The following is a 72089-nucleotide window of genomic DNA, read 5'->3' as shown; positions in this document are numbered from 1 at the left end:
GGATTTCAATGACATCTATGAGTGGCTAGGGCATGTATCATTATGGAATCCTGTAATATAGCATTGCTATCAACTCATAATCGCATCATGATCATGATTTCAATATCAACACACTTCATGCTTCGTAAAATGTGATCAAACCCCAACATAGCCATTAATATGACTGCAACATACACGTATATGATGTGAACAACAATATGTGACATAGATGTGCTCTCTCTACATCAACAAAATGAATTCATACAAGAATATGCAAACCCTAATTGTACAACCTTTAATTCACATGTACAAAACATCATAGATATTATCATACACCTGCAATAGGACAATTCCAGATAATGCATGGTAAGATATGACATAATATTTCCCTTTTCCGACAACGAAAGAGCATAATGCCAACAATGAATAACTGAGATACTAGAGGCATATGATATGCTTCTCCTAGACACTTTCCAACCCTTCACCACACCTTGACATCATTCATAACCTCAATGATCTAACATTAGTATCCTACATCTCACAACATGTATACATCAAAATGATAGGCATCATATACGTAGGCAATGCAATATGTTGCCACAAACATATAACAAACCCTAAGTGCATACAACATTTAGCCATTGAAAAATCATAACGATCTAACAACATCTTATAATAGTGAACATGCATAAGGATCATATGCATAGATTCTATATCATCATTGGGGTTTCAACAAAACAAATTATTCAGAAAGCTACAAAACTGAAAATAATCATACAAATTTTAACAAATTAAAATAGCACACATGACTAACATGTAAACCTTATTTTCAATCCACTGCTTCCCCTAAGCTCATGCACCTCTTTCCAATGAGAAAGCTAATCCTGTAGACATGATTATCATCAAGTTCCTATGGTGTTTCCAAGTTCTTCCCTTGATGCTATGTACCTATCATTCACTTTTTCAGACCTTTTATAAATTCGCATCAAGTATAATAGACTGTAGTGGGGACTGTCTTCCCCTACTCTAAATATAAATAAAAGGAGATTGAATTCGTTCTCTTATTTCTTCCCGGATTATTCTTCAACACATATACCTTGTCTTCATTAATGATCCCTTTTTCTACAACCTTTCCAGTGTCTTCTTCTATAATTTTGTATCCTCTTGAGGTAAATATAACTACCTGTCCTCTATCATCCATTTGACCCACACTCAATATGTTTTTCTTTATCTATTCAACCAATAATACATTAGTTTCTTCTGTATTTTTAACATCAAGATCAACTCTACCTTTTCCTATCGCCTTCATTGATGCACTTTTTTCAAGAATAACATCATCACCCTTGGCTTTCTTGAGATATATAAATCTTCTCATATCTCCAAACATGTTATGAGAGAATCTTCCATATATGTACCAATGATTTTCTTCTTCTAATGCACACAAAGCAAGGCCACACTTCACTTGTTGTTGTTTCCTTTCGTTCCAAATTTTTGTATGAGGATTGTTGATGGAGGTGTCTTATTTTGGGATTTTGTTAAATGTTTTTTTGTTTATTTTACTATTCTGGATAGGTACTACCTATTGTTTGAAATGTTTAAAAGAATTCATTGGCTTTCTCCTACATTATTTTGCCACATGTATGAATTTATTGCATGTATAACACCTTATGTGAATAGAGAAGGGGAAAAATGAATAATCATACTTCTTATTCATGTTTCTTTCATTTCTATATCATATGCAATCAATAGCCTTGTGACCAAATAAATTGTATGTAAAATAATAACCTTGAAAGAAACATGAATACCTGGGCTTAGATGATCTGCTTGTGGGGAGAATATTTTCTTGATGTCTAAATAATATGATTCTATAATAAGTTGAAATGTGTCCAAAGTTGTGACAGATAAAATACTCAATATCATCAATCAATGGAGAGAATGAATTTTTTTTCCTTCTTTGGATGTATTCATTTCTTCCATACTCATTCCCGAGAGAAAATAATTTCCTTGAAGAATCACTTTCCTAGGTTGTTGGTTTTGCTGCCTAATTGATTTTTTTCCAGTGTTTTCTCAATTTTCTTTGTTGACTTTGAGACTGCATGCACATGAGTTGGATTCCCTTCATTGTTTCATCAAAACCAAGATATGATTTAATGGATGGAGACCTTTAACTACTATGAATATTTTCTAACATCTTGGTACTGTCTTGAGATCTTAAATAGTTGTCCATTTCTGCTAATTTACTTCTTAATGAGATTGTATCTATTTCTAATTTCTCACAATTATCCCCTTTTACTTTTAGTTGATTTCTTATTGCTTCTTCAACTTTACTTGCTTCTTCTAGCTAAGTTATTAACTCAATAATTTCTTGTTTAAGCCCATTTTCTTGTTCTTCAAATACCTAAAGTAGCTCCTTATTCTATTCATTTGACTTTTCTAAGTCGTCTTCAGAGAGATGATATCAACTTCAAGTCCTTCACAATGTATTTTTGTTTCGTTAATTTTTCAGTCACTGTTGTAGTGTCTTCTGATTCATTCACATTATGATCCTTGTTTTCATATACCTGCAACTTTTATTTGAGACTTTCAATCTTTTTCAAAGCAGAGACAAATTTTCTTCTAATATTAAATTCATTATCTAACTTTTCTTCTTATAAATCTATAACACCATATGATATTATGGAAGTTTTTTCATGGTCACATTCATCTTCTAATAGGCTACAAGTTTCTTTTTCAGATACATTGAATGTTTCGAAAGAAAGAATACCTATCATCTTGCATAATGAATTAACTTCTTTCTTAACTATGTTGCTTTATGTATTTTCTTCTTCATGTATGGAATAACTTTCTCAAGTTCTAAACCATGTATGTGACAATAGAATGTATTTATTGTCAGATGAGTTTTCTACAGTTCTTGACTTGATGGGGGAGTTTTAGCATAACCATTACATACTAAATTCCAAACATCAGATCTAAGAGATATTAACCTATACTTCATCCTTTCTTTCCATTCCTAATAATTTGCATCATTGAGAAGAATCATACCATGACTTGTTTCACTACTGATTTCCCATGATCGAAAATTGTAAATACTTCGACTACATGTGATACATCTCTTGCATTGTCACTATTTTTTTGAATTGACTTCTTCCTTTGGCATGTCTTATTATTATGCTTCCTTGCCATGATTCCTTAGATCTCCTTCCAGTTGTTAAAATGATTACTAAAGGACCTGATTTAATACAAATTGTAAGAAGTACTAAGACGGGTGGGGTGAATCAATATTTTGTGCTTAATCAAGTTTTACCTAGTTTATACTTTTATTTGCAATGTTTAACTGAAATAATTTAACTACTATAACATTATGATAACATATCTATTCATAATAAAATAATACATGTATACCATGAGCATCATAAATGAAAGTGAAACATAAGATCACAACACATCAACAAGTAAACATCATCATCATCATAGAGACATTGGATATTAGGTGGAAAGTCAAACAAGGAAAAACCACAATTGTTATTGTCTGTCTTCTTTAATTAATATTTAAAAAATCATCTTTTACATCTTGCACTAGCGCAAACTTTTACCAGTGCGTAGGATCCTACTTGTTGGAAGCTACCACCTCTTATTGTTTCTCTATCTATCAATGGAAGGAAGCTACTAGCCCCTGAGCAAGTTCTCTAGCCAACACCGTAAGGAAGACACCATTCTTTCACTGAAGGCTTCAACCCTCAAACCCTTTATGGACCTCGTTTTAGAATCTTTAACATTGGATCCACCTAAAACACAAATTAAATCCCTTAGGCCATGTTTCATCCAATTTTCAAACTGGACCTAGATATAACATTCTACTCATCAATCTTATTCATACAACCAATACAATTCTAGCCTCAATATATAATTGCATACATCATCAATTAATCAGATAAAACCATCAAAGTAACTATATCAATATTTTCTTATGTTCAACATGTGAATTTTGTTAGGGTCCTATAATTTATAGGATCAATGATCATTGAGTATTTTCTTTTATTATTTTCGATTGTAAATAATATAGCTTTTTGCAAATGATTTACAAAAAAAAGAGATAGAAAAATGAAAATAAAAAATGAAAGGAGGGCATAAATACAAAATTAGAAGAAAATGAAAAGAAAGAAATGATAAATGAACCCCACAAAAAAATGAATAAACCTAAAAGTGATGCTAGCTTAAGTGCCACTACTAGCCTTCTAGCTTTGAAAAATAATAAATAGATGATATTGTGTGCATCTTGTTTAAAATTTCACAATCTATTTCTGCTTGAGACATACAGTTTAATCATGCTCAAGTTGTTTCAATTTAGGTCAATCATGTTAGAGTGAATAACTTAACCAAATAGTTTAATCTTGGTTAAGATTAGATAGGTAGAAATAGGTGAACGAAGTTAATCCAACTGTTTAATTTGGATTAATTTAGTTGATTAGATTAGTCTAGAGTTCGAAATAAATAGTATTTATCTCTTAGAATAAAATTGAAGGGGTTTTCATACTTAAATGTACCCACATTCACTTTTAGATAGCATTAGAATAGGTAAATAAATATTTTTATGTAATAAAGTTCGAAGTATTCCCTTATCCAAAGTTTTGGACCTTGGGTTATGTTACATACGCCCGAAAAGATATGGTGGGGCCCTTCGGTGTTAAAATTCCCCTTACTCACCCATCACCGATCATTCACCACATAGATCCGATGGCCCACAGTAGGTTTCGAACCCCCCCCCGGAGAAGCGAAAACTTTAAACGAGAGGGGGGGGGTCTGAAAAGTGGTTTACCGCCCACCTACGTGTCAACACCAGGTGTTTTTGCACCCCCCCCCCCATAAACTGGATACCACCGCACCCCCCTGTGAAAGTGGTATTGACTTCCCGCCTAACTCGCCTTACGCGAACGGTTGCCTCCATGTACCATCGCAGCTTCCACTCTTGTCGCACCGCCTCACCCTACATCTCGTCACTCTCGCCAACAATCCTTCTTCACTCATCCCCCAACCCCCAGCTATCACATTTAAGACTGTTCCAACCTCCATTAATCTCCTACCATTTTTCCCGCGCCATTACAGGAGTTAATGCCCCAAACAGACTGTTAATCCAACGGCTAATGCTAGTCCACTGTAGATAAATATGAAATTACCACTTTGATTACACTTTTCTTTCCTTGCTCGTTCAATAGTGCTCCCGTCCCTCTGTGTTGTAATCTTGCCACATCATTTCCCTTGCCTATTAATCATCAATTGAAAGAGGTCTCCCACTTTGAATTCCCGCCAATTATAGGACGCACAACAATTTCCTACTGTTATAGTCTTCAATGCTTCATCCCAAAACCACCATGGCACCTAAAACTGCCCCTATAATCAATCCAATGCTCAATCCCCCTATCAATTTAGACCATACCCCACTTGCAGACCGAGATTACAAAATTGCCGAAACACAGTGAAAATTTGACTTGTTCGAATTGCATTGTTGGTTTCGTGATAATTTCCTTGACCAATCTAATGAGATACACCTTTAACAATCAAAAGTCCCTCTATTTTTTGTTCCCAAATCTTATCATTTTCCAGAGTTCTTCCTAAGATGCCAAGCCTTTTACCTTGCAAGAAAGAGGGCAATTATCTCCCCAAATGGTGAAATTATCTTCACCATCACAGTTGACAGCATTAATCAAATGTTGTAGGTTCCCCATTGTGGTTCCCTCTCCCATTTCTCCATTGAAGCTCTCAGAGAAATTTACCAAAAGTTAACTTTCCCCCAGAGAGTTGTCATCTTTGAAATCTTCCTCCCTGAAGACTCTCAACTCCCTAAGAAAAATCCCCCATATCCCTCTTCTATGTTCCCTCAAAGGACAAGACAAATTATTTCTATTTTTTCTTCCATAATTTCTTGGTTACTACTCAGCTGAGTGGGTAGATGAGCCTATTCTAGGATTTATGTCCACCCTTTCTTCAGAAGAAGACCCATCAATCACCTTTGACTATGGTCACTTCTTATCAAATGTAATTAATAAACAATTCCTTCAATTTTTAACTAAAGGAATGTTCAGATATTCATCCATTATTATGTATATGTTTATATTTTTCCAAATAGATAAGTTTCCATTCTCAGTGCAGAAACTAGATCAGCAAGGAGATCCACAGTCAGTTGTTTCCTAGACTTCCTTAGTCAGAAAACAATCACAGAAATACAGTTTTTCATATTTCATAGACCAATTTGTATATCTAGCCACTTGTGTGTTGAGTGGCCAGCAGGTTCCAAGGATCAGTGAAGAAATTCATAAGGTTCTGTAGCTCAGTGAACAGGTCAAAACAGGGGATTGGTACCTTTACCAATCATTCACAGATATTAGAGTGTATGGTTTAGAGCTGCCACCATACAAACTGCCCAAATATTTTCTAATGAGTATATTTGCCTCGGAATATATTAGGTAGATAATTCATTTTGACAATATTCATTTTGTGGTAGCCAAGAAGAAATCCCAGTTCAGGATCAAGATACAAGTTGAACCCTTCATCTGCAATAGTAGAGCAGCAGGAGTGGAAGCAGACCTCATGCTGAAACAAATGAACTCTCCTCTCAGTTTCACTTGGTCTTATGACCCATTTGGGGTAATTACCAAGTTGGGAGTAGAACAAAAAACTACACGATATGTGCACACTCTGAGGCCTGAAATAGAAAAGTATATGAACCAGAACACTTGGGTGGAAAATACTTTGCAGGAGGCTGAGGAGCAGGTACTTTCTAGGACATATTCAAAGACCCTAATACACAAAGAGAAAATAGATAAGAGATCAAGATAGGATGATTCTCTAGTCACCAAAGTCTCAGCTAAGGAATTTAAAATATATACTAAGAAGCTTAAATCAGGCTCCGGTTCTAAAATAGAATTTCCATCATTGGAGGACACACAAGGCACTATTGTGCTCTCATGTTTGAAGACTTTCAAGCTAGACAATGGTAATATAGAATCTACATCATCTTCTTGAGTTACAAAAGATATTCCAGCTACCATCCCTCAGACACCTGAAACATCTACTGAACATAGACAGTTAGACCTTTTTCAAAGATATAAGGAAATCAAGCAGAGGAATGAGGCCATTCATGATAACATATCAACTCAATTTAGAAAAAAAAATCCTTCTCCATTTAGCATAGACTCATCTCAGCATATGATATAGAAAAAGGAAGGATGCATATGGCATTCGTGTAGGCCCAGGTCTCTCAACCAAATTCAGCAACATATTTCAAACATGCCACTTTTGAATTTGAGGCAAAGGATGTCCATCCTTTGGATCAAATAGATATGCATAGGAAGGTAGGGGAGATAGTGTATTCGAATTTCACTTAGACTGTTATCATTGCCTAAAAATTGCAGCTTACTTTAAATAATGTGCAGTCTCAACTCAAATTGGAAAAAATCTCCTCGCTTTCCAAAGATCCCATAATCAAATACTTGGAGGAAATGGTGGTCAAAATTGGCCTTGATCCAGAAAATTCCAAATCTATAGAAGAAATAATCAGAAAGAAGAATGTTGATATTACAGCATTAAAGAAGCAATTGAAGCTGCCAGCAACAGAAGACCCACAGGCCAAGGAATTTGGAGAGACAGAGCTACAAAATGAAGAGATGCTCAAGATTATAGTAGAACAAGGTGCCTAGATTAAAGCTATGGAAGTAGAAATGGATAAGATAATAAAGGAAAAGGATTAACGAAGACATGGGAGAAATTTGGCCTTCAATCCAAATCATTTTTGAACCGAAGGAGCTTTTTTAAAGGTCGAATGAAGCCATTGAGCAGGTTAGAAAGCAGGTAGGAGATAAACCAAATGAAACCACTAAGCTTATTAAATTTTTAAATGCCAAGAACAATCAAGAACTTGAAGAATTAGAAATTGAAGATAGGAATGAAATAATTCTAGAAGTCGGGAAAGTGCTGACTAAAAGGACCCTGATGAGAAAATTTGAAGAGAAGGGTAAAAACATGAACAAAGATATACATAGATTCTTTGCCAAGATAGAGCCTCTCTACAAGAAAGAACTTCCAAACCTGTTAGTGATTAATGACAAGCTTAGCACATAGCTAGATTACATTGCACAGATTATGAACAATGTGAGAGATAGGTCGAAATTTACAGCCAGAAGACTCAACATTACATGAAAGGCGTTCATGGAAGCATTATCATATGATTTTGACATCTAGTATGCAATTCCAAACTTTTTCATCACCCGGCCGACATTTTCTAGGTATACTGAAGTTGATGAAGTGTATAAGAAATTAATGAAGATGAATATACCAAGCGAACAACGCTAGGATAAACTTTGTGAATTATTAGAGTAAAAGGTAATTCATTGGCATAGCTCAACTTTACAACAAATATAGTTTTTTAGTTCCAGACAACCAGTTGTTCCTTCATTTCGGTGCCACCACTTCAAACAGATCGATTTTCCTCATTTCATTGTAATAAGTTAACTTAATTTAGTCCTATTATTTTGTAGATACATCCTCTTCATCCTGATAGGATATTTTTTGATATTAGTTATAAATACTTCAATTGTTGAAGTAGTAGAGGTTGGTTTTTGTACAAAGAAACACTATTGTATATTTTATGAAGCACCAAGAGATTTTCCAAGTAATACAGAAGCAATTTCATAGGATTCATGTGTCAAGTTTTTGGTGAAGTACATCTATTTGTTTTATGTGTTTATATCTCTTTGTTTATAGCACATGATTGTTTTCTAAATCTGAATTACTCAATAGATAAGTAAAGGGAAGAATTTATTTAAATCTACACTCCGCACCCAGCTACAAATAATTTCAATGTTTTCTTCTGATCTTTAAATATAGAATTTAGGTAACAATGCTCTATATTTAAAGTGAGCCTTAAATCTGTTCTTATTCTCCATTTCACAAACTTTAAAGAATCCAATTGGTTTGGTTACCTTTCCTTGTGAGATCTATCTATAGATACTATAGTCAATCTGTATTTTATGTAATAGACTCCATAGCCTAATGGAAATGTAAGTTGTCAACCAACCACTCAAATACAAATCAAACCCCAAACTTAATAACTATCCTAATATTCAGTCAAACAAAGTTAAATCTTACAGAGAGAGCCCTCTTTGAAGCTGGCAGTGCTTGATCCCAACTTCCAAAGTTGGTTTGTGATTACCTTGGTGATTTTCTTTTGCAACCTCAGAAAGTTACTGAGTGGTAACATTTCGGCAACCATACTGGGGACTTAAAAATAATCCTTTATTCCATCATCATAAGATTATTTCCCTAGTTTATATATCCTTATTTCAACAAATTTAATGATTAAGACATCTGGAAATAAAGGATTAGAGGTTTTTTTGCTTCTTTTTTGAAATCTGGCTCCAAAAAGAGTTTATACTTGAGCCAATCCTAATCCAGACCCACCTAAAATTCTAGACAATCCTAAAAGAATACTCAGAAGGAGAAGTTTAGCTGAAATCCAGAGAAGCAATCCCCCTTTCAATGGTGAATTGTCTTTCTGAGAACCTTGATACTATTCATGATATTCAATTTGACCTACCTTTTTTGCACAATCTTTTCAGGACTAAGTATGAATCTTTTGTTGATCAGATAATGGTTGATGAAGTCATTCTTCAACCATATAAACCAATAAGACCATCTGTTGAACTTGATTCAAGTCAGCAAACCCTCCAGGAGTTTGACAAGCTGCAAGATCTTGTTTCATCCCTTGATTAAGTAGTACATCAAGCTTACATACAATAGTCTATTGAGCTCTCTGCTCTTACTATTGTTGCATATGCTTCATCCTCCTAATTAGTTCATCCAACATCAGTTGGCCCTTCCTCTTATGTAATTTCAATTACTCATCCAATAGTATCTCAAGTAGTCACTCAATTAATTCCCACAAATTCTATATTTGCTCCTCCCTTAAGACCAAATATCATGGCTACTTACTATGCACCTCTGGTTCTACCTGCACAGTTTCATAATATGCCCCAAGACGATCAGACTAGGATACCCCAGTTTGATGGTACTATTCCTGTTACTGCACAAAAACACATTGATAGGATGAATGACTTCTTAGATCTTCACGAATTAGATGATAATGATGTAAAATTGAGGCTTTTTTCCCAGAGCTTAGGTGGAGAAGTCAGAAAGTGGTTCAAAGACCTAGCAGCAGGTAGTATAACTAACCTTGTTGTACTTCACCAATCTTTCCTAACTAGGTGGGAAATTAAAAAGAGTCTCTGCAGATCCTTAATGATTATAAAAACCTTAAGAGAGGTCCAAATGAAATTGTAGAAGAGTATTGTGACAGATTCAATATGGTTTACAATGCAATTCCCATTGCCATTAAACCACCCCCGGTCTTGGCCTTGATACATTTACCATAAGGATTCGATGTTGTTATGGCCTATCAACTGAGAGAAAGAGATCCCTCAACCTTAGAGGAGATGCAAGCAAACACACTTAAAATAGAGGCTAATTTATTAGCCAAGAAAGCTAAGTTAAAGGCTGAAAAAAGAGTAAAGATAAAAGAGGAACCTTCATCTTCTATTTTTGTTGATTATAAATTAGACAGTCTACTGAGAACAATAGAGAAAATGATGGACATAATCAATATAGCTGATAGGACTCCTTAGAGAGAAAATCAAGCTGGGCAAATAAGAAATCCAAACTATTGAAGAAATCAACCCTTGAATTAACAAAGAGACCAAAAGGGTCCAAACCAGCAGGTAATACCTCCTTTCCAGGAAAATTATACATATGAGTAGGCTGAAGTATCTGATGATACAGAGAATACTCAAATAAATCTATTAGGAGTAAATGATAATGACTATATTTTTCTTACTGAGGAAGATCAAGACCTTTTTTTGTTATCCCAAAATGAGATAGAACCTGAAGAAACAAAGGATTACGAGAAACGCTTTGAGAATGCCATTATGGAAGTTCATAAACAATACAACCCCAAGAGCAGAAAAATACCTGATACTCCTCAAAAGAAACCAGCTGAAACACCTGCCAAAATTAATGTTGAGATTCTTACTAGAAAGAATCTTGAAGATATAATCCAGAAAAAAATGGACTGCGTCCAAAACAATTCAAACAAATGATCCCTCTACTAGCCAACCAAGAGATATACCCCAAAGAGATGTTGCTGATAAAATAGAAGCTGTCAATTCAAACAAAACACAGACATCATTTAATATAGAAAACAAATTGGTAAAACTCAAAATCCATATTCCTTTGACAGAATTGATGAATAAAACTCCTTAAAGATCCCAATTAATGAAAGAATTAAGCATAAGAGAAGGCATTGATACAGTTAATGTATCATATGATCAACCTGAATTACTAGTTGGCCTAGAAGTTGATGGAAAACTTCAAGAGGGAGATGTTCCTCCCTTTTATGTTAGTCTAACTATTCATGATAAAATCTTGCACAATGATATGCTTGACTCAGGGGCCTCCCACAATATTATGCCTAAAGTAATTATGGAGAAGTTGGGATTAGATATTACCAGAAGGTATAAACACCTGCATTCATTTGATTCAAGTCAAGTTAAGTGCCTTGGACTTATAAAAGATTTATGTGTAAATTTAGTCCAAATCCCTGCTAAAAGAGTACTTATGGATATAGTTGTTGCCGATATCCCACCAAATATGGAATGTTGTTTCCCCATTCATGGGGAGCCAAACTCCAAGGAAACTTACATATGGATATGTCCTATGCAACAATCCCAATCTTTGGTCTGAGTAGAAGACTCTATAGAGAGAAACTCATGAAATTCATGGTCACCACTCAGGATAGGCCTAACAGTTATCCTATATATTCTATTCATTATAATTTGGACTCATTTATTATTTACAATGACGTAAGCACACAAGAACAAATTCAAAACCATAGTATTTATTTTTGTCTCAATTCTGATGGTTAAACATTAATTATTGAGCAAGATAATTTAGATGAAGTTTTGTGGCATTTGGGTTTTCATGGATCAGTGAGTAAAGAAGGAGTTGGTGCTGGTGTATGGGTTTCTAATTCATATACTCATCACTCAAAAGGTCACACCTAAAAATTAAATTTTCAGTGGTCCAATAATGTTTAAGAGTACGAAGCCTTAATCTTAGGTTTACAACTCTTGAAGAAAGTTGGTGCTAAACGAATTTCCATTCATGGAGATTATGAGTCAATGATAAAACAAATCAAAGGATAATACTCTGCAAAATATCATAGGATGAGAACCTATAGAAATATTTTTTTAGACTTTATTTATTCTTTCACTGAATATAGTTTATCTGCAGTTTCAAGAGATCAAAATATATTGCCTGATGGTCTTGCTACTTTGACAAGTACTTGTAAATTACCATTTCATCCATATACTGTCGAAGTGAAAAATAGACCTACTGTACTGGCAGGCTTTTGGAAATGATGCTTAGATTGAAAACTTTTTGCATTCTAAAGATCAATTTGAAGATACTAATATAGATGTACAATTTGATATAGAAGATATTTTACATACTAGTGTAAATAAATTATGAAATAAATGAAGAAAAACCAAAAATAGATATTTTACAACTGAAAGACAACATCCTGTCTAGAAGGCTTGTTCCTTTAGAAGATTTATTTGATTTCAATGATGTAGCGAAGAAGCCCAAAATTGAACCCACTGGAGCTGGTATTGACGAACATAACATTGGGACTAATCTTCAACCCAAAATCGTCAAACAGCCTAAATCCTTACCTCTAGCTGAAAAGTTGAAGCACATTAAATTGTTCAAAGAATACATTGATGTTTTTTCCTGGAGTTATGAGGACCTAAAATCCTATGACACCAGTGTCATACAACATAAATTTCCATTGAAAGAAGACCATAAACCATTTAAACAAAAATTAAGGAGGATTAATCCAATGCTTATGCCTCTGGTTGAAAAAGAGGTAAAGAGAATGTATGATGCAAAAATCATAGTACCTCTGAGATATTCCAAATGGGTGTCCAATTTGGTTCCCACTCGGAAAAATACTGGTGAAATCAAACTTTGCATTGATTTACAGAATTTAAATAAAGCCTCTCTAAAAGACAATTATCCTCTGCCTAAGATGGACCACATCCTACAGAAGGTAGTTGGATCTAGTAGGATTTCCTTGTTGGATGGATTTTCTGGTTATAACCAGGTCTTAGTACACCCAGATGATCAAGAGAAAACAACGTTTACTACACCTTGGGGCACTTTCATGTATGTGAAAATGTCTTTTGGTCTAATGAATGTTGGAGAAACATTTCAGAGAGCCATGGATTTCACTTTTGTTGATGAAATGGGTCATTTCATAGTTATATATCTGGATGACATCATTGTTTTTTCGAAAACAGATGAGGAACACTTAAATCACTTGAGAAGAGTTTTTGAAAAATGTCAAAAATTTGGCATTTCCCTCAACCCTAAGAAAACATTATTCAGTTTGCAAGAAGGAAAATTGTTGGGACACATAATTTTGAAAGAAGGAATCAAGATAGATCCCAGTAGAATAGAAGCTATACTCAAAATTAACCCCCCCAGGAATATAAAGGAAGTTCAATCTTTTATTGGACAGATAAATTTTCTAAGGAGATTCATTCTGAATTTAGCTGAACTTTTAAAGAATATTACCAATATGCTAAAGAAGGATACTGAGGTGAAATGGAACATGGAAGCTAGACAATCATTTAACAGTGTAAAGCTAGCTTTAGCTCAGGCACATGTGTTAATTAGTCCAGATTTTACTAAAGATTTTTCTAATTTTTTCATTTGCTTTAGAACACACCATTCCTGCAGTTCTCCTACAAAAGAATTATGACATCCATGAACATCCCATTTTTTTTTCATCAAATCTTTGAGAGATATAGCCTTGAAGTATGACATTATGGAAAAACAAGTCGTTTCCCTGGTAAAGGCCATAAAAGACTTTAGAGTGTATATTGCCCATTCATACATCATTTCTTTTGTTCCAAGTGCAGTAGTTAAAGATATACTGACTCAAAACAATCTAGATGGTAAAAGGGGTAAGTGGATTGTTGTTATACTAGAATATGGTATTGAAATCCAACACACTAAACTCATCAAAGGTCAAAGGTTAGAAAAACTAATGGCAAAATCTAACTTGCAAGCTTTAAATATAAATTTTTTGGCAATATTTAATGAATTAGATGAGTTGGCAACTCTAATGGTAGTAGAAAATTTTGTTACCTCTCCCTAGTATGGAGATGTTATTTATGTGCTACATAATTTACAAGCTCCTACCAATTTAACTAAAATAAAGGCTAGATTTATTAAACTTAAAGTTGTTAAGTTTTGTATTTTGAATGAAAATTTGTACTAGAAAGATGTTGATGGTATTTTACTAAACTGTTTATTGGAAAATGAAGCAGATGAAGTCATGGAAGAGTTCCATGAATAAGACTGCGGTGGACACATGTATTGGAAAACTACTGCAAATAAGATTCTAAGGGCAGGTTTTTACTGGCCCACCCTATTTTCTGATATCCAAAAGAAAGTTACTTCATGCCACAAATGTCAAATATTCAAAGGTAAGAAGAAGCTTTTGCCTTTACCCTTGAGGCCTATATCTGTTGAAACCCCTTTCCAACAATGGGGCCTTGACTTCATAGGAGAAATCCACCCTACCTCATCTGCCCAACATAAGTGGATTCTGACAGCCACTGATTACTTTACAAAATGGATAGAAGCCATACCTACCAGACAAGCTTCTGATGCAGTCATCATTAAGTTCCTAGAAAATAATATCCTTGCTAGATTTGGTTTCCCTAGGAAGATTATTACTGACAATGCTACAACTTTCAAGTCAAAAAGGATGATAGATTTCTGCAACAAATATCAAATAAAATTGGGACATTCTACAACCTATTACCCTCAGGGAAATGGACTGGCAGAATCCTCCAATAAAATATTGGTTAACATTATCAAAAAGTTGTTGTGGGACAATAAAAAATCATGGCACATCAAGCTGGTTAATGCATTATGGGCAGATAGGCTTACTACCAAAAATTCAATAGGCATGTCTCCATATCATCTAGTTTATGCTATAGATGTTGTTTTACCAACCTCACTAGGAATTCCTGTTTTAAATATGATGCAAGAATTGGAGGTGGAACCAAATGATTTGCATAGGATAATAAACCAAACCATCCATTTTCATCAAACCAGAGAATTAGTTCATAACAAAACTCATTTGATCCAAGATAGCATCGAGAAAACATTTAACTGAAGAACAAAATCTGTTGACTTTCAAATTGGTAATCATGTTCTGAAATGGGATTCCAGAAGGGAAGAAAAGGGAAATAATGGTAAGTTCGAAAACTTGTGGATGGGTCTGTACATTATTGATTCTTACCGAGGTAACATTGCTTTTTTTTAAGAACACAGATAGAACAGAAATACCTGGACGACCTGTCAATGGCAAGATGCTCAAACATTATGTTTTCCAGCACTAAAAAAGTGCTTTATCATAATCATTATTGATATCATTTACTTTTGTACTGTCATGAGTGGTTATATTAAATCTCAAAGTTGAAGCCCATGAAGAAGGCCCTGAGCTTTGAGACATTTTTCCACCATAATTACATAAAATAGAAAAATCAGATGTAGTAAAGACTGAAGAGGAGCACTCAAGGCTACTAGTCTATGGTGTTCTTGACACTTCACTAGGAAGTGCCCCAGCCAGAGCCACTGCTAGGGTCCTATAATTTATAGGATCAATGATTATTGAGTATTTTCTTTCAGTATTTCATATTTTAAATAATATAGCTTTCTACAAATGATTTCCAAAAAAACGAGACAGAAAAATGAAAAGAGGGTATAAATACAAAAATAGAACAAAAGGAAAAGAAATAAATGATGAATTAACACCACAAAAAAATTAATAAACCTAAAAGTGATGCTAGCATAAGTGCCACTACTAGCCTTCTAGCTTTGTAAAAGAATAAATAGATGAAATTGTGTGCATCTTGTTTAAAATGCCACAATCCCTTTCAGCTTGAGACATATTGTTTAATCATGCTCAAGCTATTTTCAATTTAGGTCAATTAGGTTAGAGTGAATAACTTAACCAAAAAAATTAATCTTGATTAAGATTAGATAGCTAGGAATGGGTGAATTAAGTTAATCCAACTGTTTAATCTGGATTAATTTAGTTGATTAGATTAGTCTAGAGTTCGAAATAAATAGTATTTATCTCTTAGAATAAAATTGAAGGGGTTTGCATACTTAAATTCACCCACATTCACTTTTATATAGCATTAGAATAGGTAAATAAAGATTTTCATGTAATAAAGTCTGAAGTATTCCCTTATCAAAGGTTTTAGACCTTGGGTTATGTTACATATGCTTGAAAAGATATGGCGGGGCCCTCCGATGTTAAACTTCCCCTTACTCACCCATCCCTGATCATTCCCCGCATAGATCTGATGGCCCATGGTAGGTTTCTGACACCCTCCCCCCTGAAGCGATAAGTTTAATGACAGGGGGATCCGAAAAGTGGTTTACCACCCACCTATGTGTCACCACTAGGTGTTTTTCAGACCACCCCCTCCATAAACCATATACCACCGCACCCCCCCTTCGAAAGTGGTATTGCCTTCCCGCCTAACTCTCCTTCCCTCCAATGGTTACCTCCACATCCCATCGTAGTTGCCACTCTTGTCGCACCACCTCACCCTACGTCCCTTCACTCCCACCAATGGTCCCACTCCACTCATCCCCTAACCCCCAGCTGCCATGTCTAAGACCATTCCAACCTCCATTAATCTCCTATATGTTTGCCCATCACCATTACAAGAGTTAATGCCCCAAATAAACCATTAATCCAACCGTTAAGGCCAGTCCTCTGCAGATAAATATGTAATTACCACTTTGATTACACTTTTCTTTCCTCACTCATTCAATAGTTCTCCCACCCCTCTGTGTTGTAGTATTGCCGCAACATTTCCCTTGCCTATTATTCATCAATTGACATAGATCTACCACTCCAAATTCTCACCAATTATTGGACCCACAACAATTTCCTATTGTTACAGTCTTCGGTGCTTCATCAGGTAACCACCATGGCACCTAAATCTGCCCCTATAATCAAACCAATGCTCAATCCCCCTATCGATTTAGACCATACCCCACTTGCAAACCGAGATTACAAAATCGCCAAAACATAGTTCGAATTCGACTTGTTTGAATTGCGTTGTTCGTTTCGAGATAATTTCCTTGACCAATCTGATGAGATACACCTTTGGCAATCTAGACTTCCTCTCTTTGTTGTTCACCAATCCTATCATTTTCCAGAGTTCTTCCTAATATGCCAAGCCTCTTACCTTGCAAACAAGAGGGAAATTATCTCCTCAAATGGTGAAATTCTCTTCACCATCACAGCTGACAGCATTAATCAAATGTTGTAGGTTCCCCACTATGATTCCCTCTCCCCTTTTTCCATTGAAGCTCTCGGAGAAATTTACCAGAAGTTAAATTTCCCCCAGAGAGCTTCCATGTTTGAAATCTTCCTCCCTGAAGACTCTTAGCTCCCTAAGAAAAATCCCCCATATCCCTCTTCTATGTTTCCTCAAAGGACAAGATAGATTATTTCTGTTTTGTCTTACATTCTTTGTTACTACTCAGATGAGTGGGTAGATGAGCCTATTCTAGGCTTTCTATCCACCCTTTCTTCAGAAGGACCATCAGTCACCTTTGACTACGGTTACTTCTTATCAAATGTAATTCATGAATAATTCCCTTAGTTTTTAACTGAAGGAATGTTCAGATATTCATCCATTATTATGTATATGTTTATATTTTTCCAAACATATAAGTTTCCATTCTCAGTGTAGAAACTAGATCAGCAAGGAGATCCACAGTCAGTTGTAATTTGGACTTCCTTAGTCATAAAAAAAAATCACAAGAATACAATTTTTCAGAGTTCATAGACCAATTTGTATATCCAGCCACTTGTGTGTTAAGTGGCCAGCACGTTCCAAGGATCGGTGAAGAAATTCAGAAGGTTTTGCAGCTCAGTGAACAGGTCAAAATAGGGGATTGGTACCTTTACCAATCATTCACATAGATTAGAGTGTATGGTTTAGATCTTCCACCATAAAAACTTCCAAATATTTTCCAATGAGGGTAATTGCCTTGGAATATATCAGGCAAATAATTCATTCTGACAATTCATTTTGTGGCAGCCAAGAAGAAATCCTAGTTCAGGATCATGACACAAGTCAGACCCTTCATCTACAACAGTAGAGCAACAGGAGAGGAAGCAGACCTCCTATTGAAACAAATGAACTTTCCTCTCAGTTTCACGTGGTCTTATGACCCCTTTGGGGTAATTTCCAAGTTTAGAGAAGGACAAAAAACTACACCATATGTGCACACTCAGAGGCCTGAAATAGAAAAGTATATGAACCAGCACACTTGGGTGGAAAATACTTTGTAGGAGGCCAAGGAGCAGGTACTTTCTAGGACAACTTCAGAGACTCCAATACCCAAAGAGAAATCAGATAAGAGAGAAAGAGAGGATGATTCTCCAATCACTGAAGTCTCAGCTAAGGAATTTAAAATATATACTAAGAAGCTTAAATCGGGCCCCAATTCTAAAATAGAATTTCCATCATTGGAGGACACACAAGGCACTATTGTTCTCTCAGGTTTGAATACTTTCAAGCTGGATAGTGGTACTACAGGATCTCCATCATCTTCCTCAATTACAAAAGATATTCCAACTATTGTCCCTCAGACACCTGAAACATCTACAAAACAGAGACAGTTAGACATTTTTCAAAGATATAGGGAAATCAAGTAGATGAATGAGGTCATTCATGATAACATATCACCTCAGTTTATAAAAAAAATCCTCCTCCATTCAGCACAAGCTCATCTCAACATATGATACAGAAAAAGGAAGGATGCATATGGCATTCTTGCGAGCCCAGGTCTCTCAACCAAAGTCAGCAACAGATTTCAATCAGGCCATTTTTTAATTTGAGGCAAAGGATGTCCATCCTTTGTAACAAATAGATATGCACAGGCAGGCATGAGAGATGGTGTATTCAAATTTCACTCAGGCTACTATCACTGCCTCAAAATTACAACTTACTTTAAATAATGTGTAGTCTTAACTCAAATTGGAAAAAATATCCTCACTTGCTAAAGATACCATAATCAAATACTTGGAGGAAATGTTGGTCAAAGCCAACCTTGATCCAGACAATTCCAAATCTACAGAAGAAATAATCAGAAAGAAGAATGTTGATATTGCAGCATTAAAGAAGCAATTGAAACTACCAGTAATAGAAGACCCCCAAGCCAAGGAACTTGGAGAGACAGAGCAACAAAAGGACGAGATGCTCAAGCTTCTAGTAGAATAAGGTTCTCAGATTAAAGCTATGGAAGTAGAAATGGATAATATAATAAAGGAAAAGGATTAATAAAGACACGGGAGAAATTTGGCCTTCAACCAAATCATTTTTTAATAGTAGGAGCTTTTTGAAAGGTCAAATGAAGCCATTGATCAAGTTAGAAAGAAGCTAGGAGATAAACAAAATGAAGCCAATGAGCTTATTAAATTTCTAAATTCCAAGAACAGTCTAGAACTAGAAGAATTAGAAATTGAAGATAGGACTGAAACAATTCTGGAAGTCAGGAAAGTGCTGACTAAAAGGAACTTGCTGAGATAATTTGAAGAGAAGGGTCAAAACATGAACATAGGTATACAGAGATTCTTTCCCAAGATGGAACCTCTCTACAAGAAAGGACTTCCAAACCTATTAGTGATTAATGACAAGCTTAGCACATGGCTAGATTACAGTGCACAGATTATGAACAAGGCAAGAGATAGCTCGAAAGCTAAAGCTGGAAGACTTAGCATGATAGGAAAGGTGTTCATGGAAGCACTATCATATGATCTTGACATCCAGTATGAAATTCCAAACTTGTTCATCATCTGGACGACATTTTCCAGGTATACTGAAGTTCACGAATTGTATAAGAAATTAATCAAGATGAATATCCCAAGCGAACAACATTGGGATAAACTCTATGAATTACTAGAGTAAAAAGTAATTCAATGGCACAGCTCAACTCTACAACAAATCCAGTTTTTCAGTGCCAGACAGCCAGTTGTTCCTTCATTTTAGTGCCACCACTTTAGACAGTTCGATTTTCCTCATTTCATTGTAATAAGTTAACTTAATTCAGTCCTATTATTTTGTAGATACATCCTCGTCATCCTGATAGGATATTTTTTGTAAATTAGTTATAAATACTTCAATTGTTGAAGTAGTAGAGGTTGGTTTTTGTACAAAGAAACAATATTGTATATTTTCTGAAACATCAACATATTTTCCAATTAATACAGAAGCTCTTTCACAGGATTCATGTGTCAATTTGTTGGTGAAGTACATCTATTGGTTTTATGTGTTTATATCTCTTTGTTTATAACACGTGATTGTTTTTTAAATCTGAATTATTCAATAGAGAAGTAAAGGGCATAATTTGTTTAAATCTACACTTTGCACCTGGCTACAAATAATTTCAATGTTTTCTTTTGATATTTAAATATATAATTCAGGTAATAATGCTCTATATTTAAAGTGAATCTTAAATCTGTTCTTCTTCTCCGTTTCACAAACTTTAAAGAATCCAGTCAGTTTGGCTACCTTTCCTTGTGAGATCTATTTGTAGATACTATAGTTAATCTGTATTTTATGTAACAGACTCCATAGCCCAATGGAAATCTAAGTTATCGACCAACTACTCAAATACAAATCAAACCCCAAACTTAATAGCTAGCCTAATATTCAGTCAAACAAAGTTAAATATTACAAAGAGAGCCCTCTCTGAAGCTGGCAAGGCTAGATCCCAGCTTCCAAAGTTGGTTTGTGGTTACTTTGGTGATTTTCTTCTACAACCTTAGAAAATTACTGAGTGCTAGCAAATCCAATAGAAAACCCTAATGTTATCTTATCAAACTTGGAAAAAAACCTTATTAGCATCAAGTTCTCAACCTAAAGTCCAATCTCAACATGGTTCAATAACTCAAACTTATTGTAACATAAATTCCCATGCAAATCAATTGGCTTCCAATCAAAATATGACTCTTCACTCAGCAAAAGCATCAATGCAAAAACAAACCCTAATGCTATCTTATTATAGCACCACAAATTTCACAATCATAGAAGCCTTCACATGACATGGAAATACCTCTCTATACACAACAACAAAAATATTATTATGTCTTTTCCCAAGTGTCAGATATAACCTCATTTTCTTACATTTCTCAAACTAGTGGCATGTACTCTAAATGGAAAGCATATAAATACTCTACTCATATAATAATCAAATTCACTGATAACAATAACATGGGTGAATATATGCATGCTCATCAATACATGCCCGGGATCATCTCATCAAAACAAATTGCCCTCATATAATTAATAACATACACCATAATCTAACTCTACATACATATCAGCATATACAACTCTTGTCCTCATACATTACATATCATATTGCAAATAATGAAAATAACCTTTGATCCTTGCAATCAATTAGCTACCATAAACCCTAGAAGGAAAACTCTAACATCAAACAAACCCTAGGAATAGATCAACCACTGCAACTCAACAAACCTAAATACAATCTCTGATCTCAACGTTCTACAAGTAATACTAACTCATAAACAGGATTATGCCCAAATACAAACCACAAACAATATCTCTACTCAATTCAACTTAAACTAACAACAACAAACTTCCTCAAGATAAATAACAACATAAATAATAATCTCTCATCCATAGAGGTATATATATATCACCATGAAAATATATTTTTACAGATGAATCACGCACACATTAATTTTTACTCTTAATTAGCAACATATATAACTATCTCTCACCCATTACAAACAATAGAAAGTTCAGATACAAGTCACTTAAACCAACATAAAACTCTGACCAACAACTCAATAATACTCATAAAATGAGTGGCTCTTTGGCATATATCTCTTTCATGGACCCACTTAGCAATAAACATTGAAAAATAAGGTGGCAATCATGAAACAAAACTCTACCATCAATCTCTACATCAGATCCTGCAATTGCACCCAGATGAAGTATTGCTTCTTCATAGCCTCGGTCACTCAACTAATGTTATTCCTTCTTTGCTCAAATATTTCTACAACACAATATGATAAAAATGGTATAGGTTTTTCAAATGAAAAGACAACTCCTGCACTCTAGCATTAACCATTCTGAAAAAAAAAATCAGTCTTTAATGGTCTCTAGTCTCTATAAAATTTCATATGGAATTTTCTGCAAGTTAAAACATCAAGACTATGAGCTCTCTACGATAGAAACTCTATCAATCATAATTTTGTCTCAAATTTGACATGTGCAATATTCATTCAATAATATTCAAAGGGGATATAATATGTATTTTTCTTTCATTTTGTAGTATAAACATTGAATATTAAAATTTCAAGGGTCTTCACTCGAAGTTGAGAAATTAGTCAGATATGTGTGCCCTTGTACAAGTCTGAAAACAACAATTTTGATATTTGAATATAGGATTTCAAATGATTCTGAAGCTATACATCACCAATTTATTCTACATCGACTTCATCATGGCCAATATATTTACAGATTCCACATCAAACAATTTGCTTCACAATCATTACAATAACCACCAAAAATCAACCAAACTCCTATTTTGATCCAAGGTAGAGAAATAAGAAATAAGATAGAAAATATAAGAGATCAATTGCAGTCAAACATTCTATTAGAACTTTCAAGTCTTCATCAACTCACGTGGTTTGATTATACTTGTCCCAGTGCATCAAATCTCTGCAAACATACTTATGTGCACAATACATTTTCTTTAGAACAAAATGACAATATAAAAGAAACAAACGTAGAAGTAGACCAATGCCATTTTGATGGTTGATCACACTCTTTTGAACCTGTCCCATAACAAATAAACAATTCCTAAAATGTATGCAATGATTTCTTGGTGCCAGAGTAGAGTGATAGATTTCCCAAGTGCACACTCAAATAGATTGATCTCCTTGAATATTTATAGTCTCTCCACCTTATGATTACCATAGGCAAAACAATTGGTTTGTTGATGGATTTGATTGACTAGATCAAATAGACTTTGATTACCCTTGATCGCATGAATTCCTTGGTCAATTCGATGGTTTGGCCCATGGTTATTTAATTTTCTTCACCTACAAGCATCATCAAGGGGATAACATTGTCACCCAAGGAGGATCATTGCATGGACAACATGAGCACCCAACAAATATGTTGAATCATCGCATTGCACTAGTTCTCTTCCTAGCGAAGATAGTCTAACTTGGGGAAAATATTAGATTGTCTTCTCATAACTCTACCATAATTATTCATCACTTTTCTATAGTCATCTCCAGAGCTTGTCAAACCTCTTTGTTTTAGGGAAAACTAGTGTCGACTCGAACTGCTAGTCCTACTAAGATGGGTAGCTATCTTAGAAACAAAAAATGAAAGATTTTCAAGAGTTCCCTTAAGTGTGATAGAAGGAAGAGAAGAAAAGAGGACCAACTTGGATCTTCCACTTTGATCCTAGCTTGACTTCTCCTTTCCTTGATAGAATTTGCCACTCCTCTCCTACTTGTCTCGTTTCAAAGAGTACCTGTAGAGTCAAAGTAGCAGCAAACTATCAAAGAATCTCTATCTAAAACATCATAAACAATGCGGAATCAGAAACACATTGACCATACAATTGCATTCATAAACAAGATTCACAAATACACGATTATATGGAGAAAACTCAAAGAACTTTATTAATAGTAATGTAAGAGAGGATTACAACCTAGCTGTCTGATCCAGCATCATCCTCCCAGTTGTAGAAGCCCTCTTCACCTCATGAACAAGCAAATCACCCAACAATGCAATGTCTCTTCTCACCAACAAACCAACAGCACTTCCTTACAAAATACAGAATTCCAGCCTCAAGATCTCTCAGATGAGGGATCCATTTATAGATGTCTTGCAAGGGTGTGAGTCAGCTCTGGGTTTTTGATTAGTTTCATTCCAGTGATAGTTCTTGGTTCCACTTGGATATTTCATGATCTCTTACTCATGCCTAGGCGAATTCAGAGAGGCAAGTGTCACAGGAGAAGTTTCTAGAAGATTCCATGATCATCCACCTTGCAAACTGTCTCTGCCATTTGTCTATTCTCACTCATCGCACGCCACAGAAGGCCATTTCAGTATGCATCGAACCTGGCGAGTTAGGCAGTGAGTATGCATCACACCTTGCCCATGGAGCAATCTGTATGGTCCAGTTTTGGCTAGTTCTGAGTAGTTTTTCAGGTGGAACTTCTGGGAAATGATGTAATCAGTTGACCATGATCTTTTAGGGTATGAAACAACACTTTTAGGGACTTAAAGAGCCCTTAGTTTATGGACATATGAGTTTGGGGTTGCAGTGCCCAAATATGTCTATAACAGTTGCCCCCTAAAGCATGAGGTCGTAAATCTTCTGATGTCGGGTGAAATGCTTTATTCATGAGGATCTGAGGTATTCGAACTGGAAGGTGACCTGTATAAGATACAATAAAATACATCATCATCATATTATTTTCATGATGTGGCTGAGGCGGGCATTCCCATGCTCAGCTTTATAAATTCATTTTCATGTACATAAGACAGACAATCGTCTGTTGTTGCAGACTGGTGATTCTTCGCATGAAGAGTCATCTTCCCTGGCTTAGATGACTATCTGTGCAGCTTCTGTGTACAATTGATGTCTTTATTTTCCTAAATATATCGCAGCCCGGATGGATGAAACTAGATCCAGGGTCTTCAAAACTCATCCAATCTTCGCCCGATGTACAAGTTGATCCATGTGAAAAGATGTTCTGAAGTCGAACATGGAAAGACATCGCCTGATTACCAGCCAATGATGTAAGCTGTTAACAGACGCAAGAGGAGTCACCAATAATGATGATGACCCTCAAGGTACTACAGTACAATTCACGTGGTGTGAATATATGAGCTGATGTCGAACACCACGCAAAGTCTTTCAGTCGAAGGTCATTGATGTAAACCTGTTGCCGAAAGTGAGAAACTTGCCATTGAGGCATGCAAGCTTCAAAGTACTGAAAGGGTTGTTTCTAAGTAAACTTCTTGGATAATGAGCTGATGTCGACAAGAAGTGACCTGTCGTAGGAGGGCCTTGATGTATCCCACATCTACGATGTGAAACAGAGCAAATTATTTTTGTGGAGGTGAAAACGATCTGATGATATAAGGTTCAGGAATGGCAGCCATGAAAAATGAAGAGTGGATGTAATGCAGTGGATGAGGTGTTTGTTGGATGGTGAATTCTCTAAATAACTTCTCTTGAACATATTGGTGACACTGATATGGACTGGTAGCGTTAACCCCATGGATTGCATGGCAGACCAATGGTGACAGTGAATGGAAAAACCAAACCCAACTCAATCACAGTGATGGAGTGAAAATGTCATGTTCAAGAGCGACTTGCTATCAATAGAATTCTTCAAGTTTTCTTCCCATTTTTCCCCAGTCATTGCTGACCAGTACCTCTTTATTTTTGACAAGCTTGAGGAGGATGACATATGCTTGGTCTATAATTTTCCCTTCAGGCAAACCTGTCGCTTTGTGTTTAGCGAGCCTAGCATCAGTGAGACTCGTTCTTGTCTAGGTGGACAAGTTTGTCGCTATTGTTTTAACGAGTTTAACGAAAAAGATAACTCGGTCCTTTTTATGTTTAGATAGTTTGAAAATGGACGAAAAAGAGACTCCAACAGTCCTTTTTTGTGGCATGATCCCTTATGTCCGAAAAAGTGTAAAATAATACGAAAGGGAGGACTTTTCGATAGTTTTAACGAGTCGACAAAGACAAACACTCGATCTTTTTGTTTAATAATCCCTCAAGTCCAAAAATGTTAAAATATATGAGAGGGATGGTGTTCCCTTTACTTTAATGGGTTGGGAAGGCCAATAGTTCGACAATCTTTTTATATTTAACGAGTCTAAAAAGAGTTTAAAAGAGACTCTTTTTTTAGGAATGAGTGGTATTTCTGGGTAGCAGCTGGTTCCAGGTAAGTTTGGAACTTCTCAAAACATGGCAGTGTGAAGAGGGTGGCAATCAGAATCACTCGTCGCAGATGTTACTCAAAAGGGTAAACAATCAAGTGAAAGCATATGGTTGGCCAAACAAATAGAGGTGATGGAATGGAAGGAACACAACCAAATTTCAAAATGGCATATAGTAAAGCGATCACAAAGGTTATTTACCAAAGGCGAGTTTATTTTTTAATGAGCTTGAACCTTGTGCCAACATGTGCTCAGTGCAGGTTGATTTTTTAATGAGATTGAACCTTACGGGAACATTGCTCTTACCATTCTTTTGATAGTGTCTCTTGGTAGATTTATTTTTTAATGAGCTTGAACACTACTATAACATGTGCTCATGACCTTTTTATGCAAGCTAGAAACGACCGAGCTACGAGGTTAAAGGGTTAAGAACCTACAAACTAAGAAAATCAAAGGTCACTTTTCACTTGCATGCAAAGGTTTGCATGCCCCCAGGTCTTTCAGTAAAATTAGAGTTTCCAAGTTACAAAATAGAAGTCCCTATGGTTAGGCAGGATTGTTTCTGTCTGCTGACAAAAAACTCTTCCTTTGCTTTGTCCATTGAAATAGACAAAGGTGATTGCTATGAGCTTCCAATCACATAACGTACGAAGGTGAATGCTGTGAGCTTCCATTCACAATCGTACAAAGGAAATAATTGTGTCAGACTGATTACATAACCTAGACGAGAATGTTATTCAATCCAAGTATTATGACCTTTCAAGAAAATTTCTCTTTTCCTCTAGGTTCGTCTGTCGAAGCAGACTAGGGTGCATGCCCCCTAAACTTCATCATACTCACCGAACTACTCACTGTAATTAGGTGGATGGAATGAAGGTTAAAGAGACATTGTTTATGCGAAGAGGCCATTTAGGGATGATGGTTGATTTATAGTTGTGTTTGAAGCAGGAAATGAAAGCTGGTCAACAAGTTGCACCAGTCTGCCTTCACGTGGAAAACACATCACTCGAAAGAATGTGGAAACAATAGCTTCCATGCTATATATATAATCACGTCCAAGGAGTAGATTGTAATCTAGTGGACCTTGGACTACCATCACGTTCAAATGAACGGTTTTGTTTCTCAAAGTTATCAGTAACTTTGGAACGATCCCTAATGTTCGACTGGTTCCTTTGTTGAAGCCTAACAACTTTTTTTTTATAGGAAAAAGCGATGGCAAACCAAGCACTTTCCAAGCAGTTGAGGAAAGGATACTCACTGAATCCCCTTCATCTATGATAGTTCCAGACACGATCATTTCGTAAACTTGTACTATGATTCAGAATGGTACATTAGATGGAAGGCGAGGTTTCGCTAGTTGATTCCAATCAAAGAAAATGACTAGACTACTCAGAGGATGTACCAGATAAATGTCCGAATAAGTTTCATGAACTAGGGGGGTCTCTTCCTATTGTGAAGGAATGGGTGGATTTCCCCCAAGTTCATTAGACTCTGTACCGACAAAAGAATTTTAACGGTGTCGTTCTCATTCTCTTTGGAAACTATATCATCTGAAGGTAGATTTTCTGAAGGCAAGACTGGGTCGACTGCCATCTTGACCAGTTGGCCTTGGTCCGGTATGGACTCAGAAGGTTCACTTTCAATGATAGGCGATTTGATCGACAATTGAGTTATGTCAATTGGGTTTTCAGCTAGCGAAGGACTTGGCAAGAGTTTCTTGTATCCGGGTGGAAGTTGTTGCGGTGAAGCAGGACGGTTATCCAAAATGCTTTTGGCTTCATCTAGAAAAGGACAACGGTGAAGAGTATGATGCCTTCACATAACCTACATGGAACTCTGACTTTTCATTTTTGTCTATTGACTTCATTTTCACTAGTTAATGGTGCACTGTCAACCTGACTGTCAGGGGTTGATGACACTGAATGGTGTAAACAGGGAGACCATTCTCTCAAGATCCATGAGATGCAAGGGCAATCTCGATGGCAATGGAAACTTTAGTGTGTGGATTTTTACCAGATGATGCATTGGTGTTCCCTTTTTTAGTTGGATTCTTCTTCTTCTCCTTCCCTTTCTTTTTCTTCTCAGATACTTGGCTTTTATTGTCAGTGGTTTCACCAAGCAAAGAGGAAGAAGGGGAAGGAGAAACAAACAAAGTAGAAGGTGAAAGGGTAACTTCAGTGTCATCTGGTTGTTGATTAGATTTTTGAGGAATTACGGTGTTTTTAATAATAGAGGTCAAGGAAAGCCATACTAGCAAGCCGATTGTGATTCTTGGAAGGGAAAATGTAGCCATATATGGAGAACCAATATCTCCCCAAGAGGAGAAAGGACTAGGATTCCCTCCAAGGGGGATTCCTTGATTAGTAGATTCCATTATCTCAACCTCAAATCAACGAAGGAACAGGGATGTTATTCCGATTAAAATAAATTTTAAGACACTTTGACGCAACTTGCTTTTTCAATTTTTAAGAGTCGAGAAAAATCTAAAGGTGACTCTAGTCACCTTCGATTTTTAATGAGCCTGAAGTGACAAGTGCTCAGATGGAACTTTTCTTTTAAGGAGTCGAAAAGGAACGAAAGTGACTGCTCTGGAATTCTAGACATAGGTTTTACCAAATCAATCATAAAACTGCAAAATAACCTTGGTGATAAATGATAGAGAAATTACCAAGGACTTATGTACGACAGTCAATCTTCCTGAATGTTGTGTTCAATGCATTTCGATCGATAGGGCGGTAGACACAGCTTCCTAAGGATAAAGGATATCAACCTATTGTGGTCTCCCAATATATACTCGACAGTATAGGGAGCACAAGTTTGTACTAGCACTTGTTGTATCAAAGAGGAGGAATCACCCAACCTTCAACGAAAATGATAGTTACCAGGTTTTATGATGACGAAACACGTCTCTAGCCTAGACTTCTAGATGTGTTGCATTAGGTTCCAAAGCGTTTTTATGTTCATTGAGATTTATTTTATGATTGATCTTGCTTAGAAGTTTGTCTTTCAAGGTTCACCGCATGATGTACATGTGAAATTCCTAAATATGCAATTTAAATGATAAACAATCGTTTATGTTCTTTTAGCAATGAAAATCCTAGCTACAGAGGAAAGAAGATGATGATTTTTTTCTTTTAGAAGAGAGCATAGAGCACACACTAAATGCACTTTCCTACATCAAATTTCGCATGCAGTCAAAATGCAAATGCACATGCATGTATTTGTTTTCTGCTTTCTTAATGTGTGAATGCCAAAAAGAAAGCTAGGTACAGATCTTAACTATTTTCTTTCAAAGCGACAGTACTAACAATTTTCTTTTCAAAATGAAAGGAAGACTAATATGACACTTTTCGATTTCGAATTGAAAACTGTTTTCGACACTTCAAATAGTAATAATTTCAAAACCAAGTACAATCAACTATCTAGAAGAGGAAGACTTTACGACACTCTTCTTCTGATCCAAAATGACAATTACGACACTTGCATCAAAAACGACAGTTTGATTAGGCTACTTTCGACAAAGGAAGACTGTAAATGATTGACAAATACATAAAAAAATTTACAATTCCTAACTGATGGAGGTTGAAATAATGTGAAGGAAGATGGTTTCAGCAAGAAGGTATTGATCATGAACAACAAAACTACTGAATAAAGCTGAAAGCAAGGAGGAAAAACCAAATTTCAGAGAAGAAAAATAGTATCACTCAATCATCACACCTGCAACACAGGGAAATAGGGATGCATCTCACCTACAACACAGTGGAGGTGTGATGCATCCAAGTTTCTCAGTTACAGACAATGTGATGGGCCAGGGAGCGAAACTGAGCTTAGTTTTTGCTCAAAACTTGTAGCTAAGTTCAGTGATTTAGGCTGAGTAATGATGGACAGTGAAAACAAAGAATAAGGGTAAGATCTGATGAGGTTCTGAGCTACCACAAGGGCACTTAGAATGCTTTGTAAGTCAAATTTCAGTTCATAAACCAACCTGGAGATTAACTGAAGTAGCATTTATCTACTTCGCAATTGCATAGCAAAGGCATTTCGAAGGCTAGCTAGCTAACTTCAGGCTATGTCTGTAGTTTATAAAACAAACAATAAACAAACAAAACAAACTATTCGTTCCCCAGCGGAGTCACCATTTTTTTCAGGGAAAACTAGTGTCGATTCGAACTGCTAGTTCCACTAAGATGGGTAGCTATCTTAGAAACAAACAATGAAAGCTTTTCAATAGTTCCTTTAAGTTTGATAGATGGAAGAGAAGAAAAGAGGACCAACCTAGATCTTCCGCTTTGATCCTAGCTTGATTTCTCCTTTCCTTGATAGAATTTGCCACTCCTCTCCTACTTGTCTCACTTCAAAGAGTACCTGTAGAGTCAAAGTAACAGCAAACTATCAAAGCATCTCTATATAAAACATCATAAACAATGCTGAATTAGAAACACATTGACCATACAATTGCATTCATAAACAAGATTCACAAATACACGATTATATGGAGGAAAACTCAAAGAAATTTATTAATAGTAATGTAAGAGAGGATTACAACCTAGCTGTCTGATCCAGCATCATCCTCCCAGTTGTAGAAGCCCTCTTCACCTCATGAACAAGCAAATCAACAAACAATGCAATATCTCTTCTCACCAACAAACCAATAGCACTTCCTTACAAAATACAGAATTCCAACCTCAAGATCTCTTAGATGAAGGATCCATTTATAGATGTCTTGCAAGGGTGTGAGTCAGCTCTCTATTTTTGATTAGTGTCATTCCACTAATAATTCTTGGTTCCACTTGGAGATTTCAAGATCTCTTATTCATCCCTGGGCGAATTCATAGAGGCAAGTGTCACAGGAGAAGTTTCTGGAAGATTCCATGATCATCCACCTTGCAAACTGTCTCTGCCATTTGTCTATTCTCGCTCATCGCACCCCACAAAAGACCATTTCAATATGCATCACACCTGGCCAGTTAGGCAGTCAGTATGCATCGCACCTTGCCCATGGAGCAATCTGTATGGTCCAATTTTGGCCAGTTCTGAGTAGTTTTTCAGGTGGAACTTCTCGAAAATGATGTAATTAGTTGACCATGATCCTTTAGGGTATGAAACAACACTTTTAGGGACATAAAGCGCCCTCAGTTTATGGACATATGAGTCTGGGGTTGCAGTGCCAAAATATGTCTATAACACTCTTCACACTCTTGTAACTCCTTTTTCAATCACCAATAATGCAATAAGACCATGATCCAGGTTGACATCAAGGCCAATAAACTATCCATAATTCCAATAGTGAGAAAATAATCAAGTGGCATTGGTGTGTAACCCTAGAAATACCTATGTCTTCGAGTCCACTCAAACCTCATTAGACCTTCTAAGAGCCTCCCCAACATTGGTGATGAAATCTACTAGAAGGCGGGAAATAATGAAGGTATGGAAGGAGGGTTATAATGGGGGGTACAGGGGCATGCCTCGAAAGAATTAGTGATGTTTCCAAATGTCTACACCCATAATCTATGTCATTTATTATTTAATAACCCACATGATAAATCAAAAAATTAAAATTTCTAACTAAAAAAGAAATTATTCTGCCACCTTTCAATAAAACAAACCTCACAAAATTATAACACTACTTAAAAATTATTATTTCCCATTAGAAAACATAAACACCAATTCGGAATAAAGGTGAATCAATGGATCTATAACAGTGGTGTTTGAATTCCTTGAATATGTTTTAAGTTGTTTTAACATATGGAATTAGAGAAATGCAATGGGATATAGAAAACAATAACATAAAATTAATGAATTTATGGGCTATTTTCATGTAAATGGGTAAAATTGGTGAAGTAATTTATCAAAAGTGGTTCTTGTGGTAATTTTTATGAGCGAAAGTGGGTTTTAATGTGGTAAACCCATACTAAACTGGTGTATTTTGATAAACCTATCTTATTTTGTAAGGTAATCATTATTTATGTGATAACAACAAGGGATATATAGCGAAACAATACCCATCTATTGTGTGCAAAATGTACTAATGATATTGTTGGTTGCGTGGGACCTAACCTAGGTTTAGTGTTAGTTAGCCAAACAAATCCCTACACTACTGGCCCTTTCGGCATCAGCCCGCGGAGCGCAGACTGAAGTCTAACCCAAAGCAGTATGAGGGGATGTTGGAACCAAGTGTCCGCACCCTAAGATGGTCGTGATATTAGCTTATTCCTTCTATTCCTGCTTTTGCACAAGTCGATAAGTTTTAGGGCTCTGTCTATCTATCCCTTTATTCCGCCCTTTGGTACCTTCGTGAAAGGGTATGATTGACCTTTGCGCATCCCTAACCTACAGTTCAGGTACTTTTGTGCTGCTAAAGTAGCATATTGAAAAGGTTTCCAAGTTATCCTTAAGTTTTTAATTATCTTACTAAACAATCACAGTTAGCACCGCGTAAACATATATTCTTACTTGCATTCAATTAACCAACGTAATTACATACATTTGCACATCACATAAGCATTGTAAATGAAATCCATAAACAATATGACAATATGCATTAACAGGAAACAAAGACACAGAATTTGTAGAATGTTTCTCTTTATTGATATCTTCAGATGATTACAGACCCTATCCGCCCTACGCACATAGCTGTAGGGGTCTGCGCACTCAGCTGCAGACTTCCAGCCTAGGCCTCTGCACACTCAGCTACAAAGCCTCTACCTACGCTACAACCTGAAACTTAGACTTCTAAAGACTTACTCAAGACTTCCTTCTTCCATGACTTATTACCACCTAAAGCTTACTTACTTAGCTCTTTTTATACAATCCCATGGTCCGTGGACCATGGGTAGATATTTACAGCCGACTTACACTTTACAAAATAAGGGTGAACAACCCTTTATGAATCATCACACCTTCGCACTCCTCGACCATAAAATGTGAAGACTTTACAACTTTATTACAAAATTTGACCCAAAACATAGGCTTTTAGCCCCAAAACTATCCTTGGGGGATCCCGTTCCCAACAGGCCCCCAACAAAAACATCGTGACTCATCCTTTAGTCACTCTATAGGGGCGGAGATCTGAGCACGAAGACCTCCCAACTCAACCCATATGACCACAAATTCAGCAGTGCACTGTGCGGTCGCCTGCTTCGCGTCTTCAACCATTTACTCGGTCATTGCTCCTGAACTGTCGGCCTGAAGCTTTTGTTGAGTTGCTTGTAGAGTTGCAAGCTTTCCTTCAATAGAGGTTGTGACTGCATAAGACTCATCCAGCCAGGGCTTCAGTCGTGCCTTCAGCACTACTTCCTTGTGTTGCACTGCATGCACATGTTCTTTCAGCTGCTTGGCCTCCCGCAGCTTTGCCAATCTCTGTGTGAGCGCGACAGTTTGCATTGTGCCTTTGACCTCATCATAGCGCTGTTGTAGTTTGCACACTTCCATCTCTAGTCGCTTTACATTAGGGTCCTCCTGCAAGCTCGTCAAGACCTCGAACGACTGTTCAAAGAGTTGTGTGCAGTTTACTACTACACTGTCAATTGCCACTATTGCCTCAGTGACAACAGTTGCACGCTGCTCCTTTACTTCTGGCGATGTTGAAGGCTGAGCCTTCAACTGTAATTCGGTGATCTGCAAGTTCAACTCCAAATGAACCCTTGCCATCTCTGTACGAGCATCACACACCCCTGTAGCTAGCTTGCAGACGTGCACCTCAACTAGTTCTTCCTCAGGAATGGCCAACTCTAGGACCATTCGACATGCCTCCTCCACGACCTACATTATACGCTTGTTTTGGTTGGTCGCCTCAATCATGGTGGCGATGGTAGAGTCTTGATGTAGTGCCATCTGCTCATTGTTAATTCGCTACTCGCTGATCACCTATAGAGCGCAGTGCTCACGGGCCTTTAACTCCGCAATCACTCCATCCTACAATAGGTGGAGCACCTCGTGAGGGAGCGTTGTTAGATTCAACCCTACTCCCTTGAGGGTGTTGACAGTGGACCTATCAACTTCATTCTGCGTGGTCAGTGCTCCATCAGGCAGCACTATCACATTGGAGGCCTTCACGCACAACATCTCGACAGCTTCTGAAGTGTCAATAGTAAGGTGGGTCGACATCATGCCAGCGTGTGACGCATAGGTCTTTAGCTCCTATAGACCTGTATGGATAGCCCCCAATATTAGTTGTTGCTGCTGCTCAAACTATTGTAGGGCCTCCGTGGTGATATCTCGCACCTGTCGTTGATGTCATGCAAATCACCCTTTGTGAGGGTGATTAGGTCTAGCAATGTCTTAATGGCCTTGGATTTCTTCCTGGACCCTCCTTTCTCCTTCTCCCTTGGACGCTTGATGCGAGCGGATGTCGCTTGTGGGTCTGCGCCATGTTCTTCTATCTTCTCATCCATTTCTTCTTCTATCTTGGGTGAAGGCGACCTCGAGCCTTTGTTAGAGCCCTGCTCTATTCCACCTGTTTGCTTCATCATCTACTGAGCGGCATCGCGCTCTACCCTTGTTAGTAGCCTCCTTCTTTCTCTTTTCGGCCAGCTGCGTCATCTTGAGCTTGCCTCCTCCTTCTTGCGCTGTGTAGCAGACTTTCTTCCTCCCACTGCCAAGTCTGCTGTAGTGTGCCATTTTGCTGGCTAGCGATCAAGTACTGCATCAATGGTGTCATTCGTTGCCAGGTAAGGCAAGTCATACCCTATTTACGTAGGGTCCTTCTGCACCCTGATGGACACATGGTGAAAATCGGCCTTAAACTCCGCATAGCCCTGTAGGTTGGAAAACACCGTAGGCGACAATTGCGGTTTGCAATTGATGGCCATGTGTATGTTCATCTCCATCAATATCTAGAAGATCTTGTTGTCCTTGATGTGCTACGCATCCTTATTCGCCCATAGTGAAGCGTACTTGACTGCTTCTGGTAGGTTTTCCACGACCAAAGGGAATTGATTGTCCTTTGGCAGCTCCCATGCTACCAGCACAGTAGACAGCAAGAGCCACGCGTAGTGGAATGTCTTTCGCGGTAGCTCGCTAGAAACTCTCCGTGAAGATAGTCGGCCCAATGGAATTGGACTCCTTTGGTGCACTGGGCTACTAGCACGATGACATGCGCCGGCACCTCATCGGCGCGACACTTCCTCATCACCTTTCCTTCCAAAATCTAAGTAGCCACCTTTACAGTAGGGTCACTGATGATTGATATGGAATATCTGCGTGACTTCTTCACCAGCTTAAACTTCTCCTTCATGGCCTCCACGAGGGCCTACTTGCCACCTTTTCTGCCAAACATCATGGCCGGATTTTCTCCTGTGTATGGCAACCGTGTGATTCTATGGATCAACCTGTCAATGATGGGTATTGGCTTCTCTAGCCACAGAAACCCATCATGTACCAAGCATAGCAAGTGCTTGATGACCAAGACTGTAATCGGGGTGCAGTTGTAGTAAGGCACCCATAACATGTTTAACAAACCTACCTTTTCTACTCCTCTAAGCCACCTTCGCAGATCCAATGTGGTCATCCCGGTGGTTGTGTTAATAATGTGACACACCAGCTGCTCGGTCGCTAAGTATGGGAACTTCTCATGGTCAGCCAAGTCCCAGTCTTCGAGTTTTAATAGAGGAACCCATACCAAGCGCGGTCCTTCAAAAACAATCTCATTCGACAACAAAGGGGTTTTCAAGGGGACCCTGCTCTCGTCGATATCTTTTGGTACCTTGGTCTTGCCCTTTCGTGGAGGGATGTACTCAGGCAATCGAGTGATAGGGTTAGCACCCTAGGCTTCAAATTCCTCCAACTCTATCCCCACATCCTTATCATCCATCAGGATGTCTTCAATTTCGTCCTCCTCCGGCTCCAGATTAATGGTGCCCTTTTCCTATGTGGTGGGCTTGTCCTTCAGTGGGTTTCTACTCAGCGATGTGCACACCGGTATGGCAGGCTTCTTGCCCTTCTTATCCTTCACACTCTGCTTGGTTGGGTTCATCTTTGGTGTTGGCATACTTGGTGATTTGGGGACTTCCGCTAATACTTCAGCAACCTATGGAGTAGCTTCTTCTACCTCGCTAACCACTTCCAACATATCCTCCTCAGCTGACACTGCTTTGGTGTCCATAGTTGTTGCAGGTGTCAACATAACACTATGCAACAATGCTCGTGACATCTCTGGTAAGTTCTCAAACGCTGGACTCGCTATGAGAGCCTTGAATAATTCTCGGTTCATGTGTTCCTGAGAGTTCAAAAACTCAATTCTCAAAATGCCAAGTGTTTTTCATTGGACAGCCACCTGTAATTTATAGGGCATTTTTAATTCAAATCCAACTGCTCCCCCCATATTTGCTTCATTAGATTGGTGGCATATTTTCAAGGATTGGACCCATAAATTTCATCTTAAATGCTAGCTGCCCACTCCATTTAGCTACATTTCTACCGTCAAATCATGAATAGTGACTTTAACGGTCACTTTCCAGCTGACCTACGCAATTTATTCCTGGATACCATAGCTCCCTTCGCGTTCTCGCTAACCCTGTGACACTTCCCTACTTCACACAATCCTCCAATCACATAGCTCCCGAACCCGGGCAGTGTAGTTTATAGTCACTAGCCTCCTTTCAGCTGCCAGGAGCACTAAGACTGTGCTACCTTCGTATAGTCACATGGTCAGTCTACCAGTGTATGGCTTTGATCAACTGCTATTCACCTTTCCTAGGAAGGGATCTCCATTCAATTTGACCAACTGAACTACTCCTCCATTGGTAATCTCCTTAATGATATAGGGCTCTAACTAGTGCATTCTGAATTTCCCTGGAAATTTATCAAACTTGTTGTCATATAAAAAAACCAGGTTATTTACCTTAAAGGTGCATAGCTTAATGTGTCAATCATGCCATGCTTTTTCGCGTTGTTTTTGGACCTGTTGGTGAAATCCAGCTAGAAATCTTTCTTCCTCAAGCTCAGCCAGCTGCGCGAGCCTCTCTTCTAGGGCTCTGTGATCCGTCATACCCGTGAGTGCCACTATGCGTAGACTAGGCACAATGTATTCCATGGGCATCACTGCTTCAACACCATATACAAGCCTAAAGGGTGTTTGTCCAATCAACTTCTTACATGTCGTCCGATAGGCCCACAGTACTGCGGGTATGCGCAGGTACCAATCACTTCACTGAGTGTTGAAAACCTTGTTCAGTGCATTTTCCAACACTTTATTGAATGCTTCCACCATCCCGTTAGCCTGTCGGTGATAAGGCATGCTCTTTTGTTGATATACCTGAAATTCCTCTGTCAGCGCGCTGATCGTCTCATTCAGAAAGTGCATACCGCGACCACTCATCAATATATTTGGACACCCAAATCGTGTCAGTACATACTCAAAGAGGAACTTTGCAGCAGTCATGCCTGTAAAATCCTTTACAGGTTGTGCATCTGCCCATCGATTCAAATACTCTGTCACGGTGATAATGTACCTTGCTCCCGTCTTCTTCCCTTGGGGATGAATGGGTCCAACAAAATCTATCACCCATTTCTCAAAGGGTTGTAACATCATCTGTGGATTCAGAGGTAGCTCATCCCTTCATGATGGCCTACCAGTCCTTTAACACACATCACACGCTTTGCTGTAAGCTTTTGAATCCTGATGGAGGGTTGGCCACCACAATCCTGCGTGTAGAATCTTCTATCCATTCGCTCTCCCTGAATAATGTCCTCCCATGGTGCCCCCATGAGCGTCTGCGAGGATACTGCTCCTTTCAAATTCTGGTACATAACGTCACAATATCTCATCGGACCCCATTTTGTACAGATGCCCGGCAATGACAGAAAATTCTCTCGCACGCACCACTAACTCCTTCTGTTGGACGGTGTATCCTTTCGAGGCAGTTCCTATCGTTAGGAAGTGTATGAGATCTTCAAAATGACCATCCATGACGCACACTGCAAATAGTTGTGCATCAGGCAATACCTCCTCCAAATTAGTGGGCTCTTCCCTTGTTTCAATGCGCGACAGATGGTCTGTTCCTACATTCAATCATCCAAGTTTCACAATAACTTCAAAATCATACTCCTGGAATAATAACAACCACCTACAGATTCCCCCCCCCCCCCCCAACACAGGCTTATTGACTAGGAATTTCAACGTGGAATGATCTGTATACATCTTAAAATGGCCACCCAACAAATAGTGTCTAAACTTCTGAAGCACATATACCATGGCTAACCCTTCACGCTCGGTGGTGGAATAGTTGTCCTCCACCTTGGATAACCTTCTGCTTGTGAATGCTATAGGATGGTCTAGGTCTCCTCTTCCAGCCTGTGTCAGTACTACTCCCAGCGCTATACATGACACGTTGACATGTACATGAAACTACTTCTTCCAATCCAGGAAGACTAAAATCGACGCGGTGACCATATTTTCTTTCAATACATCTAAGCTTTTCTTATAGTCCTCATTCCAACATAATGTGACATCCATTTTCAATAACTTCTCCATAGGCGCGATGATCTGGGCATAGCCTTTGATAAACTTTATGTAATATCCAGTATGTCCTAGGGTAGTGTGCAGTTGTTTCACACTCCTCGGTGTTTCTAAGTTAAGTATCACCGCAATCTTCGTGGGATCTACCATCAGTCCCTGTCTACAAACCACATGACCTGGCAGGGTCCCAAAAGGAACACAAAATAGCAATTTCTTTAGATTGAGTGCGATCTGGCATCTTTGACAGGTATCTAGCATCAAGTGCAAGCTTACCACATAGTATTTCACCAGCGCAAACACAGTCCAGTCATAAAAGTATACTTCCATAAATTTGTGAATAAATTCCTTGAACATCGCAATGACTACGCGTGAGAAAATTGCAGATGCATTCTTTAATCTGAAAGGCATTACAGTGTACTGAAAACACCCCCACTCAGTTGTGAAGGTTAGCTTGCTCCTATGCTCCAGCGCGATTTTGATCTGATGGTACCTAGAGAACCGTTCAGTGAAGGAATATGCTTCCTAGCCACCTACATTGTCCAACACTTCATCAGTGAGCGGAGTCAGGAAAGGATCATGTACACAAGTGTCATTCAACTTCCTGAGATCTACGCATATCCGTAATTCATTCTTCTGCTTCTTTTCCTATACCACCATTGGGCTTACCTAATTAGATTCTTCTATGGGCTCAATGATGCTTGCCACGAGCATCTTGTCTAGCTCTAAGTAGACCTTCTCCTTATACTTTGGATTGAGATGGTAAGGTCTTTGCTTAACTAGCTTCGTGTTGGGCTTCAATGTGATCTTCATAACACCCAGGTCTCCTATTATCCCTTTTAGATCCATAAACATGGTAGGGAACAAATCCTGGTATTCGCAGAGCAATTCAGTGACCTTATCCACCATCATGTCATCCCAGTAATCTCCAATCTTCGTGAATTTAGGCTCTGCCTTCGTACCAATATTTACCTTTTTCATTTTCAGTGGCGCGGTTATATCAGGATTCTCAATCTATAGTCCTTCAATTTCATGGTGACCTTCTGTTTCAGGGATGTTAATATTTCGCAGATCCTTATCTTCTTTTTGAGTCGTCACGTTATAGCATTCTAGCACGTGACTCAGCTAAGTAGTCCAATCGAGTTGAATCAGGTCCAAAGGATCCTTTGGTATCCTAAAGATTTCTGATTTCACTTCTTGTCGCACTTCGTCAATACAGTCAAACCCGTCTTCAAAGTTGAATGTCATTATGAATCCTTCGTGCAGAATATCCCATTCACCTGTACCATGGGCGAGCTCTTTTTTCAAGTACTAGTGCATCGGAATGACATCCAAGGTGTGACAGAACAAGTGCACCCATTCAGCCTGGGGCTTCGCTCCATAAGCCTCGGCCCACTTGGCTAAGTGCACACGTAGATCACCCTTCCCGTCACACTTATCTATCATTTGTACCTCCAGCTTCCCAAAGTGTGGTCTCATCATCCTCCTACATTCATGCCAATCATCCAAGCTACCCTTTTGCATACCCCACTATCTTGTGGGTGTAGCACGCAATGCCCAATCCAAAGCCTAGAAGTCCTACTTTTCTGGTACCTCCCTTTCAAAGGCATCCAAAAATACATCTACACCATTCAGGCCATCATAAGTGGGCATATTTTTTACCTCTAACAACACACAGTGTAGCGACAGGTCATCATGTTACAGCTCAATGTGGTTACTTCATGTAACCAATTCTGCCAGTACTCTAATTCTTCATCCGAGTCCGAGGTGCAGGAACTCTCATGATCCCATGTAACTCATCCATCCATTGTTGGATTCACCCAATCTTGGTCTCACATTTTTATCTTATATATACAGTCCAAATCGTCATCTCTCTCATAATTGCGGACTGGTTCAGTATAGCACGATCCTTCAGCAGGATCTAGGGGTACTATTACGTACAGCGATTTCTTTTCAAATATCATCTTTCGCTTCTTTAGGTTGATTACCCCATTCATATTAGTAGCCTAATCGATGTAGTTTTTAACCCCGTACAAAAATTACTTGCATACAAATTCTAAAACACAGAAAATAAACAATGAGAGAGCATAACACATAAAATACATATACATAGAGATTTTCCCCTGGATCCCAAAACCGGGACTACCAGCTTGATTTTTCATTATGTTCCTTTCAATGTTATAATACATATTTATACATGTCGAAGCATTTAATACCATGGACTGAAAATCATTGCGTCCAAAACCATGGACCGAAAATTGTCGTGTCCAGAACCATGTGCGAAAAACATGCACAAAACCATAGGTAGGTTTGCCCAACTTAATATAGTGTCCAAAACCAAAATTTTCTAGGGCATTGCCCCGGACCCCATAGAGTGGGGTTACCTGCACCCCTCAAACCCTCTGCAACTCCACCCACTAAGCAATTTGCACAACGAAGGGGCAGCTCCACCCCCCTTCTAACCCCCTGGTTAACTACGTGCGCTAGTCATGGAAAAAATATAACATAACCTAACATTCTTCCACTTGTTGTTTTCTTTCTACAGGGGGGAACAAGAGAGCGTAGTCATTTATCTAGCCCTGCAATGCCCATTGTTTCTCTACACCAAGAGAACTTCTCAGAGCTCACAGATTTTGTCAATGCATCTGCAGTATTCTTCAAAGTGTCCACCTTTACCAGCAACACCTTTTTGTCTTCTATCATATCACTCACAAAGTGATACTAAACATCAATGTTCTTTGTCTTCGAATGATATACAGGGTTATTTGCCAAGAAAATTGCACTTTGGCTGTCACAATCTCTCCTTATAGCTCCATGTACTAACCCCATACTTGAACACAATCTCTGTAACCAAACTGCTTCCTTGCTTGCATGAGTGGCTGCCATGTATTCTGCCTCTATAGTTGATAGTGCCACTACAGATTGTTTCTTACTCATCTAACTGACTACACCTCCAAATAGGTTAAACACATACCCACTTGTAGATCTTACCTGATCCAGATCTCTAGCCCAGTTTGCATCAACAAAGCCACGAATATCCAACATTCTGTCCGATCCTGGTCTTCCTTGGTAGCACAAACCATAATCACTAGTGCCACGCAAATACTTGAAAACCTGCTTCATTGCTGTCCAGTGCTTCTTCCCTAGTTTTGAAATAAAACTACTCAATACTCCCACTGCATGTGCAATGTCTAATCTAGTACAGACCATTACATACATAAGGCTACCGACTGCACTTGCATATGGAACACGGGACATGTCCTCACCTCTTCTTGTGTCTTGGGACACTGTTCAGCAGATAACCTCACACCTACAGGAATAGGAACCTTCACTAGTTTACTATCCTGCATATTAAACCTCTGCAATATTGTCTCGATATACTTCCACTGGTTTAACCAAAGCTTCCTCTTTGTCCGATCTCTTTTAATTTCCATGCCCAAAATATAATTTGTAGCACCAAGATCTTTCATGTCGAATTTGGAGGACAATTGGGTCTTCAAATCCTGCATAATTTCTTTGTCATTTCCAACCAGCATCATATCATCCACATACAAGACCAGATAAATAACACGGTCACCAATTAATTTAAAATACACATAGTGATCTACTTTGCTTCTGGTGAAGCCAAGTCCTTGTATAAATGTATCAAATTTCGGATACCACATCCTTGGTGACTGTTTTAACCCATAAAGAGACTTCTTTAACTTGCATACCAGTTATTTCTTACCCTTCACCGCAAAGCCTTCAGGTTGCTCCATGTAGATCTCCTCTTCTAGATCCCCGTGAAGAAATGTTGTCTTCACATCCATCTATTCTACATCAAAATCAAAAACAAAAACAACAGATAAAAGTAATCTAATAGAAGTTACCTTGGCAATAGGAGAAAAAATATCACCAAAATCAATTCCCGACACCTAGGGATAACCTTTTGCTACCAACCAAGCTCTGTATTTCTCCACCTTTCCTTATGCATTTGTCTTCTTCTTGAACACCCATTTACTGCCAATGGGTTTCCTTCCAGCCGTCAACTCCATCGGATCCCAGGCCTCATTTTTGTGCAAAGATGCCATTTCATCAACCATGGCTTCTTTCAAGAGTTTTCCATCCTCTGAATCTACTGCTTCCTTCACAGCTCCAGGATCATCATCAGTAATAGATAAAGAAAAATTTGAATAGAAAGTAGATGGACTATACCTTTCTGGCTGCCTTCTTTCTTGAACTGATCTTCTCACACCCAAAGTTTGTGGCTCTTCATCTTCTAATTCCTCTTCTACTGTAGAGTCTGATTCTTCCTCCTTTAGCTCAAACTCTATCTTCTCAGGTTCCTTTGGTTTGACTTCATGTTTAATAACATATTTTACCTCTCTGAACACCACATCTCAGCTATACACAACCTTCCTTGTTATTGGTTTCCAAAGCTTATAACCCTTTAAACCATCCTTATGCCCAATAAAGATGCACTTTTCAGATTTACTATCCAACTTGGTTCGTTTCTCCTTTGGAATATGTACATATGCATCACATCCAAATACCCTCATATGTGAAAGAGAGGGTTTCTTACCAGTCCATACCTCTTGTGGAGTCTTATCCTCGAACATTGATGAAGGTGATCTGTTGACCAAGTAACATGTTGTCTCCACCGCCTCCGCCCAGAATTCCTATTCTAACCCGGCACCACTGAGCATGCTTCTTGCCCTTTCCATCAAACGTCTTGTTCATTATTTCTGCAACTGCATTTTTTTCAAGTGTGTATGGAGCAGTATTTTGCCATGCTATACCACACTTCTTACAGAATTCTTCAAATTCCTTACTACAAAACTCTCCACCGTTATCTGTCCTCGGCACCTTTATCTTCTTCTCTGTTTGGTTTTCCACCAGAGCCTTAAATTCTTTAAACCTGTCAAAGACTTCAGATTTCTTCTTAAGGAAATATATCCATGTATTCCTTGAGAAGTCATCTATAAATGATACATAGTATAGAAACTAACCCAGTGATGGAACCTTCACAGGTCCAAACACATCACTATGCACAAGCTCTAATATTTGTTTCGCCCTCTTACCTCCAGAGGGGAAACTCACCCGATTCTGCTTCCCATATACACAATTTTCACAGAAATCAAAATCCAGAGAGATATTACTCATACCTTTACCATTAAGTATTCGAAGGCCCTTCTCTCCAATATGTCCAAGCCTTTGATGCCACAGTATGGTCTTCTCTCCAGAGACCACTAAATTTTCTGCTCCACTTTTAGGAACCACGAAACTGTTGCACCCATCAACAACAGTGCTACCTTGCAGCTTGTACAGAGTTCCAACCCAAACTCCCTACATCAATACCAGTGCTCCTCAAACCATCTTGCAGGTATCCTTCTGAAACACTGTTTTTACACCTGCATCATCCAGCTTGCTTACAAAAATCATATTTCTGGCTAATGCAGGAATATTTAGAACACCGGAAGTGTTCTAACCCTTCCACCTTGCAACTTCAACTTTACTTTTCCGCAACCAATGATTCTAGCCTTCCTATCATCCCCTAAGAAGACATCACCACCATCATATTTCTCATATTCGCAGAACCACTTGTTACACAGCAATTTGTCACCGTTTGTCACCGTCCCTGTTACCCCTCTCCCGTACACTGGAGGACTCATTCTGGGACCTATGAGAAGTGACATGACTTGAAACCACTTGCATCATATTCCTCTAAGTATGAGCTTCATATGCCCTAAAGACATCTCCTGCAGAATACCCATGAAAACAGCTCTTTTTGCATTAGCGCGGGTCCACAGTTTACTGCCCGCGCCAATGGGGGAAATCCTCTAAAGAGGGCACGCTATTGGTGCTCTATCTCAGAGTCGCACTCGTGCCAACCGAATTGAGTAAAGTTTTTAACAAACAAGCTTCCGAAGGTTCTCCTTAACCCATTCACCAACTGAACCTATGTTGAGCTAGGATGGTTTGGCTTCGAATCTCCATAGAAGGGAAGTGGTTTGCCACCTTTCATGGAAGTTTCTAAGTGATAAAGCCAATCCCATGAATAATGTGGTTGATCCTATCTCTTTCATCTCTATCTATAAAAGCTTGTCTCTATGCCTTGAGCAAGCTAGTTCCAGTTCCATCATAGTGATAGAGAATACCAGGAGTTCAAGAGTTTGAAGCTGCAAGAGCCTTCTTTGCACCCATAAGGCCAAATCTAAGTGAGGAGATTCTTGTCACCCAAGAGAGAGAGGCTTGTTTCCCATCCCAACAAGCTTTTCAAGACTTGTGTAGCTGACTACCCAGCCAAAGGAGAATTTGACGTCAGAAGGATGGTTGTATTCTTCTTTGTTATTTATCAATAATAGATGACTATCATTATGGGTCCACTCTCATTGTCCTTTGTAATGATTAATGTTGAGTTATATCTTTTCTGACTGATATATAATTGCATCTATTGGATTTTATGCTTGTGTTTGTGTTGTTCTTTGCATGTACAGGTGTCCAATCACAGAGATCATGGGGATCGTGACCAGCCGAGGCAAAGGAACGAGAGCGACATCTCTTCTACAAATATTAGCGTTGGAATCCAAGTAGGTTCTCATCATCCACTTTTTATTTGCAATTAGGAACTTGCGTGGTAGCATTGTTTGATTGTTGCTAGACCCGGTCTGGGCTAGTAGGGATCGTCTCTGTCCACAGAGAGGATTTACCTCCACAACACCACTCTCTATGGGGAGTGAAGTGAAAGGATGCACATGAGTCAATCAACCATGCCTCATGATCTAGATGTGTACTTGAAGAAGCCAAGTACACATCCCCACCTTCATCTAAGGTGGTTTTTGTCTCTGCAGAAGGAGCATCATCAGATCCCTTTCCTTTGTCAGGAGCTTTAGATTTATAGTCCCTTTTGTAGTGCCCTTCCTTTCCATATTTCTAGCACACAACCTTTACAGGTTTTCCTGGAGATTTAGATCTCCCTCTAGATTTAGATCTCCCACTCGATGAATTATTTTTGTTTTTGTTCTAGGACCATCCTCGTATAGACAAGGTATCACCATTCTATCTCTCCATATTTTTCCATCTTATCTCCTCCGTCAGCAAGGATGAGACTACTTCATCAAATTGCAAGGCAGTTGCACTGCTACTTATTGCAATAACCAGACTATCCCATGAATTTAGTAGAGAACACAACAAACTAATGCACTTATCTTCATCTGAAATTTTGATATCAATAGACGATAACTGACTTACCACAGTATTAAATGAATTCTGATGCTCTATCACCAAGTCTCCATCTTTCATCCTCAGGTTATACAGCTTTTTCCATAGGAACAGTTTATTCACTAGAGACTTAGATTGGTACAAAGTCCCTAACTTTTCCCACAAAGCCTTCATCATAGCTTCCCCTGATACATTCAACAATGCTAAATCTAAGACACACATTCGTATTGTGCTCTTTGCCTTTTGATCCAACTTCTTCCATTCTTCATCAGACACTCTCGTTGGTTTAGTACCCGGATCTACCGCGATCCACTAATCTTTATCCACCAACAGATCCTCCATCTTGAGTTTCCACAACTCAAAACTCTGACCATTAAATTTCTCGATCTCTATCTTTCCACTGCTTGCCAACTTCTTTCACCAGCAAAATCGATCTTGCAGATATCCCACTAAACAGGGTCTACCATAGGCCTGAGCCAAACCCCTCAACAACAAAGGCATCCCCTTGAATCCAAAACATCTCTGATACCAAATGTAGGTTTTAACCCTGTACAGAAATTACCTGCATACGAATTCTAAAACACATAAAATAAACAATGCGAGAGCATAACACATAAAACACATATACACAGAGATTTTCCTCTGGATCCAAAAACCGGGACTACCAGCTTGATTTTTCATTATGTTCCTTTCAATGTTACAATACATATTAATACATGTTGAAGCATCCAATACCATGGATCGAAAACCATCACGTCCAAAACCATGGACCGAAAACCATTGCATCCAAAACCATGTGTGAAAAACATGCACAAAACCATAGGTAGGTCTGCCCAACCTAATATAGGGTCCAAAACCAAAATTTTCTAGGGCACTACCCTGGACCCCATAGAGTGGGGTTACCTGCACCCCTCAAACCCCCTGCGACTCCCCCCATTACACAATCGATGCAACGAAGGGGGGGCTCTGCCCCCCTTCTAACCCCCAGTTAACTACATGGGCTAGTCGTGGAAAGAATATAACACAACCCAACAATCGATGCCAAGGAGCGCAGGGTAGGGGTTGTTGTCATCCTCCATTTCTATTACTTTGAATTCAGCCAGTGCACTCGCGCCTTCAATATCTATAGTCACCCCTTGCAGCCGCCCCATGGCAATGATCTTCTACTGATTTTCCATCCTTAACTAAATCGGAGACCGTAGCAGCATGGGCCTTCCCATCCGTTCCCAAGTCTGTTTTGGTAGGACATTCGTGTCTGACCCTAGATCCAAAATAACCTAATCCATTTCATACTCTCCTATCTATGCATTCAGTATCATCTCTCATCTTGTCCTTGTTTTATGCTTACCAATCTTTCACACCATGCACGATTCACCCGGAGTGTTTCTGGTGCATCTATTTATAAGCTCTTGTAATCCCTTCACAACCTTGCTATCACACAACAACTTCATGCAGGTCTCTAGAAAGGTCGTAAGCATAGAAGGGTCCATCTCCTAATCCATCTTATCCTTGTTCCCTAAGGTGGAGGCCTCAGCAAAGCTCTTCTTTTCTTCCATGAATGTTTCACGTGCGCACTCCAAATCAAATTCAGCTTCCTTTACCGGAGCTTTGCAAACCCATGCGTTGTCTTCGGGTTGTTTCCCCTTATCATCCCCTGCTGTAATTCCACTTCGGAGCACTATATTCACATTCGGATCCTCTTCGCAAGGCTCAAACCTCATCATCTGTAGGTTCTAAGTTGACTGAGGTGGTAGTGCCCCTTTGTCGCTTATCCTTGCTATCAGCATAGCACAGTCTTCCATCTCATGATCAAACAAAGTGCAATATTTTCACGATGCACACATTGGGTTAGTGAAATCGTGGGCATAGTGTCCTGGTCCTCCGTAATTGTAGCAGATTAACTATCCCTGACCTCTCCCAGGTCCTCCTCTGCCTCAGCCTTGTCCGCGCCCCTGAAAGACTATTCGTGCAATCCCCGCACTCTAGTCAAGGTGCCGCGTTTCTACCTGAACCCTATAGGTGGGTGTTCTATCCATCATCAATTCATAGCTTTTGCAGTTGCGCTCATCATGCCCTACTGACCTACAAAAGTTGCAGAATAGTTGTTGTGGTGTTTGTACAAACTTCTGCAGCAAATGACAGTTATCCTTTGTATGTTTTCGTGTTACCTGACATATAGCGCACCACAGCACAGGCCCCATGCTTGGTTCTGCTTGGGCCTCCGGCCTCAAAGGCGTCAGTCCCCCTCCTACAATATAGTTTACAAAGACCAGGAAATGGTCTTTTTCATGTCCCTGACCTTTACATTTCGAGCACCATACCTCTTCTCCAATCTCCAGTCGAATTGTTTTGTCCTGCTTCAAACTTTGCATTTCCAGGCAAAGATTTTGCAACTGCACATGGATCTATTGAACCCCCAAATTTGGATCCTGCATCAGTGTTTCATGCAGGCTCATTGCAATCTCCAAGGCCTCTGCCTGAGTCGTTATCTTCTGTTTTGATGGAGCGACCCTTAGGTGTGACAGGAGTGAAGCCAGGAACCATTCTTGGTGTTGTCCATCTTTAAGTTCATATTAGCTTCGCATATTTTACACTTCAACCTCTAATCTAATTCCCAAGGTGTCTCACCTGGTTTCATTGCAATTTCCTTGAACCCCACAATCGACTGTGCCTCGAATTTAGGCTTACTGAATTCCTTATTCAACACAGTCTTGATGTCCACCACCCAAAATTTGGGTTATCATTAGAGTACTTTATGTACCAGGTTAGTGTGCAATCCTGCTGTTAGTTCCAGTCTTCGCAGCCTGTCACCAGGGATCAACATGAGCTGTTACTATGTCTGGTTTTGTTAGATGTTTTGCACATGATGTTCAGCACAAAACATGTCACAATTTTTTCCATCAGAAGAAGCTCGGAAAAATCTTTCCAACGGTATATCACACTCCCTATCCAACTCCCGGATTAGAGGATATGATCGAAATGAGTGAGTGATTCTTGGTTATGCATGTTTTGAGGTCAGTTGCTGCACACAATGACAAGTTTAGTACAAAATCAGTTTCTGAAAGAATGGTAAGGAATTTTTCAAAAGTGAAAGAGTTTTTTGTTCATCACATATCAAATAAAAAAAACCTCCTTCATTTTATGCACAGGTGCTACTATGTGGGAGATATATAGTGATATTTGGAGCCTATATTTAAACAAAGCAAAATTTTCATATTTTTTACTGTTTTAGTCATTTTAGTGCGGGGCCATTTTACAACAGATGGAAAGTAATTTTGAGAAACCCAAATATTTTTTTGTTAATCACAAGCCATATAACAAAAACCTCTTTCATTTTATTCACAGGTGTCATGGATTGGGAAATGTGACTAGATCTTTACAGCTCATTTTCACAGATTTAAAATTTTAATGATTTTCTGTTTTAGAGATGATTTTGTGGAACATATTGCAAGCAACTGGAAACGAATTTCCCAAATTTGAGAGAGGTTTTTCTCCAACATGACCTTATCTATAAAAATATCTTTCCGTTTTGTAATAGGTACTATGGTTTAGGAGATACGAGTTAATCTTCAACACCTATTTTGAGAAATTCGGCCCTAGTTTAATGTAACTGATTCTATTTTGAAGAAAATGGTTGAGCTCAATCCCTTAGTACAAGGATGAGAAAATGTATATATTTTATGAATTTCATAGTGTAGGGGTTGGATTTTGGTATATGGTTGGACTTTTGAGAAAGCCTTGAGCTTCATTGTACACTCATATCAGCGTTTTGGCTAAGGAATTGAGATCAGGATTTGCAGCGCTCTTTGGGATCCATGTGGAAATTTGTCTTGGTACAGTGCTTTCCTTTGTAATTATGAGTTTATTTATGTTATTGTATGCCATTATCTCTCTTATTTTTCTCAGCTAAATCAAACAAGAGTGTAAGTAGAATCCATTGAAATTGCAGTGCTCTACTTGAGGTTTACTTTAGTTTCTTGATGTTTTCAACTGTTTGGAGAGGATCCATGGTTTCCCTTGCCCTCTTCAACTCCTCACCTGTCTAATCCTTCCACCTCATTCAATTTGAAGTTCCAAAATAATTTTCCTACCTTGCCCCATTGAGATCTCTGCAAAGCTGAGCCTCATTTCCTGCACCCAAAATCTACCTTTCCATCTGAGCCAACAAAAACATCATTTTATTCAATCAAACTTTTTCACACATATACCTAGCCTAAGATCAGTATTTCTATCAGTCATCTCAAGCCCTCATCGATTATAATTTGTTGAGATTGACCCAGAGAGATCCCTCTCTCGACTTGGTAGGGCTAGCTACTAGGTTAAGCGTGGTTTGATGTTGGCCCTGGATCCTACCTTCCTCAGCCTGAGGTAGATTTAGGCTCTAACACCTGCAAATCACTAACCAATGTTGCCTTCTTCATGTGATCATTCTTGATGCCTTGAGCTTCCCATGCAGCTTTCACAATGAACCAGAACTAGTACGGGTCCTCATTTCCCAAGCCTTTAAACAAAGGCAGCTTCATTGAATTTGCCATGTTGAACTGCGGTGGAGGCAGTGGTGTTAGGGGTGGAGTTACAAGTGATGGTGGTGATGTTGGAGGTGGTATGGGTGGAGGTTTCAGTCACCAGAATCCTTGTCTTATTAACTGAATAGCACTTTACGGAGAAGCCTGTGCTACTCCCTCTTCATCACCCAATGGAGGTGAAATTAATGGACTATATTCAAGACCCTTTCTTCCTTTGTTCCTATAAGCCTTTCCACTTCGTGTAGGTCTGAACATCAAGGTAGCTGCATAACCTATTTTTCACACAATAACATCTTAATCCAAGTATTCAAAGAATTCAAGTACTTACCTTGTGGACCTTTGAAAAAGCGTCGCTTTGCCTCGTTGTAGCTGACTAATGTACTGACCGTGAATTCAGTGACAAATCCTCCTATGATGCGATCAAGCCAATGATCAACAGCGCGAGCAATCTTATCCTCAGAGGCTTCCAATCTCTGTACTAACTCCGGGGTCTAGACAATAGGACCGTCAAGTCTCCACCTTCCTTGGCTATCTGCTAGCTTTGCGATCCACTTGTATAGCTCAACCGGAAAGGAACAGAAAAAGATCTCGTGGATCTCTGTATATAGGTACATGTCCAGCCACTGTTCTTTTGTCAGTCGTGGATTTATGTTCTCCTGCGCCGTGAATTCATGAATATTCCTATCCAGATTCTAGTGATACGACATCACACATCTCTTATGAAGATTCTAGTCCCGGCAAAGGAACCATTCGTTGCCTACATGGGGCCTGACCTAGGTTCTGCGTTAGTTAACCAAACAAATCCCTACACTACTGGCCCTTTTTGCATCAGCTTGCGGAGCGTGAACTGAAGTCTCACCCGAAGCAGTATGGGGGGATGCTGGAACCAAGTTTTTGCACCCTAAGATGGTCGTGATGTCAGTTTATTCCTTCTATTCCTGCTTTTGCACAGGTTGATAAGTTCTAGGGCTCTATCTGTCTATCCCTTTATTCCGCCCTTCAGTACCTTCGCGAAAGGGTACGATTGACCTTCGCGCAGCCCTAACCTGCGGTTTAGGTACTTTCGCGCTACTAAAGCAATGTATTGAATAGGTTTCCAAGTTATCCTTAAGTGTTTAATTATCTTACTAAACAATCACAGTTAGCACCGCATAAACAGATATTCTTACTTGCGTTCAATTAACCAATGTAATTACACACATTTGCGCATCACATAAGAATTGTAAATGAAATCCATAAACAATATGAAACTATGCATTAACAAGAAGCAAAGACACAGAATTTGTAGAATTCTTCTCTTTATTGATATCTTCAGATAATTACAGACTCTATTTGCTCTACGCACACAGCTGCAGGGGTCCGCGCATTCAGCTCTAGACTTCCACCCTAGGCCTCTGCGCACTCAGCTGCAGAGCCTCTACCTACGCTACGACCTGAAACTTATACTTGTAAAGACTTACTCAAGACTTCCTTCTTCCATGACTTATTACTACTTAGAGCGAGCTTACTTAGCTCCTTTTATACAATCCCATGGTCTACGGATCATGGGTAGATCTTTACAGCCAACTTACATTTTACAAAATAAGGGTGGACAACCCTTTATGACTCTGACACCTTCGTGCTCCACGACCACAAAATGCGGAGACATTACAACTTTATTACAAACTTTGACTCAAAAAATGGGATTTTAGCCCCAGAAATGTCCTTGGGGGATCCCATTCCCAATAGATACCCATGTCCTACTCAATGACAAAGGTACTTTTTGGAGGTATTTTTTGTGGTTTGAGGAATCCTTTATGTTCCATAAGACATACAAGATTCCTTTAACGATTAAGGACCTTATTTTCCTCCCTTAATTATCATGATAAATTCCTTGGGAACCATTGTTACTCCACAAAAACACCTCATGACACCCATATTCCACTTGTATGCATAATATAACTTTCAAAAGGGCCATGTTGTAGTTCAAAGCCTTGAACATTGCCTATTGGCCTAATAATATTTATTTAGTTTCCCACTCCTTATATATCTCCCCAAACCATGCTTAAGGCCTTCAAACCCATCCCTAATGCAAAAAAGTTTATTATGGTACCCATATATCACTTGTTTTCATTATGGACCCTGGGAGAAGATCCAAAAGACCATAAAAAGACAAAGGTAAAATATTGGATCCATGAAAGGTAAAGCACGTAAATAAACTCATTACTTTATTTCCCATTTCAATATTGGAGTAATTGAATATTTGTTTCATACTCCATTTTCTTCTTGGAGAGATGTGTTGTGACATCCCCACCCAAAGTCCTCCTACAAGTGTCAATTGTAAATATTTGTTAACATTTAAAATCAAGAAAAAAGGGATTGCTTCAAGGGACACGAATTCCAGAGCTGGGGAGGAGGTCATTTACTTGGGATGACATGTCTTATTATGAAAAAGAAAAACTTGAAATGTGAGACAACCATTAAAGGCTAGTTGGTGCATGAATTGATGGGGGAGCTCCTGAAATTAAATGAATTGAAAAGGGAGTATGTAGGCCCATGTTGATTGAGAACCAACCACAAGAAAGGAAGGATAGGAGTGATATGGAGACACTTCCCATTGCAGGAAAAAAATTATGCAATAGTAATGATGGTCGAGGAGAAGGCCATGGAAAAAGGGGGGCGTGAAAGGAAAAGAGGGCACACATATAGACAATAAACAGGGCAGGTGAATATTGTCGAGAAGGAAGGTTCAGAGAGAGATTTCAGTAGGAGCAAGGAAGATAAGACAAGGGGATTGGCTCTCGATCCCTAGAGGTTGTGGGTTGAGTGGGTAGACTTTAGAGCCCTGTAATAGCTTGGGGTCCCTAGAGGTTGTGGGATGAGATAGAATCCCTAGAGCACTGTAACAACTTGGATCCCTGGAGGTTGTGGGTTGGGATGGAATCTCTAGAGCCCTGTAACAACAAGGGTCCCTTGGAGGTTGTGGGTTGAGTTAGTAGATTCTGGAGCCCTGTAACAGCTTGGGTAGGGACCATCCTGAAGCAAAATTTTAGGAAGACAAAAATGAATACTTGTGAATATCGCCCTGATGAAAAAGTGGATTTTGGACTCCCTAGAAGGGGGTGAATCACTATGTGTGCACTTGGGGGTGAGGTTTGGTGCCTCTAGACTCCTTGTGTCAACCAAGAAAGTGGCTATCAATTTGTGGGATTGAGAAAGGAAGTCCTAGAATCCCAAAATCAATGGCAGTTGATGTGCTAGTCCCAAAAGCACTAAATCCGCCCAAACTCTAGAATCTAGCTCGAGGGTGACGACTGAAAGTAAGTGCAGTTTCAATTGACTACAATCGGGTGGAGAGTCCTCATCCCAAGCTCAGTGGCCCTACACTATTAAAGATAAGTATCAATGTATATGGTTTATCTTATGATGAATCATGTACTGTGTTATGGAATTAGGGACTGCATTTTGTTGATTCTACTTGCATCAGTGGTGCATCCCTATGGGAATATGGTAAAGCGATATATTTATATATATGTGTTGAATATATGGATGCATGTGTGTAAAAGCTGAAGACTGGAATTTTTTTTAATGATTGCTAATGATAAACACAGAACATTTGATGTATAAGGGACATAATAGACTGCATGTTAATAAAATAATAAGCCAAAATGCTACATTGAGCATGGATTTGGATATATGTTTAATAATGCCAAAATATAACATAAATCACTTAATGAGAGAGATTTAGAACTCGTTGCATATAACAGTCAAGCTACGCAAGCTTGGATTAACACTTGAATAATAGTGGGTTCTAAGACCTTTTTCTATTAATATTAATATTACATCAAATACCCTCTATATAATAGGGTCTATATTTTCTTTCACGATCATTTTTGTTAAGTTACAAGTTGTTGTGTTGCATGGAAATAACTTCATTAATATAAAAGGGATATTTTCCATGGTATCAGTTGAGCCACCAACTTTACATGAACTTCCTTCAGCCTTGCATTTTCAATAGGTTGGATAGTTGTTGTTGGTCTCTTAGGGTGGTTGTTAAGGCACCTGAAGGCGCTGCATACTGGCATGAAGCTGTTTGCAGGCCCAACAAAGGGTCTGGCACTGTCGGTGTGTGGCAGGTGAGGTAGGAACCTCCCAGGGGTCTGCACCAAGTTTGTGGTAGGTACTCCGAGGGAGAGCGCCTAAACCTCCCTAGGTGGAATTCACTCGATGTGGGAAGGGAAGTATCAAGGGCCACGAAGTCGCTCGAGAATATATCACTTAAGCTCAACAGGGATCCAGAAATCAGAAATATGTCGCTTCTAAAATCTAAAATTGTTACCCTACATGGAAGGGACATTATAAAAGAAATTTGTGCATTATAAAGGAATAGATTACTAATATCTAAAAGAAATATTGATCTCACATTCTTAAAGCATTGTAGGGATTCCTTAGTCTTACCTACTTTCTTTTATTATTTTAGGGTTTACCTGTCAGCTCTTCTTTTCCACTCCATCCCTTACCTATTTATTTGAACCTTCCCTGAGATCAGTCGTTCACATCTTTTTTCATCCTGGTGATCAACCACTGTAATGGTTTGAAAAATTGATTATAACTTTTATGAATGCGATGGATCCATAAATCATATTACAACAAGAAATTGGTCGTAGAAAGTCTTAAATATGAAATTATTACCCTACACGGAAGGGACATTATAAAAGAAATTCATGCATTAGAACGAAATAGATTATTGATATCTAAAAGAAATAATGATATCACATTCTTAAAGCATTGTATGGATTCCTCAGTCATACTTACTTGCTTTTATTATTTTAGGGTTTCCTTGTTGGCTCTACCTTTCCACTCCATCCCTTACCTATTTATTTGAACCTTAACTAAGATTAGTCTTTCACATATTTTTTCATCTTGAAGATGAACCATAGTAGTGGTTCGAAATGTCGATTATAAATTTTATGAATGTGATGGATCCGGAAATCATATTACAACAATAAACTAGTCGCAGAAGTCTAAAATATGAAATTATTACCCTACACGGAAGGGACATTATAAATTAAATCTGTGCATTAGAGGAATAGATTATTGATAGCTAAAATAAATATTTATCTCACATTCTTAAAGTGTTGTAGCGATTCCTCAGTCGTACCTACTTCCTTTCATTATTTTAGGGTTTCCCTCTCGGGTCTTCTTTTCCATTCCATCCCTTACCTATTTATTTGAACCTTCCCTAAGATGAGTCTTTCACATATTTTTTCATCCTGATGATGAACCACAGTAATGGTTGGAATTATAACTTTTATGAATGCGATGGATCCGATAATGATATTACAACACGAAACTGGTCGCAGAAGTCTCAAATCTGAAATTATTACCCTACATGAAAGGGACATTATAAAAGAAATTTTTGCATTAGAACAAAATATATTACTAATAGCTAAAATAAAGACTAATCTCACATTCTTAAAGCGTTGTAGGGATTGCTCAGTCATACCTTCTTCCTTTCAATATTTTAGGGTTTCCATGTCGGCTCTTATTTTCCACTCCATCCCTTACCTATTTATTTTAATCTTCTCTAAGATTAGTCTTTCATATCTTTTTTCATCCTGATGATGAACCACGACAGTAGTTCAAAACATTGATTATAAATTTTATGAATGTGATGGATCCAGAAATCATATTACAATAAGGAGTTGGTCGCAAAAGTCTAAAATCTGAAATTATTACCCTACATGGAAGGGACATTATAAAAGAAATGTGTACATTAGAATGGAATAGATTACTAATAGCTAAAAGAAAGTCTAGTATCACATTCGTAAATCGTTGTAGGGATTCCTCAGTCATACCTACTTCCTTTTATTATTTTAGGGTTTCCCTGTCGGCTCTGCTCTTCCACTCCATCCTTACCTATTTATTTGAACCTTCCCTAAGATCAGTCTTTCACATGATTTTTCATCCTGATGATGAACCACGGTAGTGGTTCGAAACGTCGATTATAAATTTTATAAATGCAATGGATCCAGAAATCATATTACAACAAGAAACTAGTTGTAGAAGTCTAAAATATGAAATTATTACCCTACACGGAAGGGACATTATAAAAGAAATTAGTGCATTAGAACGGAATAGATTATTGATAGATGAAACAAAGAATGATCTCACATTCTTAAAGTGTTGTAGGCCTGACAAAGTGTCTAGCACTATCGACGTGTGGCAGACAAGGTAGGAACCTCCCAGAAGTCTACACCAAGTCTGTGGTACGTAATCCATGCGAGAGTGCCTATGCCTCCATGGGTGAAATTCCCTCCCCGTGGGAAGGGAAGTCTTGTGGGCCAGGAACTCGCTAGATAATCTATCACTTAAGCTCAAGGGGGATCTGAAAATCATATTACAATAAGAAACTGGTGGCAAAAGTCTAAAATTTGAAATTATTACCCTACATAGAGGGGACATTATAAAAGAAATTTGTGCATAAGAACGGAATATATTATTGATAACTGAAGGAAATACTAATCTCCATTCTTAAAGAATTGTATGCATTCCTCAATAATACCTACTTCCTTTTATTATTTTAGGGTTTCCCTGGTGGCTCTTCTTTTCTACTCCATCCCTTACCTATTTATTTGAACCTTTCCTGAGATTAGTCTTACACATATTTTTTCATCCTGATGATGAACCAATGTAGTTGTTCGAAACGTCAATTATAACCTTATGAATGTGATGGATCCAGAAATCATATTACAACAAGAAAATTGTCACAGAAGTCTAAAATCTGAAATTATTACCCTACATGGAAGGGACATTGTAAAAGAAATTTGTTCATATAACAACCTTGGTTAAAAAAACATGTAAAAAAATATATAAGGCCACCGTGATGGGACATGTATTCCAAGCTGAATGGTGGGAAAAAAATCCTAGTGGCTATTCATTTGGTTGTTATGGCTAAGGAAATTTGAAAAGGCGGTGGCTAAGGCTTTGGAAAGGAAAAATGGCATTTTTGGCACATTTATTTATGAAAATAAAGGAAATTAGGAGAAAAGGAAGGTGAAAGGTCACAGGTTGCATGTGAGGAGGAAAATGAAGGAAAATAATAGAAAATGAAGAAAATAGAGGCCTCGTTCATAAAACAGCTTCTGAGGATCAATTGGTAAGCTTCTTAGTCAGTGTCAAGCTCTTAGTCAATGTAAGTTCTTGGCTCAATTTTTGGCTATGGTTATGCATGGGATCAAAAAAGGCAAAGAAAGCAAGAGGAAGGAAGGAGAAAGCAAGGAAAAGTAGGATCAAGTAGCTACAACATGATTCTTTGTAGGTATTGATTTGCATGTGTATTTTCCTTGCTAGGTTTGGCATGCATGGTATTGCATGTGGTTCTTTTGTTGTTATGGCATGGGTTTTTCCTTGTGTAACAGTGTTTTCATCCTAGCCTTGCCATTTCCAGAGAGCCATGGTGTGATGGGGTTCTCATGTTTTGGTTGTGCTGGATGGTCGAATGGATTTGAAGCTGAGTGAGGTGGATCTCTGAAATGATAGAACACATCGCCTACTAACATTTGAATCAAACTCTGGGTTGTGGTAAATCTAGATTTTGTGTTGCCTCAGATGGCCTAGGAATCCTTTTGGGTGAATGGTGAGATATACGGTTAAGCTTAAAGGTGGTTTTCTCTTTGTTAGGCCTAGTAATATCGGGTTTGGGATATGTGCTAAAGCTTGGAGAGTGGGTCTCGTTTTAGGGCCTAGTGATCCAGTGTGGATTGCGGTAAAGCCTGAGAGACTAGGGGCTCAGTGTAAGGCCTAGTGATTCGGGTTTGGATTGCAATAAATCCTAAGAGACTAGGAGACGAAAAAATTCCTCACAGTGTAGGTGGAGAAATACGGTGGAATATTGTTGCCATTATGGTACATGTGCTATCCTTGATGGAAACCCACTCACAGGTCAATTCAGATTTGATAAAGGGAAACTCACATTGTAACAGGGCAATTCAGAGGTAACATGGTAATGGTACAGAAGAACAGGATGATGGGACAAAGGACTACAGATCAAAATCAAGCAATTGATGAAAAATATTGTTTTAAGTTGTATACACTAGTTCACCTAGTCCAAATAGTGTATACAAGTGGGTTAACAGAACAAAAGGCACATATACGTATGCACACACTTTCATAAGAGGAAAAGTGAGTATGGCATGGAAAATTAAGATTAATGAATACCAAGGGTCCTCCATACCATGGTAATATCCCACAATATTGAGCTGAATAATGGTTACTTGATCCGTCCAAGAATACCACAAGTTCTAAGTGTTGTTTTGGTCTAAGGTATTGAGAAAGGATAAAGCTATATAAGGAGGAGAAGATCAAAGGGCTATGTGTGCAAGTGAAAGTGTTTTTCATGAATGCTTCTATCTGAAGTATATTTTATGTTGCAAGGGATATGGTTATGAAATGATTTGAAATATCTTGTGCACCTTTGGATACAATGTTGGATCAAGATCATGAGACCTGAAATGACGTATCATTGTATGATTTAATAATGGATGGGCTAGATCTGAATGTTAACGCATGTTTTATCCTTTATATGTTATGATCTGGGTATGTCTGAAGTCTGGAATAGCTGCGAAGTTATAAGTTATTATTTGTAGATCTATATGTTGGTTCGCCTTGGTGAAGGCATGTATATACGCTCGTTCAGATCTTCCAAGTGTATGCAAAAGAAAATCTTATTGTTCAGAGATGACTGATCTATCTGATCAGTGCTACTATTTTACTATTGTCTATCAATGATTTCTTCATTAGATCTGAAAGTAGAACAGACTGTATAAGGATATTGAGTCTGATTGATTGATTGAGTGAGTAAGAAGGGTGATCTTTGTTGCTATCTATTACTGGTTGGTACAGTTTTTGGTTCAGAAGTTTTATGATTCAATATTTTTAGAGGTATATGCAAGTTGGGTTATAGAAAGCAGCATAGACACGCATGTTGGCTTCATTGAAGTAGTGTATACATTCTGACATATTATTTTTGAGGTTGTAGTTGGTTCTGATTGTTGATGCAGTGTTCTAGGTTCAGCACAGCGTTCTGGTGACAGCGATCTCACTGTTTAGATTGACTGAGTCTTGATAAATGCAGTTGTATTTGATGATTGTATTGCAGTGGTGATTGATATTGGGCTTCAATGTACTAATGGGTCCAGTATGAAAAAGTGATGAAAAGTGGCCTTCATATTATGTTGTTGTGTACTAGGAGTATCCAGTCTAAAAATTTATGAAACGTGGTCCATGGAGGAAGAGAGAAGGTCGCAGCCTTCTTTAGGTTGCCGCCTATGTACTTGTAAACATATCAGCCAGTACAAGAGCTAGGGGGTTGGAGCTCCCTTCCAGTAGAAGCTAGAAAATGAGTGAAGGTTGTAGCCTTCAGCAGGTAGATGCCTGCGTACTGGAAAATTTTGCACCAGTACAAAACTTGTAAACACTTTTTATTATAAGAAGATTGAAGACCGAGATGACAGCAGCGGTGTTTTTTTCCCACATTAGGTTTCCACCTGAAAAATCCTAGTGTTCATGTGTGTTTCTTATGTGTTTTGAGTTATTTTGTTCGTAATGCATTTGTTTACTGCTTAATGCATCACACTCTGATTTAATAAAATGAATTAGTGATTTATCAAGTTTATTATATATACACTGCTTTGTTTCAGTAAAATAGCATATATAGTTTGAAAATGAAAAACATTATATTAAAAGTTAAAATACTGATTCACCCCCCCTCTCAGTATTTTTCCCAACAATTGGTATCGGAGCAGGTCCTTCAGAAGAAGCTTGATTGCTTGAAGGAATGTCTCACAAGATGAGCAATCACGAAGGAATGGGATCTATCAGACCACCAATCTTCAACAGAAACACCTTAGTATATTGGAAGATAAGAACCAAATCCTATCTTCAGTCACTTGGAGCTGATGTTTTGGAAATTGTGGAAGAAGGATACCAATTTCCAACAGCAATACCCACAGATACAGCAAGAAAAAGTCATATGAAACCAATGCCAAAGGTCAATACTTTATTGGGAAGTCTATCAGAATCAAAATTTGTCAATTTCATGCAACTCAGGACAACCAAAGAAATATGGGACAAAATCATTCAGAGCTATGAAGGAGACTCCCAGGTAAAATGTGCTAGGCTCCAAACTCTCAAAATTCAATATTAAACTCTCAAGATGCATAGTGATGAAAGTATTGATAGTTAATTTTTACGGGTAGATGAGATTGTAAATTGTATGAAGACCTGGGTGAAGAAATAAAGGAGTTTACTTTATTAGAGAAAATTTTGAGATCTCTACCTTCTAAATTTTAGTCAAAAGTATCTACCATTGAAGAGAAGTAGGATCTACAATCTATTACTGTTGTTCAACTTCATGGAATTTTAACTGCCTTTGAAATGAGGAAAGGAGGTCCATCAAATATTAGAGAAGCCACTTTCAAAGCCTCAGCAAAGGGAAAAGAAAAGGAAGATCTCAAGGAATCAGGATATATTTCAGAAGAAGATGAGGTAAACTTTATAAAGAAGCTTCAACAGGGTTCCGGAAGATTCAGAGGTAAGCTTCCCTTCAAATGTTTTTCTTGTGGTAGAGTTGGTCATTATGTTGCTAAATGTCCTCATAAATGTAATCATGACAAAGGAAAGGATTTTTTAAAAGGCAATAGGAAACAGTTTGTTAATAGAAGAAGTTATTATACTCATGAAGATAGTGATGGCTTGTCTAATAGTGATGAAGATGAATTTGAACAAGATATTAGACTACTCATGGCTTACGAAAATGATGATTTTATGGATGCCTTAGAAGAAGAATATTTTCTTGAAGAAATCACTCAACTTAAAATCTGTTTGGAATAAAATAATATGGTCATAGACACTTTGACACATCAACTAAATGAAAGGGAAAATCACAATGAAAGATTAGAATGTGAAATAGTGGGTCTAACAAAAGAACTTGAGAAGACAGAATCTTTGGATCTTAGATGTGCTAAAGGATCATAAACCTTACATGAAATCATCAGAAGCTAACATATACTAAAGAAACATCCCAACCAGAAAATCCTTCATCCATCACCAGAAGCTAACATGATGCAGCAAAAACCAGTGAATAATATGTCAATCCTTAGCAAAAGCCTAAAGGTACTCCTCAGGTAAATCATGCTCATTTTACTCCGAGGGTGAACATCAATAGAAGAACCAACCAAAAGGTGAACAATACCAAAATATTTTATGATCACAGAAACTTTTTCTTTAATGGACAATGTTTTTCATGCCATAACTTGTTCATAAGGTTGCTCAATGTGTTGGTTACTAGACTATCATGACTAGAGAAGCAAGAAAACAAAGGAGCGTGCAAGAATCAAGAAAAGTTCTTATAATAACTTTTCTCCTCTTGAATATGAAATTGAATGTTCATTTTGCAATAAATTTGGTCATGAATAATCTGAATGGAGGAGCAATTTTTAGCCAACAATTCAAAAGGAGAAAATATCATCAAATTCCAAGGTATGGAAAAAGAAGGAATTTTAGTCAGAAATATGTGGCATAGCTATGTTTGCAGAAGGACAAGAAAATCAGTGGTACATTGATAGTGGATGCTCTAAACACATTGCAGGTGATAAACATAAACTCCTTTCATATAATTCTTTAGAAAAGGAAAAGAATGTCTCTTTTGGAAATGACACATCAGCTGTCATTAAGGGTAAAGGTTCTCTTTATTTGAAAGAAAAGGTTAAATTTGGAAATGTTATGTATGTTGATGGTTTAAAGCATAAATTGTTGAGTGTCATTCAAATGTGTGATCAAGGAAATGAAGTTGTGTTTCTATCAAAAAGATGTGTGGTTTGTGAGCTTGACACATGAAAGACCATAATCAAAGGTACAAGAACTCCAAGCAATCTATATATACTAAAATGAGGTCAAGAACAATGTTATCAAAGAAAAACAAAAGAAAATTGGCTATGGCACGGAATGTTGGGGCATCTAAACTTTTCTCAAATAAGAAAACAATGCAAGCTCAAGGTTTTTCGAGATCTTTCAGATATCATGATTCCAAAAAGTACCATCTAAAAACTATTAGGGTCCAATAATTTATAAGATCTCAAGGCGGTTGAGTATTTTTCAGAAATCTCATATTTTCCTTTTATCCTAAGTTTCAAGAAAATATTAAAAGGCACAAAGGGATAATGAAAATTCATCAAATTTTAATCCAAAATATTATCTTAAAGCATTATCAAAGAGGCACATATGGAAAAAAATATTTTTTGTTGTTTATTGTTAAAAGGGGCCACAGTCAAACACCTCGGGATTCTCCGCTATTTAGGATCGATGGCACCCATTTGTTTTCAGCCCCCCCTCTCCATCCTACCTTTATTTCCGGGGGGGTTCAAAAAAGCGGTATTTCTTGCCGGGCCCCATCACCACGTGGCCTCTGTTATAGACATTTTTGTGCCTTACAGCTATAAGCATGAAATGTCCATAATTCAAGGGATCCAAAGTCCCTAAAGATGTTGTTACAGCTCCTAAAGGAACAAGGTCAACCAATGACAGCTTCTCCCAGAAGTTCTCCACCAAAAAACCACTCAGAAACAGTCAATTCAGGATCAATTCAGAGGCTCCACTAGCTGCCTGCGTTGAAATGCAGAGTCTACACTGGCTAGGTGCACTGCAACACAGGTGGAAGCACTACCAGGGTACGCTGAGCGGGAAATGACAAATGGAAAGCTCATTCAACGAGGTGGAAAGACCCTGGAAACTTCCAGAATCTTCTCCAATGACACTTGCCTCAATGAATTCGACTAGTGATGAGTAAGAGGCTCTCAACCTCCAAGTGGAAGCAAGAACTGACAGAGAGAAGCCACAAGTCAAAACATAAGCTGACTCATCCTCTCTGCTTACATCTATATATGTATCTCTCACCCAGAGGTTCAGGAGGCTGGAATTTTGTACTTTGCAGAGAATTGTTGTTGGTTTGAGATTGAGATTAGTACATTGGGTGATTTATGCTTTGTTGGAGGAGAGGAAGGGATTCCTTTGCTGGGAGGTAGATGCTGGATCGGAACTCACTTGGTTGTATCTCCTCTTGGACTTTATTATCATATCAATAAACTATTTTAGTTTCTCCTACATGTTGTGTACCAATGATGTTTTGTTATGCTTACATGTTTAGCTTAATCTGATCTTGAGCTTTTTATGAATGTATATCTGTATCTTTGTGTAGTTTCTCTCTCTTGTGATCTTGCAGGAATTCGGTGAAGTTGGGTCGGTGAAGGAGCAAGGAGCTGGGAGCTACTGAAGAGAGGAGTGATTTGGATCGACAAGCTAGCGGAAGACACAGGTTAGTTAGATCCTTCTTCCTCATTTACATTTCATAAAGAAGAATACTCAATTAGTTTACCTCGTTTGTTGCTAAGGCACTATCACACCTTAGAGTGGGATAGGGGCATTCCGAATTGGATACTTTTCCCAACAACAGCCTCCTCTCAGCATTTCACCCCTCCCAGCCTATACTACCTACCGCTCCCTACCCCATCCGAAATCGTTTCCCTCTCACTTCTTTACTGCTGTCCCTACCCAACACCTCCACCACTCCTATTCTTCCACCTAATCACCTTCTTGCCAACCATGTACCTCCATGTCACCTCCCACCTCCACGTTATGTGTCTGTTTCATGGCCAAGTAAAGCTATGTTTTCTCCCTATATAGTACCATACATTATAACATGGTTTACAAATAGATGAGAACGAATTTTCAAAAAGTGAAAGAGGTTTTTTCTGATAACATCCTTATGCACATCAACCTCTCTTAGTTTTGTAACATCTATTTTTTTGGGGAGATTTGGATGAATCTTTTCAGGTATATTTTCCCAAATTTTCCTCTTTTCAGCCAGTGTTTTCAAATTGGGTTTCTGAGCAAGTGGAAATGAATTTTAAAAAAATGAAAGAGGTTTTTTTTCCAACATCATCATTTACAAAAACCTCTCTCAGGTTTCTAAAATATATTACTTTTTTGGATATACAAAGGGATTACAGAACCCTATTTGTCAGAATTTCAGGAGGGAAAATCTCAAAGTCAGTTAGTGACTTGGATGCCACCTCATCAAATAAGAGTTGCTATCAAATTCAAATTGTTATTATTTGTCACCAGAAATCCACAAAGATAGTTCCAAGTATATTCATTAGTTTTGAATGTCCTATATTTTAGTTCTATTTGTGTAATACAGTTTGAGATATTTGTAAACAAATCTTGATATTTTTTCAAGATATTTTAGTTTAGAATTTGTATAAATACTTCATAGTTTGAAGTAATAGATGTTGATTGTTGAATATAATTTTCCTCTGCAATATTGTAATTTCCCAGTTGTTGGACGCATCAATAATACCAGGACATTTTCACATGATTCATGTGGTGTACCAAATGGTGATGTTTTTCTTCATTTTATGTGTTTGATCATTATTTTCTTTCTCTATTATTTTTGGAAATCTTAATTACATAACAGAAATTGTGATGAATAGGATATTTTACTAAGAACACCCTAGTCTGGTTGTTAGTGATTTATATGTTTTATGATAAATTCAAATTAAGGAATTCTTCTTTTCTCCTTAATTTCTACTGAATCTTACATTTCTTCTGTTTCATAATCCATTTAAAATTCTAAAACATCCAACTAGTGCAACCTAGCTTTCCCTATGAAACTCCTTCAAAGTTTGATGCAAATCCTGTTAATCTTTAGACTCCATAGCCCAATGGAATTATATCAATTTAGTCAAATAATCCAATCAAAAAAATCAGTACAGTAATAACTAGCCTAATATTCACATAAAACAAAGCTAAATTTTACAGAGAGATCCCTCTCTGAAGCTGACAGGGCTAGATCCTAGCTTCCAAAGTGTTTTTGATGTTTTCCATTTTGTTTACTCCATCAACCTCGAAAATACAGAACGACAACATAGTGGCGACCATACTGGGGATTCTGGACATTTCTGATTCCTAGGAAAAGCTTATCAAGTTCCAGATCTGACTACTGATGGTGGACAGAGATCAGACACAAGAAGGTTCTATCATTCACCTTGTGAATCCACGTTCAAAGTATCCAAAGCTCAAAGCTTTCATGGTGACTCCTTTATCAAAGAATCTAGAATTGTAAAACACTTATGGTGACTCCATTCCATTGTTGATTGTTTTCAAAATGAGTTCAAGAATACAACACAGGTATGCTCCTATGGACGGATCAAGAATTCCAGGTTTTCCAAATCCCATGCCCAACATCGATTGGTTAAATTATCTTCCATTGTTTAAAGATTAAAAAGGAGATGACCTTTTTGTACATTTATTAAGGTTTCATATGCACATTCGTAAGCTTAAAGTCAAATTTCATGAAGATTGTCTTATGAAAAATTTTATGGCAACTTTGGAGGAAAAGGCTAGATCTTGGTAGGAAAATCTGCATGCTGCTACTATATGTTCGTTAAAGCATTTTCATACTGTTTTTTGTGAGAAATATAGCAAGGATTATCCATCTTTGTTTCTGATTCAAAACTAATATGAACATTTTGAAATTTTTATTCAATAGCTGGAAGATTACTATGATGATGATCAGTTCACAAACGATGAAATACTAGAGGCTTTAGATGGAAATCCTTTTCAACATTATGAACAAAAAGTAGAAGTATTGCTTGAATTGTCTTCCCCTCAGAAAGAAACAGAGGATGTATGTTATCTATATGTTCATGAAGATTCCCCAGAGGAAATAATTCTTGCAGCACCACAACAAACTGATCAGCCAGAGGTTAAGGAAGAAATCTGGTAGCCTAAACCCAATCAAGAAGAGGACAACAGTAAAAATCGGTAGGATATTTCAGATATCATTGATGAACACGTCAAACTGTGGTTGTCTCAATTGTAGAGGATCAAATTGAAGAACAAAATTCTTTTGCTAATTAGCAAGTAAAGGTAATTGAGCATATTGTTGAACATTCATTTGTTGATTTACAACAGTCTTGTGATCCGAAAGAAGAACCAGTAGAGCTTAATTCTCTTGATCCACAAGAACAGTTTCAACAAGCATTGTTTTCTTCAGTGATTAAAGACCAATCAGATTTGCATGATGAAGATCTTGTCTCCAATTCTCTTTCATGTTATATCTTGTCTCAAGTTACAGCCCTTGAAGAAGATAATAAAAGTTCTCAATCATTAGTTTCTTCCTTGGATGTTAATGAAGAAAGGCAAAATATTGATGCAAGTCATATTCCTTCACTTGAAATTAATGAGTGTTTGCAACTACCTTGTAAGCTTTTGTGTGACCAAGTGAATGATAAGGATTTTCCTGTTGCATATGATATTGTTGTCATATTTGAGGAGATTCAAGAGAATTCAAAACACTTGACTATAGTGGATAATAACAAGGAAAAATAGTTTTCTCCCATTCTGTTTGAAGAGAATCAGTTTCAACACATAAGCAAAACAATAGTTTGGAATGAGGTTTGTTTTCTTGTTTTAAATCATCCTGAAGATCTTATGTTACATGTTTTCCATGATCCTTTGGTCAGTTTATTTTGGTCATTGGTGAAGGGAGAATTTTCCAGATTCATTAATGCAGCTTTTGGATCCAGTGGAAAAGTTGAGTTTCCATTTTCTGAATTTATTTTCCCGCCTAAAGAAGTGGAATGCAAACTTCAAGTAAGTATCCATTTGCTTGAATGCCTGTGCTGGATGTTTATTATCAGTTGATATGGAAATCATTTTATCAGATTAGAGTTGGTAGCGGAGTGCAAATAAGCTCATTACCTTGAGAATTTTTGTTTTTCAAAGAATAATTTCCATTTTCAGTTTCAGATTGCAGTACGGCTTTCAGTTCAGTGTATATTTCAGATTTCAGTGTGCATAATGGTTTTGATTTCAGTTTGAGAGTTTTTCAATAGCATAGATTTTATGGAAGAACAGGTTGCAGGTTTTGGGATCAGGCTACTATTTTACAGTGTTCTTGGCACCTCACATGGAGAGTTCCATCCCCAGCTGGATTCATTGTTAGGGTCCTATAATTTATAGGATCTCAATGTGATTGAGTATTTATCAGAAATTTCATATTTTATTTTTAGCCTAAGTTTCAAGAAAATATTAAAAGGCACAAAGGGATAATGAAAATTCATCAAATTTTTATCCAAATTATTATCTTAAAGCATTATCATAGAGGCGCATATGGACAAAAATATGTTTTGTCATTTATGGTTAAAAGGGGCTGAAGTCAAACACCTTGGGATTCTCCGCTCTTTTGGATCGACAACACCCATTTGTTTTCAGTCCCCCCTCCCCATCCTACCTTTATTGGTGGGGGGGTGGAGAGGTCTGAAAAAGCCATATTTCCCATTGGGTCCCATCACCACGTGGCCTCCTCTTAGCATTTCGTACCCCCCAAGCCTATACCACCTACCACTCCATACCCCCTTTGAAATCGTTTCCCCCTCACTTCTTTACCACTGCTCCTACCTGACACCTCTACCACTCCTATTCTTCAACTAATAACCTTCTCACCAACCATGTATCTCCATTTCACCTCCTGCCTCCATGTCATATGTCTGTTTCATGGCCAAGTAAAGCTATGTTTTTTTCCCTATACAATATAGTACATTAAAACATGGTTTACAAATATATGAGAATGATTTTTCAAAAACTGAAAGAGGTTTTTTTTTATAACCTCCTTACGCACAAAAACCTGTCTCATTTCTATAACATCTATTATGGTTTGGGAGATTTAGATGAATCTTTCAAGGTATATTTTCCCAAATTTCCCTGTTTTTAGTCAGTGTTTTCAAATGTGGTTTCCGAGTAGGTGGAAATGAATTTTAAAAAATGTAAGAAAGGGGATTTTGTTGCCAACATCATCATTTACAAAACTCACTCTTAGTTTTATAACATCTATTATGGTTTGGGATATACAAAGGGATTACAAGACTTTATTTTTCAGAATTTCGGGAGGAAAAAGCTCAAAGGCAGTTAGTGACTTGGATGCCACCTCATCAAACAAGAGTTGCTATCAAATTCGAATTGCTCTTATTTGTCACCAGAAATGCACAAAGATAGTGCCAAGTACATTCATTAGTTTTGAATGTCCTATATTTTAGTTCTATTTGTGTAATACAGTTTGAGATATTTTTAAACAAATCTTGATATTTTTTCAAGATATTTTAGTTTAGAATTTGTATAAATACTTCATAGTTTGAAGTAATAGATGTTTATTGTTGAATATAATTTTCCTCTGCAATATTGTATTTTCCCAGTTGTTGGATGCGTCAATAATACAAGGACATTTTCATAGGATTCATGTGGTGTACCAAATGGTGATGTTTTTCTTCAGTTTATGTGTCTGATCATTGTTTTATTTCTCTATTATTTCTGGAAATATTAATTACATAACAGAAACTGTGATGAATAGGATATGTTATTCATAACACCCTATTCTAGCTGTTAGTGATTTATATGTTTTCTGATGAAGTCAAATTAAGGAATTCTTCATTGCTCCTTAGTTTCTACTGAATATTACATTTCTTATGTTTCATAATCCATTTAAAATTCTGAAAGATCCGACTAGTGCAACTTAGCTTGCCCTGTGAAACTCCTTCAAAGTTTGATGCAGATCCAGTTAATTGTTAGACTCCATAGCCCAATGGAATTATAGCAATTTAATCAACCAATCCAAACAAAAAAATTAGTACACTAATAGCTAGCCTAAAATTCACATAAAACATAGCTAAATTTTACAGAGAGATCCCTCTTTGAAGTTGGCAAGACTAGATCCCAGCTTCCAAAGTGGTTTTGATGTTGTACTATGTGTTTACTCCCTCAACCTCAAAAATACAAAACAACAACACAAACCATGTCAATTCAGTAAGCAATTTAGAGTTCAATTCAATGCCAAAGAAAGATCAGCAAGTAAGCCTCTTGAACTCATTCATATTGATTTCTGTGGACCAACAAGGAAAAAGTCACCTAATGGAGAAGAATACTACATTTTATTCATTGATGATTTTTCTAGAGTGTGCTGGATTGGTTTACTAAAACATAAAGACGAAGCATTTGAAAAGTTTAAAGTCTTCAAAGCTTTAGTTGAAAATGAATTATATCTAAAAATCAAATGTCTCAGATCAGATCGGGGAGGATAATTCATATCAGATGAATTCTTTGAATTTTGTGAACAACATGGAATAAAGAGGCAATCCTCTGCTGCTAGAACTCCTCAACAAAATGGTGTGGAAGAAAAAATGAATAAAATAGTTCAACAAATGGCTCGAGCTATGCTGGATGAGTCTGGTACTCTTGACACCTTCTGGGGTGAAGCTGCACATACTGTAGTAAATATTCTCAACAAAACTCACGTTCGTGTAAATAGTGATCAAACTACATATGAACTTTGGTATGCTAAGTCTCCTACTGTAAAACATTTCAGGGTTTTTGGAAGCAAATGTCTCATCAAAAAGACTAATGAAAAACTTGGTAAGTTTGAACCCAAAGCAGATGAAGGAATATTTCTTGGTTTTTCATCTAGAAGTAAAGGATACAAATTTTATAATAAGAGACTTCGAAAAATTGTTGAATGCATTGATGTTGTAATCAATGAAACATGCAGAAATCTGAAACAGATGACATCAGCAAAGGAAGATGATAATGATGAAGACAGTTAATTCTTTCCCATATCAAATTGAAATGATATAGAGGAAGAAACTAATGAAGCATCAGAAGAAGATACATCTGACAAGGAAAAGGCTCCATCTAGGTATGTTCAAAAGAATCATCTAGAATCTCAAATTCTAGGAGAAAAAGGGTCTGGAGTACAGACAAAAAGAACTCTTGTAGGAGCTTCTAGTTATCTAGCATTATTATCCTCCAAAGAGCCACAAAATGTAAATGAATCTAGCAGAGATGAATGTTTGGTTAAGACCATGGATGAAGAACTTGACCAAATTGAAAATAATGATACTTGGGAATTAGTTCCTAGGCCTCATGATAAAAATGTTATAGGAACAAAATGGATATTCAAGAATAATTTGAATGAAAATGGAGAGGTAATTAGGAATAAAGCAAGGCTCGTTTTTAAAGGGTATGCTCGACAAGAAGGGATAGACTTTGAAGAAATTTTTTCCCCTGTTGCTAGACTTGAAGCCATAATAATGTTTCTTGCTCTTTCAAGTTTTCAAAAATTCAAAGTTTATGAAATGGATGTAAAATCTCCATTTCTTAATGGATATTTAGAAGAAGAAGTATATGTTGAACAACCAGAAGGATGCATCCTGGGAAATGATGCAAAACTTGTATGCAAACTCAATATGGCTTTATATGGACTGAAACAAGCTCCAAGGGCATGGTATTATCGCCTTGACAAATATCTTCAACAATAAGATTTCACAAAAGGATCTGCAGACAACAACTTATATACAAAAATTCATAATGATAAACTGCTAATTAATGTTGTTTATTTTGATGATATCATTTTGACAGTAATGAAGAATCTATGAGTCAAAACTTTTCTTCTGTTATGCAACAAGAATTTGAAATGTCTTTACTTGGAGAACTAACTTATTTTCTTGGTCTACAAGTACAACAAACAAAAGATGGCATCTTTCTTTCACAAACTAAATATCTCAAGTAGATTCTAAAGAAGTACAAAATGGAAGATTCCAAACCATTATGTACTCCAATAGTAACAGGATCTAGTCTCAGTTCTAATGATGAATCTCCTATAGTGAATCAACGAGCATACAGATCTATGATTGGAAGTCTATTATATCTAACAAGTACTGGACCAGATATCATGCATGCAATAGGAATTGTTGGAAGGTTCTAAGCCAATCCAAAGGAATCACATCTTTAGGCTATAAAAAGAATATTCAAATATCTCAAAGGAACTCAAGACTTTGGTCTATGGTATCGTAAAGATATAGATCTCACTCTTCATGCATATATAGATGCAGATTGGGTTGGAAATGTTGATGACCAAAAAAGCACTAGTGGAGGTGCATTCTATATGGGATCATGATTAGTATCTTGGTTCAGCAAGAAACAAATTTTGATTGCCTTATCTACAGCTGAAGCAGAATATGTGGTTGTTGCATCTTGCTGCACACAACTACTCTAGATGATGCAAACATTACAAGATATTCAAATCACATGTTCTCCACCCATCTCCATTCTATGTGATAATACAAGTGTTATTAGTATTTCAAAAAATCTAGTCATGCACTCCAAGACCAAGAACATACCCATTAAGTACCACTTTCTACGAGAACAAGTGCTTGAACAAAAGGTTAAATTGGAGTATGTTCCCTCCAAAGAACAAGTTGCATATATATTTACCAAACCTCTTCCTAGAGAAGCATTTGAATATCTCAAACAAAAGTTGGGAGTTGTTTCTACCTCATCCTGCTGTTAAAATCAGTTTTTAGAGGAATGTTTCCTAGACATGGATTTCATGAATCAAAGTAGCGTATATACGTGAGTTTCTGTGCCTGCAGTAGCGTATGTGTTTTTCTGATAGAAAAATAGTGGGTCAGACTCAAAATCAGTTTCTGACATGGGTGTTAAGTCTGATATTGATGGTTGCTGTCTGTTGATATGCTTTGTTCATTGTTGTTTATTTGATTGATGAAGATGCCTTGATGGATGAATTGTTGACAATGCACAGGTAGCATAGGTTCAGGGGAAGGACTAGCCTTCAAAAACATTATGCATTGTTGGCATCATGGTTGTTGAATT

The sequence above is a fragment of the Pinus tabuliformis genome, chromosome 7, assembly GCF_031772625.1.
Source record: "Pinus tabuliformis cultivar Carrire ecotype Pingquan chromosome 7, CPIR1, whole genome shotgun sequence".
NCBI lineage: Eukaryota > Viridiplantae > Streptophyta > Pinopsida > Pinales > Pinaceae > Pinus > Pinus tabuliformis.
Note: the sequence above shows the minus strand (reverse complement) of the source record.